This window comes from Fistularia commersonii, chromosome 33 (assembly GCF_037954325.1).
Source record: "Fistularia commersonii isolate RoL2024-O1a breed Wild chromosome 33, RoL_Fcom_v1.0, whole genome shotgun sequence".
NCBI lineage: Eukaryota > Metazoa > Chordata > Actinopteri > Syngnathiformes > Fistulariidae > Fistularia > Fistularia commersonii.
In genome coordinates, this window is record NC_141316.1 from 3691829 (window position 1) to 3759871 (window position 68043).

General features: G+C 42.0%; 1 protein-coding gene across 2 annotated transcripts; it reads right to left on the bottom strand.

Moving 5' to 3' along the window:
* Nucleotides 1–2685: 2685 nt before the first annotated feature.
* Nucleotides 2686–57907, bottom strand: abcc3 (ATP-binding cassette, sub-family C (CFTR/MRP), member 3). 2 transcript variants are annotated; one of them, XM_086141035.1, is made up of 31 exons: nt 57601–57907; nt 37023–37199; nt 34984–35109; nt 32836–32973; nt 29752–29877; nt 29462–29523; nt 28850–28981; nt 26073–26318; nt 23427–23604; nt 22893–23054; nt 22092–22184; nt 21547–21750; nt 19678–19824; nt 19509–19596; nt 19206–19272; nt 18995–19121; nt 17853–18029; nt 17575–17742; nt 17221–17404; nt 17018–17126; nt 16587–16752; nt 16253–16460; nt 12823–13136; nt 9697–9896; nt 8182–8308; nt 7245–7346; nt 6567–6713; nt 6331–6489; nt 4897–5063; nt 4599–4793; nt 2686–3562 (listed from the first exon to the last, which is right to left on the bottom strand). In XM_086141035.1, the coding sequence occupies exons 1-31, from the start codon at nt 57634–57636 to the stop codon at nt 3451–3453; spliced, it is 4644 nt and encodes a 1547-aa protein (XP_085997161.1). In that variant the 5' UTR covers nt 57637–57907; the 3' UTR covers nt 2686–3450. The 2 variants fall into 2 exon arrangements, with proteins under 2 accessions (XP_085997161.1, XP_085997162.1); XM_086141036.1 differs by lacking the exon at nt 12823–13136 and adding an exon at nt 14149–14459.
* Nucleotides 57908–68043: the final 10136 nt, after the last annotated feature.

Below are 68043 nucleotides of genomic sequence, written 5' to 3' on the forward strand. Positions count from 1 at the left end.
AAACCACCTCCGGGAAATAAATATGGAAGGAACAATGGGTTTCAATGGTTTAAGGCGGAAACAGCAAATCATGAACCATTCCAAAGGCAAGAAACCACCCAAGGTTCAATAATTATGTTATAATTACAATCATGTCTGGATATTAAGCATGGACTTTCTGACAAATCCCAGTTTTAATATAAATTCCCGTCTTTCTGTGTTTTAATCCTACAGTTCATTTTGTCCATTTCCTCTCTAATCTGCTTCGTCACCCAACCTTTTGTCATCTTAAGCAACTAAGCAACACTTTGGTCTTTTATTCATTTACATCTGTTTTGTCGCTGATTGTTTGTGTTCATGTGTAAAAGCATCTTAATTCTCAAGTTTCAATCTAAAAGATGCAAATTCATCGATGGTCCCGTCCATCTCAGGTGCTTCTGAACCTTTATGTTGTTTATACTGTGTTTAGAAAAGTATTACGGGTTTGACAATCACTTTGACGCTCTACGATGTTTTTTCTTCCTTCTGTGGTTAACAAAGCAAAACTGCTGCTGTTCTGTGTATGTGAGTGTGTGTGTATTCGTGTGCATGTATGTTTATGTGATTCTATACAGTTGTGCTTACCTATAAACACGGGAAACGGTGCCAACAGGAAGTAGACTTCCATATTTGATATTGACAACCAAGAAAAGAAAAACATCGAATTTGGTGCACATTACTGGTATGCTTGTCATCCTGACTAGTGACTATATCATATATGATCTTTGTTCATATTATAAATAAACTATATTTCCCTCTCAATGTGTAACAGAGGTGACTGAGAGGCCATACTTCCCCTGGGTTCTCCGGTTTTCCTCCCACAGTCCAAACACGGACTTGGTTCATCTGAGACGTGTGAATGTGACGATGAATGGTTGCACGCAACCCTGTGATCGAACCAGGGTGAACCCTACCAAAATTGGAAGTATTGGAAAGCAGTAATGTTTTTTTTTCATCATAATATCATCAGCTGCGATATCTGAAATTTTGCAATTATTATGTTGATATGATGAACACAGAGGTGAAATGGGCCACGGCATACTCCATCCATATGGTTTCAGCTAACTTGCTATCTGTAGCCTCTCTCTGAGAAGTCAAGAACCGTGCACGTGTGTTTTTTGTAAAAGTCCACCGTGCAAAAGGAAGAGCGTTATTCAGTATCAGTGTCGGCGACACACTAACATTCAAATCCTCTAGATTACCCGGGTTCTTATGGAAGAGATGCAAACAGAGGTTGAGACGTCCTACCGTGATCGCCCTCCAGTGGCCAAACCCTGTCGTTACAGCCTTATTACGTTCCGTCGGGTCCCAATTGTTTCACTAATTCTGCGGGGTTTGTTTTTCCAGGTCTAGACTCAGGTGCCAGTTTATAAGGCACACCCAGCAACCTACGGGAACTGAGCACGGCTTTAACACGACAGCCTCGCATTACGTTTTTGTAGGAGTTCATTCAAATCCGGCGATGCTTTTGAAGCGCTTGGTTCATTTGTGCATTCCTGGTTTATTGTTGCGGCCACTCTGTGAGCGCTGGAGCCCAAATGGGCGGCCGAGAGGTTCTCATTAAGGCAGGTTTTGGCTCGATGCTACACCTACATGTGAGGAGTTTGAAGACAATCTTACGGACAATGTTGCAAAAACACCTCAAATCTAACGCGATGATTTATAAACCAAACATAGGGATCACTGGAAGCTCTGCACACATTCGGAATAGTGGAAAAATGTATGCCTATTGCACTTCTTTGAAAAACAAATAAGCTCAATCTGCTTCACAAGAAAGCTGTAAAAGTCTTCATGAGCGAACAGTTTTAAAAGGCACTAAAGTTCATAAGCTCAGAGGGTTTTTTTTTTAAAAACCTTTTGTATTAGGACAAAATAACAAACCGAACATGAGAGGTGAGAACCAGGAGGAAAACAACTCTGATGCAAAACACGGTTTCATAAGCGGTATAAATCTCGGGAATGCGTTTGAAATTTGATGGATTTGAAATGGGGAAATATTTGAAAAAAAAAATGGCTTCGGGTTTCGCTTCTTCAACCTGATGATCGAACCTTGATGCAGCAGACACCCCCACCCCGAAGAAAAATCAGTAGATCTTTGAATTGACTGGATATAAATATTGTAAAACTCCACACTCCCATGCTCATGGCCTGCGTTCAGCCCTGCATCACTATCTTCTCACAGTGTGACCATCCACACACCCATGATGTCTGACACACTGGAGCACCGTAAGAATTGTAAACATCCATCCATCCATCCATCCATCCATCCAGGGCTGCTGGAGCCTATCCCAGGTGAGAGGCGGGGTTCATCCTTGCAGATCAATCACATGGCCACACAGAAACATACAACCATTCACTCTCTCATTCACACATCTGGGCAATTTTGGGGTCTGCAAATAACCAACTGTGTGTTTTTGGCCTGGGGCTGGTGGGGGTGAGAATCCCACGCAGACATAGGGAGAACATGGGAGACTCCAAAGGAACCTCACTGCGTCAATGAATCGATGATGTCCTCTCCTCTCGTCATGCCAAACAACATCATCAGGTTGTTTTGTTTAAGACAGTTGGTTGAGTGAATAAGTGTAAATGACATCTTATGTGAATCATATATATAAGTGGACACCATGATTAAAACCTGACAAAAACTACCCAAAATGAATCACAGTAAACAATAACATCTTGTTTTTAATGAAGGCATTTGCGTATTTCATATTTTGGTGGTATAGTTCAAGTTTTTATTATTTATTTTACTTTATTTTATTTAACAGATTTGGTTCACGAGAGAATCACATATCCAGCTGAGCCAACTTCCCTAGACAAGACAAATCTTTCAAAAGTAGCATAAATAATGGTTTTCGGTACAAAAATAAGTAGGTTTATCACAAAAAAGGTGTATGGTTGTGTTTTTCTTTCTTTCTGAGGACAGTACAGTGGCACAGCGTTTGTATCAGTAGAAAAATTAAAATTAAAAAATGCCTCCTTTCTGTTTTTTTTTTTTTTGCAGCAGATAGCCGGACAGGAAATGATACATTCACTGGCTTTCTTCATCCCGCAGAAGGCACTTAAAGGTCGGACCCAGATCAATCTTTTTCTTTCTCGTATTTATGGCTTGTTTGGTCAAATTCTCCCCCCCCACCTTCTATCAGCCGGCGCCAAATACACAGCGATTTCCACTTTCCAGGGCGAGAAAGTCAGTGCCAGGAACCTTGAGATGTTTGTCCTGTACATTCAGATAGATGTTCGCTATCGGCCCTGGGTTTTCCACTGATCCAAGTCTGCCACTGAGTTTCCGGGATCGGCCCCGGAGCTTCGGTCACATCACGTGGAGCACCTTTGAAAAATAACCACCCGGCAAGAGCCGGAGGACGGGCCGAGCCGAGCCGGGATGCTGCCCGGACCCCGGTCCGAGGCACCGGGATTGTAAAGTCCGCTCTACTGTGTCATTCCGGCATCTTTGGCCATCCCGTAGAAGATCCCCCGTTGCGCTATGAGGTTTGCAGGAGTGTCGAACTCTGCGATCTGTCCCTTGTCCAGCACCAGCACTCTGCAGGGAGAGAGAGAGAGAGAGAGTCCGTCACCAAGATGCAAAAGGAACAGTACCTGCATGTGTATACGCGTTCGCAAACACATAATGTAAAGTTAACTTACCGACTAATATCATGCTTACTTGACCATAACTGTTTGGTTAATAAGTTTTACGTCTGATATGTATAATGCAGTCGTCCCTCGTTTATCGCAGGGGCTACTTTCCAGAACCAGCTGCTACAAACGAAAATCTGCGAAGTAGCGACCGTAGTTTTTACTTTATTATTTAGATTTATTTTAAAGCTTTATGACCCTCCCCACACTCTTATTAACCTTTCTCCTATTCCTACAAACGCTTTCTATATAACTGACACAAACAGCGCAGAGAACCACTACGAGCAGCGATCGCACGTCGATGTGAAATGGACAAGGCCAAGTCGCTGAGCCAATCAGAACCCGCGATACAGAACACCATGCCATGGTTGGTCACCACCCTAGAAAATGCTTATTTTACCATAAAATAATTGAAATAATACATTTTTAAAAAGGCATTAATACCGCAAAAAACCCTAGGTGTGAACGATAATCTGGGATATGAAATTAGATTAAAAATCTGCGTTACCGTGAGATCTCAAAAGGTGAATTACGGCGAGGCAAAACTGTAAGTCTATTTAAATATTCATGATTTAATGGGATTTCTTGCCGATATTCAGTGATTTCTAGCTGAGGTTGAGATAATCTACAGCTCTTACATCATTACTTTCTTACTTCTGCCGATTTTTGGGTTGTTCTCAAACTCCTAGCATGTTTTTGTTGATATCTTGTGGAGTTATGGCCGTAGAGGACTGCTTATTTATACATAGAGGAAAAGTGTGAATCAAACTGAAAAATATTAAATGTTATGATATCGTGTCTTTTTCCGGCTCTGACAAGACTGCAGAACCCAAAAGTCTTAGCAGACCTTTTTTTTTAATTCAAAAAACAGTGTATTGTACTAATACGAGTTGTATAGGTGTAAAATAGATTTTTTTTTTTCTATAACACGCATTTCTGACCTTGTGTAGTCCATGATTGTGTTGAGTCTGTGTGCGATGGTGAAGACGGTGCAGTCCTCGAACTGCGTCCTGATGGTGGACTGGATGAGATCATCCGTCTCCAAGTCGATAGCAGCTGTGGCTTCGTCCAGGATTAGGATCCTGGTCTTCCTCAGGAGAGCTCGGGCCAAACACACCAGCTGCCTCTGACCCACGCTGAACACAAGGACACACACTGTCAGCACCAACACGCACGCACACACTGTCAGCACCAATACGCACGCGCACACACACACACAAACACACTGTCCCAACTCACCTGAGGTTCTCTCCCCCCTCCGAACACTCGAGCTCCAGCTTGGCCGGCTGGTTGCTGACAAACTTGTGCAGGTGGGAATGTTCCAGCGCTTTCCAGACCTCTTCATCGCTGTACTTGTCGAAGGGGTCCAGGTTCATCCTGAGGGTCCCGGAGAAAAGGACGGGCTCCTGGGAGGCAGAGAGAGCGGGTCGGATTCAAACGGGTGAATTCCTTTCCAGTTTTGTTTCATATTTTCACACCCATCGACAGAATATCAGATTTCCTGTGTAAATCTGGATAATAATCAAGATATGAATAAATTCTGTTTGAATATGAATATGAGTTGGAATACTGTGCTGGGCAGACTTTTTAGAACTTAAGTAAATACTGTATTCACCTCTGTGATGAGTCAACAGTACAATTAGGTGAAATGACAAAAACAAAGCATGTGGTTTAGAACAGGCACGCGCGCGCGCGCACACACACACACACACACACACACACACACACACACACACACACACACACACACACACACACACACACACACACACACACACACACACACACACACACACACACACACACACACACACACACACACACAGTTTAGTTAATGAAGAACGACAGCACACAATCTAAGCTCTTAGGGAGTGTTTTGTGTGCTCCCTCTTGTGAGTATTAGTTTGGAAACAAAAAGTGTTGTATTTGTTGTATCGTGTATTTGTTGTTACTGTTGTAACATGTGAACCTTTTATATATATATATATATATATATATATATATATGAACTGTATATGTATATATAAACTGTTTGTATAAACAGTCCCCTACTGTTTAGATAAACTGTTTATATATATATATATACATAGATGTATATATATATATACACACATATATATATAAACTGTTTATATATTATATATACTGTTTATATATATATATATAGAGAGAGAGAGAGAGCGATAAATAGGATAAGAGATAAGAGAATTAAAAAAATATAATAATACCACCAACAACTACAACTATTATTATTAATTATAAAATATTTGAATGTTTTTTTTAAGTTTTCCTAATTTAATTAATTTTAATTAAATAACTTCTTTATATTAATTATTTTTTGTTGTTTTTTTTTGTTTTTCAGGTATTTACAATTTTCTGTCCTTCAGTGTGTGACAGGGAATCTGGATCCATGTATTGAGTGTTTATGAGTGAGCAACTGGTGTGACGTTCGGTGATCACCACGCATCTCCTTATCTTCTAGTTCCTTTTGCCATTCATGTTCTTGACACACATGATGAACAGAGAACATGCTGGATGCAGGGACGTCTCGTGAGAAATCCTTGAGGTTTCCATAAATTTCACAACACCGTCAAGATATAGTTTTGCATTCATTCAAGGGACAGGAATAAATCAGCTCAGGACAACACTTCTCTCGGTGTGCGTTCACTTTACCTGTGGAATGATTGTGAGTTTGGACCTCAGGTCGTGAAGGCCAATCTCGGATATCTTCACCTCGTCGATGGATATCTCTCCCGCCGCCGCTTCCAGGATTCGGAAGAGGCAGAGTGTCATCGAGGACTTGCCGGCCCCGGTGCGACCCACGATCCCGATCTGACGGGAAAAACACACGGGGTGATTGACGAGGCCGCACTCCTCCTCCTCCTCCGTCCGCTCACGCCGTCCCCTACCTTTTCCCCTCCTTTGATACTCAGCGTAAGATTTTTCAGCACCAGATCCAGTCCCTCTCTGTATCGGACGCTGTAGTCGTGGAACTCCACGTTCCCCTGCACGGGCCAATCGGGAGGGGGCTTCTTGTCCTCCACCTCCCAGGGGGCCTGTCAAGCCAAACGCCAGCGTTTCTGACTAGGAAAACTTTCTGAACAACTCATTATCTCTCTTGGCTTTTAGCGCATCTGAATTGTTTATCACTCAAAAAAAAAAAAAAAAAAAAATCAATGTGTCACTCAGGCTGCCAGATGTTGACCCCCCCCACCCCCTTCCCTAACACACACACACACACACACACACACACACACAAACACACACCGACTCCGTAAGGGCACATTCTGCTCAAAGGTACACGGTGTACAGTACAGATACCCAACTTCGCTTGTGCAACAGAGCAGCCCTTGTTGGCAGAAGGTCGCAAAACATTTCTGGATCCAGTTAGAGTTTATAGGGGCGCTGTTGTTTGAGAACATGACTTGGAAGCGGCTCAGTATTTTGGAATGTGGGCACATTCCTGCTTTTTAATTGCATGTACTGCAGCGCCGAGCCAACGCCGGCACAGTCCAAGCTTCGCTTCACTGCAAGACATGACCACATCCTACGCACACACACCCACACGCACACACATGCACACAAACCTCCGTCTTGGTCTCAGAGTACTCCTTCACCCTCTCGACCGCCACGATGTTGCTCTCCAGGTCAGAGGTCATCCGCACCATCCAGTTGAGAGACATGGTCACCTGGTCAGATATGAGGAGGTTGGTCACACATGGCCGCTGCTTTTTGCTAATTAAATTATTCAACCGGCAAGTTGGAAAAATACCTCATGAATAAACATTTACGTAAATCTACATAAACACAGTTGTTTACATAGATTCTTATTGATTTCAGTTTTTATTTCACATTGGTATTTACTTTGTCTTTTTCTTGCTATAGGTTGAATAACTCATTTAGTACATTTTACATGCACAATCAAGATGCTATCTAATTAGCACTTTGAGTAAAATTATTTCCAAGCTCATGTCTTTGTCGTAAACGGCTCTGAGCTGCGTTTTGTTTGTTTTAGGTGCCACAGTAGTAAAGTTTGTTTTTTCATGATCCGCTGATATAATCTCTTGACACGCTTCCTGGTAGATCCTGCGAAACCTCATTAGCACATCCAATCGCCTCAGAGAAATGCGCGATATCATCTGACGGGTCTATTTACACATTTTGTGAACACAACATTCTGTATTTTGACATTTAAAAAAATAAAAGTACAACACAATCTGTTTCAACAATCAAAATAGCTTTATCCACCCTAAACTGTCACGCTGAACCTTTTAAGAGTTTTTTTTTTTGAGAGAGAACTGAACATTTGTGATCAGCCGACCGGCAGTTGGGTGACGGCTTTCTTTACAATGCATAACCGCAGCTATTATTCATACAAATATTGATTCTATAAGGATCAGGGTAACCACATCCTTATAAACACAGCTCATGTGTCATAAAAGTGAGAGGGGACGAAAGAGCAACAGCTGACTGAGTCATTGTTTCGATTCCAGATGGATGGATTTCTGGCGTGTGGCCGTTTACCTGCAGGGCGTAGGACACCGAAAGACCCACGAGGCCCGGGTTCAGGCTCTCCTTCCCGGTCACGGCGAACAGAGCGGCGAACAGCACGATGCAGTTCCCGATGAACTCGATGCGAACCCCCAGCCACCTGTTTGACACAACTGCCATGAGTACCGGCGACAGCGTGCGTCCTCAATTGAGGACGTGCAATTTTACCCTCAAACTTTGGGAGATTGTGGCTTTATGTGTGCAAATTTGGAAAAGGTTTTAAAGTTTGCAGTCAAATGATGTAAAAATAATTATGATATCATACAGCTATAGCAATAAGTTCTTAAATTGACTCCTGTCTTTCTTCCTCAGAGATTATTGTAAACTTGAGAACTGATATCCTGAGTTGCGCTGGACGTCTTAGTCTGTTGCAAATCGGCCACCCTCAGACTAAAAAGGAGATATTTTACTTTGTGGCTTAAGAGGCAGCTAAAGTTCAACATAGTTGCTACACCTCAGGTAATTGCGTCGTCTTAACCAGGTAGGTTTTGCACACAAATTAAACGAATGCTGGAAATTAAACGGCTCCTGACTTACAGTTTGTTTTCATGAATGTCATCTTGAGTGAAATTGGTGAGGTATTATTGGGAGTTCATGTCGACAAGAGCTGCAGTGATTTGTCTCATTAAGATTATCAACAGAGAGTTAATCCACAACTATTTTGTAAAAGCGGATTAATGGATTATAATTTTTTTTTAGGGGGGTGGACGCCAGACATCTAATATAATCAATCTCCGCGAGTTTGACTATAAGCTGATTTTCAATATTCATAGCAGAATGTGTTTCGGGTTCCCTGCTAAATCCAGACACTTAACAGAGCCAATGCTGTATATCTAACCTCTCCTTTAAAAACGGAAAAAAAAATAAAATTTTGTGAAAGAAATAAGGTCACTGAAATTAGGTCACTTAAAATGCAAAGCTAGATATATTAGAATTATGATAATTAATAACAGATTTTTGTTCTTATTTCTAATTTATATTTCTTTCATTCATTTATTTATTTGTAAATTAAATTGTTTTTTCTTTGTGAAAAAGTAACAAATGGTGATTTGGTCACATTTAAATGATAAAAAAATGAATAAATGATATCATTTTCTGCTTTGCAGGCTTGTGGGATGTTAAGGTAGCAGAAGGAGGACGGAAGATTTTTCAGCACATTTTGCACTCGTTCCATTTTTTCAAGTCCTACACATGCAGGAAAAAAAAAATTGAGAGATCCAGGTTTTTGAGGATTTCTAGGGCAAGTATAGATAAAAAAAAAATAAATTAATTAAAATGAGATGAAGATGAGTTTTAACATGAGACCTGACTTCTTTCTAGAATAAATATTGATGTCCCTGTAATGAACTTGTAGCCCAATCCAGTGTTCAACAGAGTGTCAGTGTCAGATGACTGATCCATCCCACAGATGGCCGTTGTAAACAAAGGCGACCCCGGAAGGAACAAAATCCCGGGGAAAAGCGCTGACGCGGGACACGGGAAACATACCTGTTTGACACGATACCGGGGTAGTAACTCTTTTGGTTCTCATCCACTTTCATATCACTCATCAAAACAAAAGCAGAGTGTCTGCCAAAGGCTCGGATTACAGTGGAGCCCGTGATGCTCTCAGAGAAATGGGAGTATATGGGCGAGCGGCTGACCGACTCCAGACGCTTTAGCTGCCGAGACGTGGCGACATAAAATCTCTGAGGGCGTCGAGGGGAGGAGGAGGGGGTAGGGAAGGGTAGAGGAAGGGAGAGAAACAAACACAACATTACAACTGGACAAGACGACACATAGGCCTCAAGATGATCAGACAGGAATGGTGCACACACATACGCGTTCATGTATGCAAACACACACACTCACACACACTTGGACACACACACGTAATGAAATGCATAACATAACACCTGCAGTGGTCTTTAGACGGAGGCGTCACTTTGTGTCACATAAGAAAACAGAGATGATTTAGGAGTTATGACAATTAAAATGGTCAGCCACCCAATCTTTTCTTTAGTTTTTTTTAATCTGGTTGAATAAAAGTTGTGTTGTTTTGTCAGGATTGGGTCTTTTTGAACCTCTTACTAACGGGTCTCTGGCATGAACGTGACATAAACATCTGTTTGACTCTTCAACAATTAACCTGGCAAAAGGAAACGTTTTATTGCAAAACAATAATATGATTAATTAAAGAAAAAGCAAAAGACTTGATCAAACATTTGCTGTTTACAAAAAACTAGGAATAAATTATACCTACTTTTTAAATATTACTTTGAAATAAATTAACTTCCGAATGTCAGAAATGGCTCCTTCAATCTAGTACATGTTCCGCTTTTCTCACACACGTTTGATTAACAACATAATCGCAGGAAAAGCAATAGTTGGATGTTGGATAACAACTGATTGAATTCAATGTGAAACTGCAGGGGTTTTGTTATGTACATTTCTGTATTCAAATTCAGTTTTATGACCTAATATAAAAATTAAAAAACTAATAAAAATGCTTTGATTTTGAAAATGTGAGTCTGCAGCACTGTCACCCTTCCATTCCTTTCCGGGTATTGTTTTAGCGAATAGACAGCTTTTCATTTGCATCATTTCAAGATGGTTCATTCAATCAGAGGGCCTCAGGGCAGAGGTATTCAAAAAAAGAACATGTGATGCAGCAAAGACGGAGGCCATGCAGGGGAGATGCCATGATGAGGCAGCGGTTGTTAGCAAGTGTTAGTATTTCATTAAATGCGAGCACACGCAATATGGATGCTTTGTGATTTTCTGGTAAGAGATCCCTCAGTGTCTCATTTGTTTGTACTTTTTCATTGTAAATGGTCGTCAACATATGTTTATTCTTTTTCCCGATTGACCAATCTTTCTCACGTCTCACATACTGCGAGGATCTTACAATGAGATATGAAATGTGTTATTGACAGAGAAACTAATAATGTTAAAATGTGCAGATCTACAGTGGAGCCAAAAACAGCAGTCCTGGTCAAGGATTACCAGTGGTCGCCTGTCACCGACTACACCGACTTAAACTTCACACCCGAAAGTGAATCACTACAAAAAAAAGAAAAAAAAGAAAAGGAAATGATGGGTGTTTTCAAAGTACGTGACATTGGATCACTCTCAACCAGCTCTTTAAGAGAAGCGGAGTGTGTTTGTACTTGCACTGTTTAATCAAGTAACTCGAAAATATGAGAGGATGAGATGAAGCGGACATTGTTAGTTCACTCCAAGGCGTGGCTCACTGACAACATTAAAAATCCACATGTATGTACATATCCCATCCCCTGCATTTATGACTGTTATCCTTTCAGGATATGCTCGTGAACGTTTCACCTTGCCGTTCTGCTACCTAATGCACGAGTTAAAGCCGAGGCTGTGTGTGTGTGTGTGTGTGCGCGCGCCTTTCACAATAGCTGTAATCATCAGTGAGCTGTCGATGCTATTAAGAAATACAATAACAAGTAGATACAAGTCCTACGGTGGATAATTAAGCTAAAAAGGCAACCCTGAAGGTTAAGTGCCCAGGGATACAAGTTTGACACACCTAGGAAATGCCTTTAAATTTACCTCAATTCACACACACACACACACACACACACACACACACACACACACACACACACACACACACACACACACACACACACACACACACATATATTATTTTTCATAAGGAACTATTTAGAAATAGTTCCACAATGTGTTGATATTTACCAAGTGGTTTCCTATGTGTGTGTCCCCATGTCTGGCTGGCATGATAGATACTGTTTATAATGCATTTATTTTGTAAACATGTGCTAAAAGAAGTGGACCGATTGTCAAAACATTGATGAAAATGCTGAAGGTCACTTGGTCTGCTGTAATATTTTCATATGGATGGGCTGAATTCTGCCATCTTAAGGAAGGACATTGGCATCTTTTGACCATATAAATGATATTAATGATATCAATAGGTCTGATGGATAATACATTTAGACAAATATATTTGTTTATTAGTGTCGTTTCAAATCGGGGGTATACAGGTATCTAGTTTACTAAACATGGCGTGTCTGCATCTCAGCATCTTTAAGGCTGTTTGAGTTTTATAAATTAATTCCATTGTTGCAGCGATTGAAAAAAACCCGTAAATTGATTGGCGTCGGGGCCCGTGTGCTGCTTTTTCCAATCGCCTCAGGGCATTAAATCCAGTTTTGATTTTAGTCATTGGCTGTTCCAAACGATTGTTTATGCATTTCTAAAAAAAACATTCTAAAAAAACAATTACAGCCAGCCTTTCGTGGCAGTAAACATACATTTTGGTGACAGCGTCTTGATAGACGATAACCGAGATGGTGTGAGTAGCCTTGATTTCATCGTTTTAGTACACTAGTGCGATGAGGTGAGGCAAGGGCAGCGGTGACGAGAGTGGCGTCGAATTGAATTTTGGATGACGAGGAACTAAAGAGCCGAAGGACTACGGAGACCGTGCAACTATTGCATAAAAACAAACAAAAGAAAAAAAAAAAACAACCTTGATCATTGCTCTAGCAGCATGCAGCAGTCCAGCAGCACACACTCTCCCACAACAACACGCTCAGGCATGCATGTTATATCATTGAGTTAGCAGACTTGTATCCTATTTACCTGAACCCACCAGTAGAACACCATTAATGGAGCTATGACTATGAGGAACATTGGGGTGAGGGCAGAGCATATGAGCAGCACATTTAGTGTGTACCAGAAAGTGCGCATCCATATGTCAATATTGTCTGGGATGTGCGAGTCTATGGCATCAATGTCTTTGCTGAAGCGGTTTAATAGCCGCCCAGTGGGGGTACTCTCGAAGAAGGCCTGCGGTGCTCGCAGGACCCCCTGGAGCATGCTGCGGTGTGTGTACTCGGCCGCCCGCAGCATACTGTAGGCCCGGCTCAACAGGCAGTTAGCCAACAACAGCCCACCTGTGAGAGAGGGGTAGGGGGAGGGGGGTCGAGTGTCACAAGACAACAAAACCTGCGTTTAGTGGCTTATCGCTAAACAAGAAGGGGCTTTTTTTTTTTAACTCCTCGGGATACTGGAAAAAAAAGTAATAGTTGTTATTTGGGGGAGTTCGGGGTGATGCCCAGTGTGTCATTTTACGTATCCTGATGTATCGGCATCGACTGCTAAAGGTAATTGTTAAAAAAACAAAAAAAAATCTCATCATGACTCTGTATCGATGGAAATGAAATAGCCTTTCGCAGATCACATGACTCAGCGGGTGCGGCTTCACGTGGCAAACCTCAGCCCAGAATTTTAAATCATTTCACCAAGAGACACTATTTGTCCGTCTTGTTTGCTTTGTATTTGAATAACTCAAGCAGTAAATACACAATGGTAGCGTCGACTGAGAGGTGACCACGGAGGCGGCGACGACACATAAGTTACGCGTGGCACACACTGCTGTGTGAAATCAAACCCAGGCGCCATGGATTTGGTCCGTTCAAAAAAAAAAGAAAACGAAAGAGAGTTGTACTAAAAGTGCTCCACCACTAGAGGGAGGTTATGGATCATTTATAATAAATACACGCCACTGTTCATTTCTTAAAATCAGTTATCAGTCGACAAACTCTGAATCCAGAGCGCTATGGGGCCGGGCTGTAAATGGAAAATGCTGCGATGTGTGTGTGTGTACGTGCGTGCACGTGTGCTTGTGTCTTTTGAGGCAGAATGCGTGCGCAGGAAATATTCTGGATACAAAAGGAAGCAGAGCGAATGGACTGAGAGAGAGAAATAATCACAGCGGCAAATGCTCATCTCAGACAGCTCGGCAGACTGGGAAGAAACAGAAGCTCAAAGACAGGAGGATTAAAAAAAACAAAACAAAACAACAACACTGCGGCGTAGCATTCATGCTGCATGCCATTCCATTTGTTTGCTGAGGAAAGAAAAGGAAAATTGAAAAAAAAAATTCCCTCGAGGAGTTTTCTATACCTGGACAAAGATGTATATGAAAGCCAGGGGCGCTATGACAACGGCAAAGATCGGCGTGCTTGAAATGATAACAATCATGGTGGAGAGAGACACGAAGAAGGTCCCCAGGAACATGAGCACGGTGGTCGGCAGGGCCTCGTCTATGACGTAGATGTCCTTTGAGAAGCGGTTGATGACCCTTCCTATCGGCGTGGTATCGAAAAAAGACTGGGGCGTGTGAAGTTTGTTGGTGAGCAGGTTATAGTGAAGTCTCCTGGCCGCGCTGATGTTCCCAATGGCTAATGTGAAGGAAGAGATCATGACCAGGATACCTGGGATAGGGTTTGAACCAGAGGAAGAAGTCGGGGGGAGGAGAATAAATAAGTAGTGAAATGAGAACAAAGAAACGATTAGTGGATGTGGGCGACATCTGTCCTGGTACATCTGGGAAAAAGACGTTTCCACGTGGGCCATCGTGCACATCATCAGACATGATCATCAGACCGGCATGCATATATAAAAATGCTGGAAAGCAAATACACGAGTCTATTGGAATGAACATACCGAGGAAGCGCAGTAAACCCCGAAAGCAGAGAATGCGCATAAAAAATGGACGTTGCTATCATTCACTGATAAGTGGACGGCTATCAGCGAAAATTTGATTTTAAACATTTTCAAATTTGGAAATTAGACCGTATCCCGTCTTGTTGTGAATGGAGCAGGTGGGAGACGTGTAATATAGGACAGTGTTTCCCAACCACTGTGCCGCCGCACATTAGTGTGCCGTGAGAGATCGTCAGGTGTGCCGTGGAAAAATGCCCACTTTCACCTGATTGGTCCGAAAATTATTTATCCCACGCAAATAATGTGTCTTCCTATGTCTATGTGGGCAGCGCGCCCATTCGATGGGAACGGGTAGTGAATTAACCTGAGCATCTGTGTATCAGAGTGATTAGTGACGCTTTGCGTGATGCATTTTTAAAATAAAAAGTACTTGTATCTGCGTAAACAAACAGGCAGCATTTTTGAAAACTACCAAGACGAGTGAGAAAGCAGTGAAAGCTTGCTATAAAGTTGCTGAACTCATCTCTAAATCCAAACAGCCACACACACCGTAGCAAAACATTAATACTAACTGCCGGCAAAATCATTGTAGGAGAAATGCTCGGCTCTGGCGTTGATAAAGAAATAGCCAGAGTTCTCTCAAATAATACCATTTTCAGACATATTGATGACATGTCTTCAGACATTAAAAAAAGTGTTCTGGAAAAGTTGCACATCAGTGGGAAATTTGCATTGCAACTTGATGAATTTACAGATGTTAGATACATTAGATTTCACACTAAGTAAATTGAGACTACGGTTTCATTCTAATTCTTTAAAAAATGTTTTTGACATATTTATTTGGTGGTGTGCCGTGTGATTTTTCTAATGTAAAATATGTGCCGTGGCTCAAAAAAGGTTGGGAAACACTGATATAGGAGGTAGCGAGCACTTGAAATAAATAATATATATATATATATATGTGTGTGTGTGTGTATAAATTATGCATTATTAAAAAAAGGTTCTTGTTGCATTACAGAACAAGAAAAATGAGATCAAGACAGGCTGAGATGATCACTTCCTAATCATTTTTAAAAACCTTCATTCATCAACTTCAACTCCCAAACAATCCCGTCCATCCCAGAAAAAAAAAACCCACAGGATTATGACCAGCGTGTTTTAGCTGACCTCCAAACACTAAAATATAAATAAAGCTTTTAATACTACAGTGGCTGCCATGGCTTTTAAGTCACCGGCCGGAGCAGCGACAGATGGGATGCGGAGGAGAACTAGCAAGGTCAAAAACACAGAGTCCTTCAAGTCGGTCGTTTAACCCCATCAAAACAAAATCTTAAGAGGCTGAAGCGAACGAAAAAGAAAACCCAGGGGCTTTACGTGTGTGTCGGCGCGAAAATAACATGGAGTTGAAACACTACCGTCAATCCTCCAGCTCCATTAGTGAGACTCAGGACACCCAATCTAACCCTCACATGCAAAGTCCATCTTTTATACGGTAAATATTTCCAAGTACGGCCTTTGACGGCGTTGTCCGTGACAACGACGAAGGGTTGGGGTTTCTTACCTTGTGCAATGCCCAGTGCCGCGTACACCCCCACCCTCATATTGACATTTTCCTGAGTGCGATTCTTGGCGGCGTCGTTGGTCCACTGACTGAGCCAAATGTTGGCTCCGATGGCCGCCGCGCTCTGGCAGCCGTACAGACAACAGATGAGCACCGACAGCAGCGGCCCCACCGCCTTGATGTACTCCAGGTACACTTTTGTTTTCACCTGCCGCAGAAGAAGAGCACGCAAGCAGTTAGATGCAATTCCCCGCCTCTGTCGTGATGCCGAACAGGTAACAAATAAATCTAAAATAAATCATCTAAAGCAGATGGTGGAGAAGGCCGGACCGACCCGGCCGGTTTCCGTCGTCTCCATCTGGATGAGTTTCTCCGTCTCGTGCGGCTTCTTCTTGTCCTGCTGCTCCGGGTGCTTCTTCAGGCTGCAGGTGTGCCTCCTCACCGCCCGGGTTTTAGAACCGTCTCCGTCTGCCGAGATGGCGGAAATGATGCTGATTTGCCTGCGAGGAAGGAACAAGACAAAATAATAAGAAAAATATCCCGTCGATCACGATGAGAAGGAGCTCAAGGGGACTGCATTTCCTAGATAAAAATGTGATTCAATTGAATATAAAACTGGCAAAAGGAAATGGAAACCTGTATTTTTTTTTTTTGCATATTTGTTTGATACTGTACGGACGACATCAATACATTCCAAATGCAAGATTACCTTGTGGAGTTTAACGAATAAACGTAGCGTTGAGGACGTGGAGATATTTCAAATACCTTATGAAACTTCTCTTTGCCTCATTGATCATCGGCTCGTTGTCCACCATGTCCGTGTGGTTGCTGAGGGCGTCTTCGGGGAACAACTCCTCGTTCTCTATCAGCTCCTCTGCGGAAACATCCGACGGGGCAAGATCGGAATTAGCGACGATCGAACAAAGCCTCACGCCATTTTCAGCCGAAAGCAGAGAAATTCATTTCACCGGTGGCCTCGTCCTCTTCCTGCATTTCCTCCAGCGCGTAGTTTCTGAGAAACTCAGCAAAGGCGCCATTCTGTTTGAGCAGATCCTGGTAGGAACCCATCTCCGACACCCTGCCCTCCACCATCACCATGATGTTGTCCACCTGAGGCAGGAAGCTGATGCCGTGCGTCACCAGGATGCGCGTCTGCAAACGCAAAACAAAATATACGATCCGGCGGAAAAAAATATGACAAACCTCGGTATGATTAACTAATATATGTAAGACTTGTGAGAACGAATCGAAACAAAATGCTGATGATCTTTAGCTCCTCATATTTGCTGGTGTGGGTCCACCAAAGCTTGACGTCCCCTCACCTTGCCCTTCAGCACCCCCTCCGGGCCCACCAGGTTGTCGAATATGTGTTTTGCGACGTGCGCATCCACAGCGGAGAGAGGGTCATCCAGGAGATAGACGTCTGTGTCGCTGTACAGAGCCCGGGCCAGGCTGACCCTCTGCCTCTGACCACCGGAAAGGTTGATGCCCTGCGGAGGCAACGAGAGACACGCGCTCTGCCGTTTAGCCTGCGCCTCAGTGGATTCCTGCAGGACGCATTCGATGTGCTCGAGTCACAAAGCGGACAAAATCGAAGTACCTTCTCGCCTATCTCCGTCAGATCTCCTCCGGGAAGAACCTTGAGATCAGGAGTTAAGGCGCAGGTCTCCAGCACGCCGCGGTACTTCTGCTCGTTGTAAGGTTTCCCAAACAGGATGTTATCTCGCAGGGTGGCGTTCTGTATCCAGGCCTGCTGGGGCACGTACGCCACCGAGCCCTGAGGGAGTGCAGGTAGACGAACCGACAAACAACCTTTAATTGCAATTTGGTGCGATTCTTCGCAACGGGACGGAAACCAAATGGTTTGTTTCTTGCTGCATTCATGCCGTTCACGGTTCTATGTAGATTTATTTGACACACGGCTAATTTCAATTTAATTTTGCACAGTCCCTTGCCTTCCAGCGGTTACTCATTGAAAGGTCGCCGCTCAATATTTGCACCTCTATTTAAGAATTTGAATTTTAGTTAGTTTCCGCAATCTGTCAGCCGCTTTGTTATAATCTGACCGTCTGAGTGCATTGAATCAGCGGCCAAAAAAAAAAAAAATACATGTGAGCGTGAGCTTTTCCTCGAGAGACAACATCTCACTTGGTAAAAATGTTCCCACCAGGGGACAAATACAGGATTAACTTACTTACCAATTATTATTGCTCTTGGTTAACCAATTAACCAATACAGGATCAATGTTTATTTTATATATATATACATATATATATAAAAATATAAAAACATATGAACATAACAAATATCAAATAAAATAAATTAGAACAATAAAACCAAAAAATATTATAAAGCAATATATATATATATATATATATATATATATACACAGTGCATTAACATTTGGACAAGATGACCATCAGTTCATGCATTTTTAGGTACAGTCTTCTCCCAGACATGGTCCCATAGTGCAGGCCTTTACTTGTAAAACCTCTAAGAGAACTCTACTTGGGTATCACACATCTGTTGTTGCGGCAACCTACTCCAAGCTGCAATTCTGACTTTCCTGAGGAAAACCAGCAATGTTTGACAAGATGCTTAATCTGTCTGTCATTTGATGCCTGCGGGTGGCGGACAATGAGCTCATTAGATTTTTTTTTTTTTGCTAAAAGCAGCTGCAGCCGGCAGAGACGTGATTTTTTTTTTTCTTCCCCTGATGTGACGCAGCGCTCCGAGCCTTACCCGGATAGAAACGTCGCCCTCTAGCTTCTCCATCTCGCCCAACAAGGCAGAAATCAGGGAGGACTTCCCGCAGCCGACGTGCCCGACCACCGCCAGCAGAGATCCCTGAGGCACCATCATGTTGATGCTATAAGACGGAGTCAACATTTACATTTTGAAGACACGCTGGCCAGGACATGTGTGTGTGCATGTGTGGCTGTTCCAGGCATACCCATGCAGAACCGGCGAATCGTCTTTACCCCACGTGAATTTGCCGTTGATGACTGTCACGGAATACTCTACAGGGCGAAAGTGGACACAGGGAAGCTTTAACTACCAGCGTAACAGCCGTGAAATCGTGACAGTGCGCTTTCTAGATACAATATGAGTCACCCGGAGATAATTCCGCTTTCACATATTACGTGTTGCAGAGGAAGAAGTAGAAAAAGAAGTGACGGCAGGAAATCAGCGTATTTCACAACGGAGATAAACAACAAAACACGACAAGAGCAGATATTTGCTCACGCCCTCCTACCCGTGGCTGTGTTTTTTCTATCCACTGAGTTCAGGTCCAGCTCATCGTGACTCAGGAAATGTTGGATTCGCTTGAGTGACACGCTGGTCTATAAAAACACACAAAAAGAAAAAAACTCCGTGAACCCGCTTAGAGACGGAGACAACGGAGAGAGACGAAGGGTTCCCACCTGCACGATGCTGCTGATGACTTGGGGAAGCATGTTGAGAGGAAACCGGAGGATGTTGAAGAGCGAGAGCGACACAAAGGCCTTCTCTGCATCCAGCACGTTGTTCTCATCCACCGTCACGTACACGGCGAATGTTGTCAAGGCAACCTGGGGGAACACATCGGCAAAACAGGCCACTCAGACGTGGAGGTCTATCGGGTTCAGAGGGGGCAGTCTGCTGTGAAACGCTGGCAGTCGAGCGATGACTCAGCAGCGAGAGACGGCGATTTGAATGCATCGTGGCGAGTTTGTTTAAGAAGCATCGCTCCGATGTCAAAGACAGAAAAAAAAAATATGAACCCAGACAGGATTTGGGATAAAATTATTAAGATCCAGTTCTGCTGAGACTCTTTGGCAAGCAGTCACATCTCGGTGACACTCATATGTATTATTTTGACACATTCTGGCCGCAGTCAAAAACTTCTCCATCAGACAAACTGCAAAACCAGTGGAGAAAAAAAAACAGATTTGGTCACAGATTTCTTGCGTGCCACGCTTTATGTCAGCCAACGGGCGGTAAGTTGATGAAACATAGTGTGTGTAATAACGTTACTATGACATCCCCAGTAGCCCCCATAGCCAGCTTTGTCTTGCTGTAAATAATTCCCGACACTGGAGTGTGTGTGTGTGTGTGTCTGTGTCTGGACCTGTATCTGGATCATTTAGCTGTTTTTTTTTCTCTGCTGCAAGGGCTTTTCCCGTAAAGGATTATAGTTTACGAACGCGTCTGTTTGATAACAAGCAGTCACAGGATTTTGCAGGGGCAAAAGAAAGCCATAAAATAATCACTTCTTATTCTTCTTATAATAACTCACTTTTCAAGAAGTCTCATGTTTAAAATTTAAGAAAATCTGACCGTCTTCATCACCTCGAAGCCATGAATGGGATTTTAAAATTCTTTTCGATTAGGACTCTGAAGGAAAAATTGGTGTGAAGCAAACATGATGATATAACACTTAATGGATAAGAAGAACAGACTGGCCGAGGCATTAGTCAGCATTTCTTGTGCCATATTAGTCATCACTTTTTTGTTCAGACATCAACACTTCATTTGACAAATTCATGTTCAAACAGCCTTCGTCTCCTCACCTACTTGTCTAAAAAGTTACGTAACAGCGCATTGCAAAATCTTTTGCATAAACTTCCTCTCAAGGTCCTGCACGCAAATCACACGCAATCCTTATGCGTGGGCGATTATTTCAAGAAAATCCCGGACTCAAGCTCTCGAAGTGATAATGCAATATTCATTGGCAGATTTGATTTTCTGCGTTGATGAGATTTGCCGTCCTTTGCCGCGCATTTTGATAGGAGACATATGAATCCGCGTTGTTAAAATATTCATAAATAGTAATATTCCGATCGACCGAAATATTTTCTTCATCCCGCGGCAATGGAGCTGTTTAATGCCAGGTCTTAAAATAAATCTGAAATAAAGGCTCTTTGTCATTTGTGATGGCAAACTGGGGTAGCTGGACTCTCGCCAGCTGCTAACCATGAATTATGACCTTATAAAGAGCGTTTGAGGGCAAACAGACTTCTTCTCAGAGTCTGCATCGCCGGGTGGCCGTGCCGACTATAATTCTGTCATCAATTGGAAACCGGGCAGAGCTGGATCCATTTTATATTTCATCCATATCTGTAGTATTTGAATTCAATTTCAGTTTCAAATCTGTGAAAATTAAGAGCAAAGTAGGTTAAAAAAAAAAGAAGAAAAAAACACCATGTTTGATGTTGTCATTTCATCAATGCTTCCTCTTTGCTTTGCAAAACAGATGCTCCTTTGAGGAGAGAGTCTTCCAGGTGTTCGGACTTAAAAAAAAAAAGGCATACCAGGAAGGGGGCACTGGTCCAAGCCATGGTGGACAGCGCTCCCAGGTACGCCGTCTTCCTCAGCACATTGAGCTCCTTCTGCCGAATAGCCAGGACCTTTTCCTTGAAGGAATTCTCCCAGGCGTACAGTTTCAGCACCTTGATGCCGTTCAAGATCTCATTCATCAGTTTGATCCTGGAGTCCTTGTGTTGCATCTGCTCCACCTGGCAGACGGTGGGAGAGCAGAGACGAGGACAAAAAAAAAACCCTGGTTCTTTATTCACAAATGGCTAGGACTATAACAACAATGGGGGGTGTGTGTCAGGTAGCATAAATTATGCAAAATGATGCAAAATATCTCGCGCGTGGCTACCTCCAAGTCAAAAGTGATGCATAACTTACCATTGAAACAGCTTTGTGGCAAGCATACTTAAGCTAAGCTAATATTGACAATAAACAAATATCTCTTCTATCTAGCCAACAACAGTTCGAGGATCAATTTGACCTTTATTGCGCGATTGTATCCGTCAGATATCTCGAAATATGATTCTCCGATGGTCCGTACCTGGTAGGCACGCGTCTTCATGGCAATGACTGCATTTAAAGGGATCAGTAGAATCATGACCGCCACTCCGGCCAGCACGGACGGGCCCAGGTTCTGCAAGACACACCCCGGTCCTCGATGGTTAATACATCCAAAAGAGTATTTATACAATAATTTTTGGACTATTGAGCACCCCTGAATATAAGCGACACCTACTAAATTTCAAAAGAAAAAAAATGCACTAACAGAGGTCACACTTGTGTCTATGCCACAAGTGTCCATTTGTGACATGAGATATTTACACGTAAAGCTATAATAAAGATTTTTTTCACTTTTGATTAAATACGAATTTTCCAAACAGTACCTGTAACACATCTGGTTAAAAAAATAAAAACTACAGTGTCCTCCCAGGAAAAGATTTTGGCAGCATGAAGCTCATGAGCACGTAAAAATCCATAAATTAGCCGCATCATTGTTTAAACTGCAGCGTTCAAAGCGTGTGAAAAAAGTTGCAGCTAATAGTCCGGAAATGACGGTACTTTGCTGGAGGTCGGAGAAGCTCTTTGACACAATATCGAGTTTGTAACTGTCACATGCAAATTATGGATCGGAGCTTAAAGAGCAAAGGGAACACAAAAACTGTCTCTGTGTGCAACTCATGGATCATTTATGTATAATCCCTGTTTCTATTTGAGGACTTCCTAATTTGATATATTTGTTATGGCTAAATGTGGATGATGACGTCCTTATTATGACCGAGCGTTTGTGGCGTTTCCTGCTCTTGTCCCCTCCGCTCCTGGGTTGGATTATGAACAGACATACCTGCCAGAGGAAATAGAGCGCCAGCATGATCTGAAGAGGAGCAGACCACAGCATGTTGAGGAAGGTGGTGAGGTCCATGAATCGCTGAGCGTCCACAGACATCAGGTTAACCACCTCCCCTACAGTGGATGAACGTTTGGCAGCGTTCGTTATCACCAAAGCCTGGGAGGGACGAGATAAAGTGCTGGGGTGTGAGACGGCTGAGAGTTTACAAAATACCGCCGTGAGCTGCCGCAGGATCAAAAAAACATAAGCCAAGTAAACAAAGAGATCATCATTTTGCTAAGCTTGATTTTCTGTCTGTATTGTTGACGATGGAACTGACACAGATGTGAGCATTATGTGCTGTTCCGGAAACAAATTCCACCAACACTGTTGTGTGGCCTTAACCCTCATATTATGTTAAGGGTCAATTTGACCCATTGGGTCAATGGGTGAAATGGGTCAAATTGACCCTTAACATAATATGAGGGTTAATAAACGATTCTGATCTTTCGGTTTGGTAGCCGGAGCCGCCGACGGAAAAGCGCGTACCTTCCTGTAGATGGCGCCGATGAGAGCGGTGCGTACATTCATGCCGGTGACGAAACAGTACTGGAAGTGCTGGTGCAGGATGAGGGTCTGCAGGAAGGCCGTGAAGAACATGAGGAAGGCCAGCGAGTAGCCCCACCAATCGGGAACGCCTTTCTGATTGGTAAAGGAGATCAGCATTCTGAAGGGGGAAAGAGAAGCGGACATTTATTTTACGTTTACTCTCTCGGTGAGACTCCCGCCCCTCGAAGGGAGTCTGGCAGTTTTCGCTCACAGCTCAGCCCCCCCTCTGACAGCAAACCCGTAAAAAGACAACAAAAAAAAAATAACACCACGTTGTCAGTGATCTTTGCCACAACTAGTTCCAGATGGTTTTCCAGACTTGCAAACGGGCCCGCTGTGGGGAAGCAAACAGAGCCTGCAGCTCCTGTTTCGCTCCGGAGAAACCGAAGGGGACGAATCTACTCGGCCACAGGTGCGTTTCGGTCGAGTGGTTTAGCATTCCACAGAGAGTTGTCCCATGCGTTGGTGTGTGCGCACTAAATCCAACAATGGAGAGAAAAGCTCCAGCCAGGAAGCTGTCAATGCGTAGGAAGGTGATGATGGTGATGATGATGAAGAGCACTGGCGCGTATGTTATTGAAACTAACACTGTTCTTGTGTGATTTAGAGATAAATCATTCTGGGGAAATTAAGACAATGATCATCTTGAAAGGACTCGAGCCCGTGAAGCTGCCAAATGATGTCCTGCTTGATGCTATAACATATTTAAAGCAATGTCTCAACTACTTTTCCCCGATAAAGTCGGGATACAGGTTGGAGAACCTATTTGTTTAGGTAATCCGGGAAACATCAGACTCTGTTACATGCAAATCTTTAAAAAAACAGGGGTTGAAGGCCAGTTTTCTTGCTACAATGCTTTTCTTTCAGCCCCTTTTTCACAAAAGATCACTAATACCCGCATTTGGCCTCGTTTGACTCCGAACACTTGACCTGAAGTGACTTGGGTGGGAATCATCATTGGCCTTAGCATCAGCGTTTTAATGTTTCTGTATTTATTATTCTACATGTATTTTATACATTTTGTTTATTTGTTTGCTCCAATTTAAATCTGATTTTGAGCTTTGTTAGAGAGATAAAAAAGCAGATTGATTTTTTGCAATATTTTCATCAAAGTCCAATAAGTGATTTTATGAAGGAGATGTGCTGAAACAGTCACTGGAACTCTAATACATTAATTCAGAGTAATAATTTAGCTCAAAATATAGATATTAGCTATCTAAAAAAAAAAGAAGAAAAAATCACATTTGTTTTAAGCAATAAAGTACGCAAATCATGAAGTCCATGAGTAGTGTGGCAGTTTGTCACAGCTCTACCAGGATTAAAGATAATTAGGTCACATGGAAACTAAATCAGATAAAAAGTTCTATGACCGCAAGATGATTTGACTCTCCCCCCCGACAAAAAATCGCAACGAAAGCGGCGGCCGTCTGGCGGTGTCGCGCAGGGTTAGCGTGTACAGTGAATCGCTAAAAGTAAGCGGCATGGGTGTGACGAACGACGTCAGGGAAATCTCTGTCAACGAGCGCGACACCGGATCAGGCACAGAAGAAGGCTTTGAAAGAGCAGCTGATGACAGATCAGGGTTGTTGAAGGTCTGAGAGGAAATATATTTACATAATGGCTTCATGCTCAGCAACGGCAGCTGAATTACTGCAGGGCGGAACTTGTGTCATTCATACTGGGTAGGATTTTTTTTTGGACGGTGGTGAGTTTACATAAGGACACCAGTTATGATTTCCACTTGAATCAATCTTCCTCCTCCTTAATGTACTCATCATGTTTATCAACCATTGATCTTTTTCTCCTAGAAACACCGTATTTAACTGTATTTAATGCTGTGCAAAATCAGAGTCCCTGAAAATGTGTGGGTGGATAAAAAAAAAAAAAAATCAAAATCAGCAAGAACTGGAGGAATATTAGCTATTTAGAACAACTGGTTTGATGCAAATCATAAAATAATAAATAAAATGTCAGGATAAGATCAGTTGTGGTTAACATTTCGATTCGACTAGGTCTGTGTGTGTGTGTGTGTTTTTGCAACATAAGCACACCCACATCAACTTCCCCAAGGGGTTGTGGGATCACGAGTCTCTGGCTTATTTATTTTGGGAGATGGGATGTGAACATTTTGAGAATCCGCGCTCTTAATGTGTCTGGCTCTTGCAGCGATATTAATATTCTAATCTAAATTTATGGCCTCTGAGGATTTTTTTTTTTTTTCTTGAATAAGTTAAAAACTTCCCCTCAAACAGAAAAGCAATAAACTGACATGGCAGCACTTGCAAATTTAGTCACTTGTGACTTCTCTCCGACTCGGTGCTCATACTAACAAATAAGGCTAACAAATAAATAAAATTGCAAATATAATCCACCTTTTGACCCCCCACCCACTCCCCATTTGAGGATGCTCTAACCAATCCAGGGCTGCTCTGTGAGGCCACTCTGTGGGACGGGGAAAGCGCGAAAACACAGAGCGCAAACCCCTGACCTCCTCCTCCATCCCCCCTTTTCGATAACACAGGAACAATGAGCGGTTGTTAGTGTTTTGGAGGGGTAGCGGGGGGGCGGTGGGGCCGCCGGGTTCACCTGAGCAGCTGAGGGTTTACAAAGGTGATGATGTCCTGTAGCAGCTTGTAGGCCGAGCCGATCAGGAAGTAAGGCCCGAAGGCTTTGATGAGGGCGCGTAGGAAGGACGGCTGCCGGGGCGCGGCTTTGGGATTGGACAGAAGCACTTCGACTTCGTCCGGGCTGCTTTCGCCTCCGCCTCCCATGTGATTGGTCGCGGACGACGGCGGCTTGGAGTAGACGGCCTGAGTGGACACACTCTGCTCGCTGAAAACGAAGTGGATGTGGGAAGAGAAACACAGGGGAATGAGCCAGAAGGTTCCACGAGGGCAGGTAAACCTCCTAATACATGTCGACTTTATCCACAAAAGCACCTCTGTGTGTGCGTGGGCGTGTGTGTGTGTGTGTGTGTTTGTGTGTCTGGGGGGGAATAAATCAGTGTTAACCAGACAAGTACGATCCTAACAAATCACTGCATTATAATTCCCTCCAACTATGAGAAGCTTGTTCATATAAAAAAAAGGCTCCGCCGTGGAAACCAATCCCACACTTGGACAGACACTTCAAGATGTGATTTCATTATCGAGTGTAAGTCCTCCTTTCCTCGCGCATATTTGTCACTCAGCCCGTCCCTGTAGCCCTAAGCTGAATCAAACTGAAAGTGACCTTCAAATTAAGAAACCAGTCTTGGATGTTGCACTGAAAATAAGATGCCTGCCTGTTTAGTGCAGCTCAATATATAGTGAAATGCAAAGATCCGTAAAACATTCGTTGTCTCCTGGGAGAAAGTAAATCATAGCATTAGCAAGTTTTTTTTTTTTTTTTTTTTCGGTCCTTGGGGTGCTAATTTTGCTTAAAAATGTCCACAGATTTAAAAGAGGACAGCCTCCGAGCTTTCGGGGGGGAGAAACACTTCAGGGACCGTCTCTAAAAGCAGCCAAACGCGGGGAAAACGGACGACGACTGAGGCCGGCGGACGACAACTGCCGGCGAATTTGATCCAGCAACAAACAGGTTTCGCCAAACACAACTGAAAAGGTCTAACTGAGTCACTGCGTATCGTTTTACACTCGGCTCTTGCCGAGAGCCAAACTGGCAGGAAAACTGCAGCAGAACGGAGGTCAGATGGTTCTCTCATATTCCTTTCTCCCGCTGCACACTGATCAAATCCAAGCATTAAGGCCACTCTCTCTGATCACACACCAGAAAGTCTTGATAAAATTTCAGAAAAAACAAGAAGGTGATAATATGCTATGAAGGTTTAACAAAAGTATTTTTTTTAAAAAAGCCAGCGGCTGGACTTCCGCTACACACACAATCTCACACACACACAAGGGGAGCAGCCCTCTGAGAAAACATCCCCTCCGCTGACGGAAACGCGAAGGCCGGCTGACCACGGCAAGATTGTCACAGTGAAGCAAAAATAAGGAAGCGGCGCAGATGGCGGCGATGGGAAAGCGAACGGTTCATTCCTGACGCTGCAGTTTGTTACTGGTTACGCGACGAAAAACCAAAATGATAAGTCTCATCTGGTTGCCTTTCACTCACTTGTGCAAACATTTCCGCGCTGACCTGGCACTAATGTTATGTAATTGGGAAACCAGGTTAACGCGGCGTAAAGCTGGAGGGTTAAAGTCAGGTCAAACACTCCTGGGGGTCTGTGTAGCCTTTACAGATGGTCTGCAGTCAAATGAGAAATGGCTTTATTTGTAGCTCCTTGTGAAACTACAACCGATTAAATGGAAAACTGCAAAATTAATTTTAACTATACAATTTTATTAGTCTCATAATTAAAGTAGTATTTCAGTTATAAAGACTAATTTATTTTTTACCTTTTGTTAAACAACATAACACAGTTGAAAGCGAATTCATCTAATTGGGGGTTGTCTAATTTAAAAAAAAAAAAAAAAATCTAGAAAATTGTTTTTCCGGAAATTTTTACTACATCTGACATACATACCTAACTGGTAGAAATGTCACAAATGAAGAATTTAAACACGATTTGACATACTTTGGGAGTTTATATCAGCAGGAAATATTCAAATCTTAACTAATCTCCGAAAAGATACACAATGAAATGTCTAAACTGACATTTGATATGTTGGTCTTCAGTGACAGGAAATAGATAAATCTTAATTAATCCCCAAAAAGATTCAGAATTAAAGGTCTAAAACTGACATCTGAAACATATAACTAACTGGTAGAAAAGTAACAATTAAATAATTTAAACATGGTTCAACATATTTCCAGAGTTTATATCAGTAGGAAATATCCAAATCTTAACTAATCTCCGAAAAGATACACAATGAAATGTCTAAACTGACGTTTGATATGTTGGTCTTCATTGACAGGAAATAGATAAATCTTAATAAACCCCCAAAAGATTCAGAATTAAATGTCTAAAACTGACATCTAACATCTGAAACATGTAACTTACTGGTAGAATAGTATCAATTAAATAATTTAAACACGATTTGACATATTTTGTGAGTTTATATCAGCACAAAATATCTAAATCTTAATTAATCTTCGAAAAGATACACAATGAAATGTCTAAACTGACATCTGATGTGTTGGTCTTTGGTGACCAATGTAAGTAGACTACTATGATCATTGACCAGCTGAGCGATGTGCAATAACTAGGTTATAGCCTCTCTCTAGCCTGATTGCTCTCTGAGTTGTGTTTCCCCGCGCATGATGTCAACACAATGGTCATTTGTCCTCCGGGGACATTTCTAGTAGCAACCGAGCCCATCCAACCGAAACGTTTTCGACGTTGTCGCGTCTCGGCAACGGACCTCCTGGACTTGACCTGCTCCTTCTCCCACTCCTTCAGCAGTTTGGGCACCATCGCCTTGGAGCAGTCGCGCCGGTTCAGCGACCACAGGTCCTTGGACTCCAGGGGCATTTTGTACCCTTTGATGGCCATGCTGGAACAGAGGAAAACGCGGTTCGGTAAACGCATCATCAATGAGTGCGCCCATAGGCAAACATGCTATACCGTCCAAAATATGGCTGTAACTTAAATTATCTCTAAGGGACAATTTTGTGAAGAATTGCTTCCCACAAAGTGGCCTAATTGAGTTTCCCAGATTTCACTAATCACCATTTATATACTCCAGGGTCGGGTTTCACCGGGAATTGGCTTGACATATTTTCCGGTACAAGGGGGAGATTAGCTTACAGGATGTAACAGAAAGACGCCGCGGTGCTTAAGAAAGGAAACAATGAAGAAGTTCATAAAAGGTTACATCGCGATCAACTGTTATAACCAAATCGAAATAATATTTATTGAAAATATTTTTTTAAAGGTTTAAAGCCACAGGCATGCACTCAAGCTGTATCACTGCAGTGGTGAAAACAACATAGATGAACAACAGACGGTGTGATGGAGAGCAATGGGAACCCACCTTGTGAACCACCAGAATGTCATCGTGGACAAAAAGCCAGCGGTGGTTTCAGGACAGGGATTCTAAAGATAATGATGGAGAGTTAATCACGGCCGAACACTGCTTTGGGCAGCTAGTAAGACCCGGCTTCGGAACATGAACAGAGAAAAAATTAGGAAATGAAATCCAATGGATATCGATAACAATTTGCGAAGCACTAAACCAGTCGGACAACTTTCACTCTAGCATTAAATGATATAAGCATTGATATAAACAGACACATGCCCGTCGCAGTTGGGTGTTTGACTCACGGGGTCTGTGACAACGTTAGAGAAGAGAGGCGGCTTCTCATTGAAGCAGCAGAGGATCAGCTCTAAGACCACCAGCCCAAAGTAGAAGTAGAACGTAGTGAAACGCAGTCGGTCCGTCACTTCGTCCTGTAAGAAAAAAAAAAACAGAATTGACAGCTGTCGGACAGAGTTAGACCGTTTTAAATCCATTGATTAGCAACACTACAGTGGTAAAACTCAGTAGACTTCTGCTGAAGCACATACATTCACAGTACAGACACATGATATCCAACAATAAGTTAATGATGTGATTTGGATTGAACATAATGTAGCTTAAAGCTGTGTTAAGGTCATATGACCTATCTTTGACACCAAATGGAAACTATAGGAGAACTATTTTTCATTTAATGATGCAGCCTATAGACAGGAAGCCCTCGGTTTACGATGTCCTAAACCTGCAGCTTTTCAGGTCTGTGTTGCCATCTAACATTATTCAATTTAGAAAGTCTTGTTTCATAATTCTGACATACAGTTTTTGCAAGGTCAAACAAATTACACGCTAGAACTAGTTGACGAGCGGGGCGGACAAATACGTCGTCATGTAGCACTATATGAGGAAGATGGCTTTGTTTATATTTGTCAGTGTGTTGTTTTTTGGAAGTGTAAGTTTTTCTTTTATTCATTCATTTTACTGTACAGTGTTTTTATGTCCTAGATTATGATTTTTCCTTTGCTAGTATAGGTGAGAGCCATATATACATCATGTGAGTTCCGTCAAAGAGCGAAAATCGTGTTACGTCTGTATGTTGGAGCAGAATTCTTACGTAAGTCAAGCAACTCCTATATACATAAAATTAAGAGGTACAGTACAATTTCTGCCGGGTTATTAAATATTCATACTGATATTCATACTGCACTGAAGAGTACAAGCACAGAATTCATATCTAGTATTCACCATCGAATTCCCTCATTCCTAATCTAGAGAAACACAGGGAAGTGTTTTTTGAAAAAGAAAACAAGGGTAAATTTCACTGTCCGAGCTCCATCATGAAGAGCAGACGCTGAAAAGTGCGAGCGACGTCCTATAGAGGGATCTTCTGACCGTCTTCCTTGCGGAACACAAGGCCCGAGTAGATTGACTTCTTGCCAAGCGGCTGCACTTCTGACCTCATTTACACCCTCTCTAATCCAATTAACCGTCACATACCCCAGTTTCTTGTATGCATGTTATACTGACCAAGGAAAAAAAAAAAACCTTTTGAATGTTTCCTTTGTTTATGAAAGTTTTTCCCACTGGCCAATGTCATGCCCGATCCAAACCTCCCCTCTAGAGGAAAAAAAGGCAAAACAAAACAGAAAAAAGTAGGATGCTGTCCCAGTTTCCAAGCATACAACACAGTAGGTATACACTACCTCCAGTCTTGTTTTCAGGAAATTCCCCCCATTTTCCATCTTCCATAAATAAAATTAAATGATGTCACAGTTCTGTTCAGTCCAATTGTTAGTATAAAAAAACTTCAGTCTTTCCAAATCCCCAGCCCCCCATTTTCACTTAAAATTATTAGGCATAGATTAACATGTAAAAAAGCAGATCGTCCATCACATATGGACAGATATTTTGCAATGAAATGGCAATTTCAGCCTCAGTAGTAGAAATGTTTTTGGGTCACTAATCGCCTTCCTTCCTGAAAAAAAAAGAGACTTATTAAGGAAGCTTGTAACTTTCACAGATTAGAGCACTGCGGTGTTGAAAGCCAGAATTCTGCCAAGCACCTGCCAAGTAGGGACCGAGTAGTATTTATCACCATAAATACCCAGGAATTTATGACAGCCTACTTCTGGTATGGCGCAGCTCCACAATTTGAACTCGCAGACATATTTTACATCCTCTTTCAAGCTTGTCCCTGACGCAGCAGCGTACGCTCATTTTGTCCGCCGCTATCCAACACCAGAGGTGAGATGAGTATCCTGTAAACAACGGGTCTACTATTCCCTCTCCCTGCTGTTTGCTCAGTGGTGCCCTGAGCTGACCCCTGCAAAACATCCCCTTACTGTAAATTCCCATGCAAGTACCGAGGCAGCAATGGCAGGAGGAAGAGTGTGTGTGTGTGTTTATGCATGCATGTGAACAATGAGCGACAGAGTCGACCGTTCAAAACTCAAATATTCCCAAAGAGATCATTTGAATGGAAACTGCAGATTTGTATCATTACCATTCAGGTGATTCCTGCAGATTACCCAGGCTTAGCGTAGCTTCATTTTGTCTGCAAACTGATTCATTTGCCGGCAATAGTTACCGTGATGCGTCACTAGAAAATCCCCCTTGTCCCTTGTGCATCCAGCGTAAAACATGCAAGTGTGAAACTTGGACAGATATCGTTCCGTCTGCTCTTGTCGCGATTTAAAGAGCAAGGACAAGAGAACAACGGCGTCATTTTATCTACGTTTTCAGCATTGGAATTTGTGGAAATTGTATTTTGTCAAGGTGTGTAAACTGGTGGAGTTTATATGATAGTTATATTCTCATAGTGATTGTAGCCCTCGTAATTAATCTAATCCAAATGGTCATTGCAAATTTAGGACAACATAATTATTAACTTGATGCCGGCATGATAAATGAAATGCAGTGCCCTGATGTGACCTGCGAGTTACTTCTACTTGAGGAATTTTCTATACATTTCTCCAGATAGAGGCTGGGCTTCCGCTAAGAAAGAGCACACAGTTGGCGTTTAACCCTCAGCATCTTCAGCAGATGTCAAATAAACCAATCCCAGAGGATTTCTAAACAATCAAAATATTATGGGACTGAAAGAGGTACTTATGATCATTCAATTCTTTATTTTATGATATTGTTGATTCTCTACTGTTTTACTCTGATGTCCTTATCAAGATCGATTTACAGATAAAAGTAACGGTGATTGTCGCCACAGTGGAAAGTGGAAGGCTTGTCAATATAAAACTGGGCTTGAAGGCTTGGCCCTGTTCCCGTAAATTTTAGATACGGAGACGCTGGTTAGTACAGATAAGAATCTGCGCAAGGCCATGAGCTGAGAGATAAAAACAGACTGACATCCAAAAAGTCATCTGAGGGCGGCGTATTCTCACCTGACTGGATGCCTGTAGGATCTTGGAGCGGAAAGGCACAATGGCACACAGCACAGACAGGAACCAGAAGATGAAGAGGACCCCTGAGGACTGGACCCCGCGTAACCTTTCGAACTGGATCAGAAAGGTTGCCAACAGCTATGAGAGAGGGATGGAGGGTAATACACAGGAAAAGGAAAAGGAAAAGAAGACTTAGGGTGAGAGTGAGTCAAAGCTTCAGTTTAAAAAAAAAAAAAAAAGTAGATGAGTAGATGGGCTATGGTGAATCTGAGAGAAACTTTCCGGACGAGCACATTTTTCCACGTTGATCGGTGACTTCCATCAAATCTGAGTCAATAAAACGGTATAATGAAGCACAGTGGGCATTTTCCAAATTTATAGACACCAATATCACTGTGCTGTCATCCAGACATTTCTAGATCCAACTATAGCTGCAGCTGTTGGCTCCTTTTGAAAAAAAAATAACAAGAGAAAAAAAAAACCTCGGTCGTATTACTATGGTGTGCAAATCAGTGTGAGCATCATTCTCTCAGCTGGCACCCTGGAGCTAATGGAGACTTAGGAACAAGTGAACTGTAAATGTAGAAAAACTATTTCAACTTGTAAATATGCTATTTTAAATGTTAGAAGTTCACGGAGGACACGTTTGCAATGCGTTAAAAATGTACTTAACGAATGCATATAACAATCTAACCGTATAAGTCGCCATGGCGATATAGCCTGCTGGAAAGTGTACCACCGTCATGATGCGGAAAATCCCAGGTTGAACCTTAAGTTACCTCACTAACCCACTAATCCTGCTTGGTGACACAGACCCCAGGCCCAAGAAAGTATCACTGAGGGCATGTGAGGTAAACCTCAGTCTGACTGGGTCAGTACTTCCTGCTGACTGTTCCTTTGTGTTACAATCTGGGTTAGACGTGCTGCTCCAGGGGTTTTCTGGCTTTTCAGTGACCTGACACGGCCTTCATGAGACCTGTGACTCTCAGTTCTTTCCGGCGGGCTTCGGTTCCACCCGTTGAGGAAGTGTCCAATTCAGGATCGCCCCAAAAGCATTGATTGGTCGGTTTAATCCAAGTGTCCGCGTTAGTACCTTTGGAATATAAGCAGGATCTTTGCGTTTCACTTTCATAACCCAAGGTTCACATAGACATCCATGAGATGCTGCGCTGAAGGTTTAATCTATTAATCCAGCAGTTGGTTAGCAGATTTAGAGAAAAGCAAATGAATAAACCTGTGAGGACAATTGAAATTAAAATCTTTGTATTATAAAGCGGAGCCCTAGATATGCACCCGGCAGTTTCGAGCGGCGCAATTTCCATTGGCTGATGACAGGTAAGGCTGAGATAACCTGGGAATATAGTAAAGTTTGCAACCATTTCTAAAGCTAATGCCTAAAATATTTGGTCATTTAGTACACAAACACAGTTTTTACAGATCCCCAGTAGGAGCAATGGCGGATTCCACCAATGTGTTCCATCTTGTCATGTGCTGCTCCAAAAACAATCGGTATGTAGCAGACAATTTATGGGGAAACGAAATACTTTGCAAAGAGTGATCTTTGTTCGCTCTGTGCTATTCTGATAAGGATTCATCAGTAGTTGGTAAAAAAATAAAAAATTAACCTCTGAGTTGCTCTCTAGGAATTTAAGAATCATACAGTTTCCAGATTCATTCAAACATCATCAAAAAATCTCCAGAAACAATAAGTAGCCGTTAAAGATGATTAATCTTATTTGATGTGATTTATCAAATATCTGAAAAACAGCATTATCTTGAATTTTTTCCACCGCTGGTAATAATTACACCTTGTCATGGATTATTTGTAATAGCTCACAAAGTAGCCTTTCTGGTCCCTTTTTCTTATCAGACTATATAATCAGATAGTGTCTCTTGGCTGTGCGCTCTTTATCAGCTGTCATTTGCATATAGCTATAAAGTTATTTGCATTTCCTCATCTCACGGTTACGGATGCTCAAACTAACAACATTCTCTCTAAGATTAAAAAAAAAAAAAAAAATTATACTCATGATTTTAACACCAAGGAAGATTTTAGGACACAAATACTTAGTTATACTATAAATAAGAGAACTTCCTGTTGTTGGGACTGGATGTGAAGCATTTATGGTTGGGTTTCTGCGGACATACCATGGTCATGCCGAGCACCAGGGGAGTGATAAAGTATATGGGCGGCTGAGTGAGGCCCTGCCGGAGCTCGTGAAACGTGTAGAAGAGGTCCGTCCAACACACGATCCACAGCAGCAAGCCGAATGCCTGGTGGGGGGGTGGGGGGGGGCGTTAGTGAAAGAAGAGACAGTAAGAAAACCTGAAATGTTTGCTTTTAAACAAGGAAGTAGGAGATAATTAACAGGCCGCTGCGTCAATGGATTAGACATTGCAGGATTTGTTTTTTGTTCTGTTTTTGGACAGTACGCCGCTGATTATTTTGTTTAGTAATTATGTGGATATGAATGCTAATACAGTCAGAATAATAACGTGTGGGACAGTAGTAGGGACGTTAGTTCAACTGTGTGTCAAAGCAAAATGGACTGAGTGCATTGATTGTTGCACTCTCTTCTCATGAATATTGTAACTAGATACATCAAGCAGAAAGACGTGGGAAAACAAACAGCGCTCATATGAAATATACAGCGGGTCCGAGCAAGGTGACTTAAGAAAATATACATCTCTGTCATCTCAGCGTGTCACAAAATGTACATCAAATATTTAACCATATATTTAGCCTTAAAAAAGCATCTGGATTAGTATGCAAGTGGAGTGGTAGCTGAGCTGCTGCGACACACACTCCAAAAACACTTGTCAGTGCCACAGTTTATGACCCATAATGCAAAGCTCATCCCTCGGTGAAAAAAGGTATATGAAACGACATTACATCGTGTGTGATACGAGCATGCGGTGGCTCTGTGGTTCCAACTTTTTATGCCACTGGGTTGTCAAATTGTTAACATTAGTTCCTCAAAATGTCTGTGTTTTCCAAAGCTGCCATTTCAGAGCACTTTTTAGAGCACCAATTACAGAGGGGTGTAAATCAACTTCATTTTTATGGTGTTTGAAGTAGTTTTACAGCAATGTTGAATTCACCCTTTCACAAATGCTCACACAATGCTAATGGCAACAGCACTTGGGTCGCCAGTCAATCGCAGGGCCACATACAAAGATGGCAACCATTTACTCACTCATTTGGGGAAATTCTCCATTTTTTTTTGTCCGATTAACCTGCTGTATGTGGACTGCGGGAGGAAACCGGAGGACCCGGAGAAACTCCACACAGAAAATTATCGTAATCGAACCAGGGCTCTACATGCTGTGAGGCCGAAGTACTAACTACTGCGCTAGCTACTCTTTCTTAGAATGTACATCATCACAAGCTCCTCCGTCATTGCCATGTTTGTTTTTGTCTAAAACATAAGGCAGAATTTGAAACCCGGACGTGAACTCTGCTCTGCCCTCAAGTGGATGTATGGCTTTTAACAACCATGGAAACAAAAACCATGCATGGGATGCAAGTGGGCAGTGATGTTTGACATATGAAATGAATGTGCCAATTTACCTACATAACATCATTTTAAACGAGCCTTTAAAATGAAAAAGAGTTGACAGCTGAGTTCAGCAAAGAGCAAACATGCCGGTTTGAATCAAAGGAACGGCAGTCATAGCAATCAGGATTGGGAACAAGATTACAAATTTAATAACACCAAATCGACCTTGTATGGCACTAAACGTGCCTCAGGGGTAAATGTTCCCAAGTCCCCGTCTTCTGATTGCTAATTATAAACTGGATAAAGGATTACAGCACAGGGGTCAAACCAAGAGAGGGTACAGGACTTTTGATGTGGTGAAAAAAAGGACTTGACCGATTTTAATAGTTCCTGAATCTGAACCATGAAGAATTAACACGCCAAGCAAAATGGATCCAACAAGGAGAAAATTATGATGAATCTAATTAAATTGGAGGCTAGTGTAAACCCTCAGTATCGGTTCAGGGTTGTCTTCATTTTATATAAAAAAAAAAAAAACAAGGGTAAGGTGTGCAGTTGCATAAAATTCACACGAAATACACATAAAGGACAGCGAACAGATTTTCGAGCTGTTCGGATGTTTTAGAAAATAAAATGCAAATGACGGCCCGGGTGCTGGATGCGTGTTGCGTTGACGTGCAGTCCCACCGTCTTGAATCTGTTCATTATGGACATCATGATGTAGCCTTTGTTGTTCTTCTTTAGGTAGAAGAGGTAGAAGGGGCTGACAGCCCACAGGTAGATGCACGGCAGCCATGACAGCACAGTGAGTTGAAAACACTCCGGGAGGTCAGGCTGGTCGGTGTGGAATGTCTGGTTGGCTACCTGCGCACACACAAGAGGGCAAACAAATCTTGAGCCACGTCTTTTACAATACAGTACTTTCAGTCTGACCCTTGCTCTGCCGTTTCCTGGGTAGATGTTGTCCTTCACCTGACACTTGGGAGAACGTGATGGATCCACCTCCAGATGTTTACAATCTTACTTGACACCCTGAGTATAAAGATGCAACAACTAGGAATTCCACGCTCACGCAAATATTAAAAACCAAGTTAAAGGTCAGGGCAAAAGCGGCCCGGCAACATTCCTTTTACGATAGGATATGTATTCCTCTGGTGTGAAAGTGTTGCTCTGTAGCAAGAGTAAAACGCAACCCTTTGTTTGGATGAGTCAGCGCGCGTTCATATACGCACAGAAACACATGATATGTATGCATGGTTTGTTTGTACACTGGGGCCGGGCAATTACCGCATCTGCTACAACTCTTCGTAATCTGCTAGTCGTCTGTTTTTTCAGCAAGTAAACATTTACATGCGAAACCCTCTTAACAGTCAGGAGCGGTTACGGAAGATAAATCAGGTCAAAACTTAAAAAAAAAAAAAAAAAATCACCTACCACTCAAAAACAATGTGGAAAAAATTATCATTGCAACGGTTAAAAGCTTGTGTTTGTGTTACAACATTGACACAAACAAAAAAGTTCACTGGAGTGTTACATTGGCTGTCACTTATTCATCTTCTATCAATGTTCTTGCCTCATAACCGGTTATGACATCGGCAACGTTGTGGGGAAATCATACTGTCGGAGAAGCATCGTGATTAATTGAGTTTCTCCAACACAATGAAGAGTGTTGTTGATTTCTTTTCAAGTCTTTTCAAGTCATATCATAGAATTTTAAGGGAATCAAACATTCCTCTTTTTTTAGTAATCTGGCTGAGATTCACAGTCAAGTCTGTGTCAACATTTGTAGGCAACTTCAAACATGTGTCATAGTCAAATGCTTTATGATTTGAAGTGAAGTTTTGATGATTTTGAAGGCAAATACCACTGGATTATGGATAAATTGTCAAGCCTTACCTGTGAACCGTAAGTCCATTGAAAAAAAAACAAAAAAAATGGAATGGCTCCAACCACCTCGATTAACCCATCAGCTCCAAATTCATTTGAGGAAAGAGAAGGTGTCGTAACATGGTTGAATATAATGAGGCAGCATCTCCCGTCTGAGTACAAAATCAATGATATCAATACAAATCCCATTCCGATTATCGTTCGGTGTGCAAATCAAACGAGACAGCGCTCACCTCTATCGGCATAAACTGAATGTGACCGCTGCTTGTTGAAAATGAAAGAAAGTGTGTGTGTATCCAAAAAATAGGGCTAAAAAACACATTTCATTTTCCTTGCACAAAGAAAGCCCCCTGTCGGCATCGAAAGATGAAAGATACCGTCAGATGCCCGGCTGTTGAGCGGATCATCTGCCAAAACAGTTGCTCTACTGTGGAATTAAGTCAAAGCTTGTCAAGTTTTCAAGCTGACAAGCTGTAGCTCTTTACGCCTGTGGAGTTTGTTGGGGCGGCGACTGAGCCCTGCTTTTGTTACAGGCACGAGGTTGAGCTGTGACACGTCTTCTTCATTTCACTGGCTGTGTGTGTACACACACACACCAGTCTCTTAATTGCACAGCAGGTGAAGCTAACGTCGGGCTCTGTTCATACCCCTGTGGCAAATTAGAAATATCATCTTCACTTACCTCAAAGTTGGATTATGATTAATTTACTCACAGTCTGTGATGATTTTCAATGTACTGAATCTCATACAGATAAACATCCAGAATTATTTTTTGTCATATACAGTATATGTGTGAGTGCATATGCAAGTATGTATGCATGTATGTATTTATGGAATCCATGTATGTACGCCTGCATGCATGCATGCATCCATGTATGTATGTATATGTATATGTATGCATGTACCGTATATGTGTGTGTGTATGTATTTATGCATGTACTTTAGTGCATATGAATATAAATATCAATATATACACACACATGTTTTTAAAATCTTTTTTCTGTCTTAACTTCTTGTGGGGTGGCACTGAAAGGCACTGTCAAATACAGTGTATTATTATCATTATTAGTATACTGTATTTCCCCTGTCTATTCACAGGCCTCTCGAAAAGGACTCGGCAGGGAGAACTTTCAAATGAATGGCCAGAACATAATGCGGCATCGGTATAAATCAGATAATTAAACGGCACCACATTTATTCAAAATAGGCCGCTTTGGTCTGCAGAAAAACAACATCAGTGAGAGCAAACATCATGTGTTATGATATGTTTTATGTAAAACCTTTCCACTGCATTGTAATCAAACAGTAGGAATCATTTACTGTGCTGCTGAGGAACAATACGTAAGCGAGCCAGAGGACATCCGGAGGAGCGAGGTAAAGTAAACATGAATCATAGAGAGATGCATCGTGGATAGCGTGGTCCCCTGGACAAACGGAGTCAAAGGCCCACCCACAGATACGACTTAGGTAAACACAGCTGTCAGCCATCAGCTGCGCTCTAAACATCACCGTCCCCGGGGGCGGAATCCCAAGGGGTTAATGCTCATACTGGCACTGTGTACTACAATGTTTGGGACAGCTGCGGCGTATTTAAAACTCACCAGCTCAACACACACCTGCAGATCTTGGCTGAAATTATTAAGTCGGGGAGATTGTAACTAGAATTCTGCGCATTTGTTTAGCATCTGAAACGTGCCTATGCACAATGAATATTTACCAGCTTTTATTTTTCAACCAGACTCTATTTGTAATAAAATTGTGATTAACTATTTCACTGTCTGGATAAGAAACTGGAAGTCAAACACATCCGATATTTGAAAGTGTATATCCATAAGGTCAGATTTGTCAGATTACTTCTCTTCAAACTCAAGGGTCAAACCAAATATTGGGCTTGAGGAACTGCTATCCCTTTTGCATTTATTCATTCATTCAATATCTATTCCTGCACTCAAGGTCACGGGGGGGGCTGGAGTCAATCCCGGCAGTCATTTGGTGAGAGGCAGGGTTCAACCTAGAGCATTCGCCAGTCAGTCACGGGGCCACATAAAGAGACATAAAACCATTCATACTCTCATTCGCACGTCATATAGAGAAATATACCATTCACCCTCTCGTGTAAAAAGAGACATGCAACCATTCGCTCTCTTATTCACACATCTGCGCAATTTAATCCATGTTGTTGGACTTTCACAGCAGATAACCCACAAGAAATGAAATAAAAAGCAGACACGGGGGAAAACATGCAAGCTCACACACAGAAAAAGGCTCCTGGTTGGAATCAAACCAGGAACCTTGTTGAGGTGAGGCGGCAATGGTTAATACTGTGACATTTGGTTATCGTTTTATTTCTTTCAACACTTTTCATGTTTTCCTCTAAAAACACCATCTGGTAGATTCATTTCTTTGTGTGACAATAAGAAATTCCACTGAACATACCCTCAAAAGTTTCCCTGATTGTGCAACTTATTTTTCAAATGTGATTGTTACACAGCCATATTTCTATGCCTACCACGACTCCAGAGTGTGTTTTCAGTGATCAGCTCATATCAAAGTGCCGCATCTTCAATTAAACAGTGACTCAAGAGAACATTGAATAAACACTTCAACACTGAACTAAACACAACATCAATCACCTGCTTTTTGCTTGTGCGTGTGTGTGCAAATAGCCCCACAAGTGACCCTTAAAATACAAAAACGCTCCAACAGCTCTCCAAGCGAGGATTCGACAGCTATATCCATCAATATCATAAATATTGTGTGTCTGGGGGTTAATCCGAGTACAAGCAGGCAGGAAAAACCGGTGATCTGTTGATCAGCTATAAGCTTTTTTGCAGCCAAAAGTATCAGCTGACAGCATTACCTTCATGACGCTCCTTCTACACACTTTCGAATACTGAGATATTGTAACGCTAGTCAAAAATCTAGTAAAAAACACAAGAATGAGCGAGAAACCAAGAGTTCGTTTTTTCAGGTTGTTGTTTCATGTAATTTTCAATTGTTTAATTTGATCCCCGATTGGGTTTGGGAAAAAGTCCAGCTTGCAGAGAGCAGAGAGCAGCAGCAAAGGCTGGTTTCTACAGCAGGCTGGTTGGAGCTGCTGGTCCAGAAGTCAGTCAAAACAGACTGAAGTAAATAATGTGTGTCTGTGACTGAAAACCGGAGAAAAAAAAAGGCACACAAACTGACATGGTAGAAAAAAAATCATGATAAAGATATGCTAACCAAGGTGAGACTGGGGGCCTCATGTGTTCAGGAGCCAAGAGGTGAGAGATAACAACTGTGACAAGAAGACAGATGGTCTGCTGTTAAATAGGCAAGAAAAATATTCACCACCCTTCATCTGTCATTCAATTTCCACATGCGAGTTCCATTTGTATCTCGGCGCGAGCAGCCATTATCATAGGTTTTTTTTTTTTTCAGATGCCTAGAGCGTTTTCGAGTCTGGTGAACGCGGGCCACTGGCTGAGAATGTTTCACTTATATTGACAACCAATAAACACAAGGTTGCCGGGAAAAGACGTTATTTATTCCGTGTTACAAGGAGACATGCTTTACTTGAATTCAGCATTACAACGTTTTGTATTCATGTATATAAACCTGCTTTGGACCTTCATCCATTCATTCATTCTATGTTTCCAGCAGACAGGGTTGCAAAGGGAAGCTGAAGGCAGAATATACCTGGACCAGCCATCTACCAATCACTGGATCCGAGTTGTGACATCCAACTGTTCATTTTCTCATTTGTATCGACAAGTAATTTTGTGTCTTCACCTCTGGCATCTTGTTTGACCGTGATAAGAAACCAGGGAATGGCAGAGACCCATGCAAGAACAGGGAGAACATACAAACTCCACATAAGAAGTAAATCATACATTTCCCCCTGAAAACATGGCATTTGTGTTTTTTTTTATTAGACAGTGGGTTTCGATTTATGGGGGATAAACTAGAGTTTTCTACTCCTCGCTGTAAAAAATGTTAACTGCTATTAGCCAAAAAAATGAGGCATAGAATATGATGTTCATGTTCGTCTTATTATTTTTCCTGTATTAATTCCCTTGGGGAAATTGGTTTTCTGCAATTTATCGTTCCACTTTTAGCATATGTGTGAGAGAACGAAGACATTATGTGAATAAAAGGGACCGCTCTCTTTTAAAATGTTAAGTTCAAGATCAACTGACGCATACTTTCTTTAGCAGAAACCTTCACGCTCCTGCCCCAAGGCTCAAAAGCCGAAGCGGCCGGCATCAATCGGGATGAAGTAGTCCAACCACATTTGATTGGAAGTCGCTCAGCAACATGCCTGCAATCCCCGTGAGTTTATCTAACCGAGCTCAACACCACATTTAAGTAAGAGAAAGAAAAAGAAAAGGAAAAGGAAACCTATCAGAGTCCAAGCATGGATCACACAGTCACACTTTGATTCGTTCGCTGTCAAAATACTTTGTCCATTCAATCATGTTTGTTTAATTTCTCTGTAAAATACAACACTACCCCACGCATCTAATGCAGGGCTTATATCTTACGGTTTTCACAGTCGCAGACTTAAAAGTAAAGAAGGAAATCTAACTGGAGTCAGCATCCTCCTGTCACCTTGGTCATTAGGTGGTAATCTTATAGTCTTACGGCAGTCATCGATCAGTATTTTCCCAGTCTTTGACTTACAAAAATATCAAATGTGTTTGATATTTCATAAGCCTTTCAGCCTTGGTGACATAACACAATCAAAAACAATAGATGAGCAACAAAACTTGAAAAAGGAACTTTGTAAACAAAAATTAGCCAGAATATTGGGGGGAGAGACAGTATTATTTCCTACTTCCTTATTATTGTTATGTTTTATTTGAAACATTTTCCTTCTTAATCTTATTCTTATTCTTATTCTTATTCTTATTCTTATTCTTATTCTTATTCTTATTCTTATTCTTATCTTAGTATCTTAGTATCTTAGTATCTTAGTATCTTAGTATCTTATTCTTATTAGCAGTATGGATGACTGGGAACAGCAAAGGACGTCCTGGTCTGTATGGAGCATCTAGAAAGAGGTAGCAGAGGTTCTGCAAATGCCTGGTGAATCATTGCATGGGGGGAAAAAAATGCTGAGAGAATCTAGCTGTAGTTTTCTATGAGTCATTGCCGTCTTTATATGTAAGATCCACATTCTTTGTAAAATCTTAGTTTCAGCCTGAAACTCTAAAAACTAGCCTTGAGCTGGTGTGAGATGATTGCTTTACATGAGTCTTTTCCATATCTTTTCAAAGTCTTTAGATGTATGGGTGGCGTAAGGCAGAACCTGCATCTTGCTCCTTGTCCGAAACTGACTGTGCTTATGTAATGCGTCATCCGAGGTGAGCTATGCTCCTGGAGATCACTGTCAGGATACCAGATCTCATTTGCTAACAGTTATGCTTCTGACTGTCTGTCTCCCTCCCTGAGCACCATCAACCCCCGACAGGCAGACATTTACTGCATCCACATCAGCACGACTTATGGCACGCAGCCCTGGGGGTACACTTGATGCTGATGTGTTAGCAGCTGTCATTTGATAAAGATAAATCCACTCTTATTGACTTTGTAAAATGGGTGAGATTGCACTGCATCTTTGCATTCCAATAGATTTGCTGCAACGATCGGGCCAAACGATCAAATTTATCATGATTTCCTGTACAGGTTAGAGATTAAATAGCAGCATATTCTGGACATATCGCCCCAAGGGCTTCCTGATAATAAATACTACATTCATATTTACATTTGTTGTAAATTTATCATCTGGTTTTCTTCCTAAAGCCGACAAACACACTGCATAGTTTGTCTCATTCGACCATGATTTCAGAGTCTGCTGTCAGACAGGGTGAAGCTGCCACCTCCTTCTGTGTCTTCTGCTCCTGATCGATTAGCGAGCGATCAGCAAGCGAGTCCAAGCTAAAGGGAGGTTTTTTGCCCGCACCCACACAGATCTCCCCATGAAAAATTCAGAGGGAAGGTGAGACTTGTGAATTTTTATCAGATGCAGCGCTTGGGTCTGGCTGCAGGAAGAAGCCACTGTCTCCTCGGTGTAGCTCGCTCAACTGCTAAACTATCCATTTAGGGAAATAGTGAATTTAGGGAAAGCTAAGAATGTATAAGCAAAAAAATATACATACATATATATATATATATATATATTAATGCGTGTGTGTGTGTATATACATAGGTATTGTATGAGGAAGTCTGAAGTGGCAGAGAAGTATGTTGACTGGTGCAGGACATGTATGCTGGCTGTGAGACAGTGGTGAGGTGTGCTGTAGGGGTGACAGAGAAGTTCAAGTTGGAGGTGGGACTCCATCAGGGATCAGCGCTGAGCCCCTTCTTGTTTGCAGTGGTGATGACAGGACAAGACAGGAATCTCCATGGACCCTGATGTTTGCAAATGACATTGTAATCTGTACTGGGAGCAGGGAACAGGTAGAGGAAAATCTAGAGAGGTGGAGGTATGCTCTGGAAAGGAGAGGAATGAAGGTTTGTCACAGCAAGACAGAGTATATGTGCGTGAATGAGAGGAGCCTGGGTGGAACGGTGAGGCTGCAGGGAGTGGAAATCAAGAAGTTGGAGGATTTCAAGTACTTAGGGTCAAAAGTCCAGAGCAATGGAGAGTGTGGAAATGAGGTAAAGAAACAAGTTCAAGCAGGTTGGAATGGGTGGAGAAAAGTGTTAGGGGTACTATGAAATAGAAGAGGACCAGCCGGATTGAAAGGAAAGGTGTACAGCGATGCTGTATGGACTAGAAACAGTTATATGACGAAAAGACAGGAGGCAGAGCTGGAGGTCGCAGAGATGAAGACGTTGAGGTTCTCTTTGGGACAGACAAGGATTGATAGGATCAGGAGTCCATCAGAGGGACAGCACATGTCAGATGTTTTAGATAGAAGGTCAGAGAAGCCAGACTGACAGGGTTGGATCATGTACACAAGAGGGATAGTGAATATATTGGTAGAAGGATGCTGAAATTGGAGCTGCCAGGCAGGAGGTCTGGAGGAAGAACAAAGAGAAGATTTATGGACGTAGTGAGAGAGGATAATAAGGTAGTTGGTGTGGGAGAGGAAGATACGGAGAATAGAATCCATGTATGTATATTCTATTCTACTTCAATAAAACGATATTTTACTAATTATGATTTTGTTTTACAAAATATCCATCACACCCTCGGAACAAAAAAAAAAAACTCATCTCAGTTTTGGTTTATTTCTTGTTGGGAGAGAGCTCCTAAATCCTCCCTAAGCTCTGGCCCCACATTGGAAATATTTTGGCTCTCTTAGGGGATTGTCACTGCTTATGCTTGCTGCTTCTCTTCAAGACTCTTCAAACGAATGACTCCCTTACAAAAGCACTCGACAAATTGAGATATTTCAACCAGGGAACTGAGTGCCAAAAGGACAAATGTCGGAATCAGTCGACCGGACATGAAATTAACTGTTTCCCGTCAGAGCCTTGGAACAAAGTTTAAGCCGTGCTACTTGATTGGTGAACAGACCTGCTTCTCGTCTGGAGGAAACCCAGCCTCTACGAGGAAACGTGAGATTTCCTAGTGCAAGTTTTATTTTCGTGAAAATAGCCAGTGTCTCATCTGAAAAAAAAAAGAAAAATATATATATATGCTATGTTGAGCGGATAACGGTGCATCTTTCGCTCTCTGCTGAAATGTGATCTCCAAGTTTATGCCTCGGCTCAAGAAAAATAAACAATGTTGGACTGGCGACCCTGTTAGTCCCTGAATACATAAAATCATACGGTCCATCTACAGTGTACTGTCATATTCATTGCAGCTAACAGCTGGAGTTTAAATGTGGACACCGGGGTGAGGGGTGCATTTTGATTGGGCAAATCAAAATATCATTTAGATATCCGACATATAGTCAAACTGTAATTTCTCACTGAGGCTTCATGACAGTAAAAATGTCGTGATACGAAAAAAAAACATGTTTACATGTTTTTTACATACATGTTTACAATTGATGATTTAAAAAAATCATCAATTGTAAACATGTATTTTTACATTTTTTTTATTTTTTTATTTAATATCAAAGCACGGATCAGCTGTTGGTAATGAACAAACTACATTGGAACAATCTAACATTTCAAAAATACATCTGGGTGAAATCTGTACATCCTCCCTGTATTTCTGTTCATTATCAACCTAAAGTTTGAACCCTATTGTACTTGTTGAAATTTTCTTAGGTATTTCCTGTTGTTTTTTTTTAATCTCTGCCTCAAATCTACAAACAGAATACAGGAGAAGCTGTGCTGGATCCCCTGGTCAAAGCTGATGTGTAGAGCTGACATCTTTATCAACGTCATCTGAAATGAACAAATGAATGAATGGAAGGAAATATAAGAAACGGACCAAGCCAGAGGAATGATGAAATAGAGCGACTCGTAATCTGGAAACCATCTGGGAACTACGACTAACAGCATGTGACTCGGTTGTTTGTGTACAGTTTATAAGCCCACCCCTCGCAGAAAAACAAAATGCTCAGTGGGAAAGGTGTCTGCTGCTGATGTAGGGGGAAAAGAGAAATATCGAGAACAAATATTAGTCCAGCAGTCTGGTGGCCTGGAGAGGGACATCTGTAACATGATCACTGAACAAGCAGCGATCACAAACATTTTGGATTCAAACTGGAATCACATACCCACACACACACACACACACACACACACACACACACACACACACACACACACTGTTACTGTTCTGATTTCGCACCCCTCTGAGATTGCACATCACATTAGGAAAGCACGTTGTGACTGACAGAATCTGACAATTGTATTTTCTGACTAATGTATTTTTGAAGATTTAACTTCATCTCAGCACCTCAGAAAATCCGAGACGCAGCTAAATTCAAAATAATTCAAAAGTGGAACTTGCTACGTGTGAAAGTGAAACCGTTCACATATGTGTTTGGGGATTTCTCTGGAAGAAGTTGTGTGGGGAAAAAAAATAAATGAATTAGAATTACAAAGTGGTGCAAAGGTTTATGCTTCGGCCAGGAAGGTTGCTGGTTTGATTCCGACAGGTGGCCTTTGTGTGTGTGTTTTTTTGCATTTTCTCTCCTGTGTCTACAAGGGTTTCTACTGGGTTCTTCCAGCAGTCCAAAAAAAAAAAAAAAAGCAATATTGGAGACCCGAAATTGCCCAGATGTGTGAACGAGAGCGAACCCCCCCATCCCCCAACCCTAAGCGCAGGTTAAATGGTATGGATAATGGATAAATAGATGAATTGCCCTAAAAATTCCCCGATTCTTTTGTCAATATTTGCCCCTGAATGGTAAGTAATCAGTTGCTTCAATCGAAGTCATTTTCTTTATTTTGGGGGACTTACTGCAGTAATTTTCATTTTTAAAAAGTATTTACTACCGTTGAGCAACTGATGACATTTCCCCGAATCAATGGCAATGAAATCAAACTCAAAATCAGAAATGGGCAGGAGCGCTGTTTTCTAATGCTCCAGCCTTGAAAGAGCAGCCAAGCTCCGCATCTGGTCTGTGTTATGTGGAGACTCATAGAGGGAGTGGGATGAATGAGAGGCCCCGACACGGTAAAGACTGCAGGAGAACAGGAATCGCTGGCGGCCATCAGGTCTCACACACTACCCCCGCAAAAACAGCGGCGGAGTTATTCCCGTCATATTTAGCGGTCGGCACGGCATTCCTTGAGAGTGGATTAAAGAGGAGACTTTTTTATTTTTTCTTTGTTGAGTCCAAACGGTTTTCATCTCGCAGACGCTCGCCGGGAAACGGCGCAGATAAGTTTCAGTACCAAGGATATGCAGAACAGAGGGGTTTGGAAACATTTGACGCTTCACCAAATATTTTTGACTCAGCGAGGTGGTCTACCACCTACGTGACCTCATGTGACTCCCTCGTGGCGCAAAGGACAACATTCCAACCGTCTGACGCATACTTTCAGTTTGAAGTTCAAACTCCTAGTTTTCCTTTTCTTTAGCGCTCAGCAGCTGATTATCCACGGATCGGGTGTCCAATCAAACACCACAAGAGATTGGGAATGAACCCTTGGGTATCATTGGAAGAAGATGGACGGTGTGATCTATAAACCAAGGCATTTAATTTGTGTACGTGCCTCAAAGTCATTGTTTTCAATACCTTTGTCATTAAAGGGGGTTTCTTGCGAGAGACGAATTTGAGTTAATAAAATCGGTTGGCGGATACTTTAACCAAAGTTTGACAAAGACTCTATAATTCAGAGTGTCTGGATGAAAACAAATATTCAAGAGCAAACTTGCCTTTATTTGAGTGATAAATTTATTAAAGATGAAAAAAATATCAATTTTGGAGCTGGAAGATATTAGCGAGGCGATAGTATATCATATTCAGCTTCCAGTTATTTATTTAGCTTTTAGTGAAACGTGAGTTGATACATAACAAACCGGTTGGGTTTTGGCGTTTTATCAAATCTTTCAGGTAGCGGTAATGAATTTAGGTAATGGATTTAACGTGATCGAGGTTATCTTCGGGGACCCTCATGGATGATAATCTAATCATACTCTGATAATGTTAATTTGTTGCTAATCTTCTTTACCTACGTATGAGGTCCGCGTTTAACTATCTCGATATTTTCATTTCACTTTCATAATTTTCCGTGAGCTAATTCACAGTGGACTCACGGCACCGCAGCCTCTGGAGATTGGTACAGCAATTTATAATAAATAGGAAGAACTGGCATGTTGGTGAGTGAAAAGGAATATAAGAATGATGAGAATAGTTCTGCAGTTCGAGAGTTTTCTCAAGTTTGTGACTCCGGGGGGTTTTATTTTTCCAAAAAAAACACTATTTGGTGAAAATAATTGACTATGGCTGCTTCCCTTGGGGAGACATGTAAGATTAAGAGAGACTTACTGACATTCAATTTCAGCTGGTTCAGTTGCGACTGGGTGCTTTATATTTGCCGATTTGTTCCATTGGAGGAGAGAAGCTGGACTGATATTTGTTTTCGATATTTCTCTTTTCCCAGACATCAGCAGCAGACACCTTTCCCCTTCAGCATTTTGTTTTTCTGCAAGGGTTGGGCTTATAAACTGTACACAAACAGCCGAGTCACATGCCGTTAGTCGTAGTTCCCAGATGGTTTCACCATTCCTCTTGCTTGGTCCGTTTCTTATATTTCCTTCCATTCATTCACTCATTAATTCATATGTTCATTTCAGAAGACATTGATAAACATGTCAGCTCTACACATCAGCTTTGACCAGGGGGGATCCAGCACAGCCTCTGCATTCTGTTTGTAGTTTTGAGGCAGAGATTTAAGGAAAAACAGGAAATACCTAAGACAGTTTCAAAATGTACAGTAGGGTTCAAACCTTGGGTTGATAATTAACCGATATACAGGGAGGACGTGCAGATTGCACCTAGATGTATTTTTGAGAGGTTAGATTGTTCCACGGTTGTTTGTTCATTACTAACAGCTGATCCATGCTTTAATGTTAAATAAAAATTAAATAAATAAAATAATAATATGTAAATATATACCAAAAAAAAAACAAAAAAAAAACGAATGCTGTTACAAACGCCTTCATTCATTATTTTGTACAAACAAAATAACACTGGAAGCCAAAGAAAACTATGAAAATGGCACATCTCGGGCCATCCCTGTGGCAAAAATCTATCTATATAACAGTCTTTCATGTCATTAAAAAAATACTTACAAATTCCAAGAAAAAAGGAACTGATAGAGAAACTGAATACTGATCTGTGCAAAACCTCAGCGATTAAATTGTGAGAATGTGCTGGTTTGAAATCAGGTTCTGCCCCCACAAACACACACCAGCCAACAGCTGCCAACACCAGATTGGTGAGATACAACGCTGCTGATAAGTGACTTGTTAATGCGTTGGCGCCTTGCATTTTGTTTGCATCTCCCGCTCCTTCTCGCATTAAGCTCTCACAAAGTTTGTTCAACTGAGAGAAAAAAGGAGGTGAATATCGCGGCCGCCTCGGCATGCGATTGCGCATAACAAACATCAAAATCATTTGTCACAGTGATCTAAATCATTGATGGTAATCTAAATAGACTTCGCCAGATTAGGGACGGGTCCCTTCACAGTTCATAGGCAGATCTATTCTGTTCTGTATTCTGTACAGGTGTTGCTAAACAACCCCATAACAGAAACAAATAAAAGAGACGGGAGGCGCTGGCGCTCAAACGCTACTTTCATTGGCTACCGTTCAACCTTTTCACCTGAACTGCCACATTCATTTCTAAATATAACTGGGACGGGCCTGGGCATCTGACTTCAATAAACAAAACATAAGGAATCTTTAAAAATGATCACAAAAAAAAAACATTCCCAACCCAAATTTCTTGTTCTGTCAATTCAGTTCAATGCAACCTTCGTATCGTTCCAACAACCGTCTTGGGCCGAACAGGTGACGTGTGTGTGGCTTTGCACCATCGCGCTTCATGGATCTTCAGCTTGTAGTAAGACTAAATTAACCATTGTGTTGTCTTGTGGGTCAAAAATGACCCACTACCATGTTAAGCTGTAGAAAAAACACCTTTATCTATTTTTTTCCAACTTGAAATGTTATGACTTTTCCTAAAGAGACACCATAATTAGTAAAAGTGATACTTCTTTTTCGTTTATGTTTCCATGTCGGCTGTAAACCACTAGGGTAAGAAAGTTTGTCTTATGGGTCATTTTTTACCCGTAGGACAAGGGGAGTAAACGCAATGTTAAGATCGCACGTGGGTTAAGCTCACATTTAAGACTAAACTGGCCGAGGTCCTCCAAAGCACGGAAGATGACCTCATTATATATCCTTTGATTCTTAAAATCAAAATACTGTGATGCTGATGTGTCGTGTCTTGCCTGAGATGTTGTGCCAAAATTCTGCTTGCCAAACTAACTCTACATGTGAATGATGAAAGACGGGTAAACCCGGGGAAGGCGAAGAGCTCGGCACAGATCTGAAAAGGCTTGCTCGTTTCATAGGCAAGCGTTTCTTTCAATTCCCCCAAACTGACTGACAGACTCTGTCAGCGCCCCCTTCTGATTGGGGTCTGGCCGTGTTGTCTTGCTCACTGAGTCCCCAGTTCTGTTACCGCCGTCTGTGAATGACAGTTCTGTGCACGCTTTTCCTGCCAGCCGTGAGGAGCTGCAATATGATCAGCCTCGCTGGAACATGACTTAGGTACGGGGCCGTGCTGCGCATGACCTGCTTTTGCCCATTAAATCACGAGAAAAGATATACCCATCTTTAAGTAACTGACTCGGCGGCGTTATCTTGTCTTCTAAGTTTCTGGCGTTGAAAGAACATGTTGTGAAATGACCTCGGGCTTAATGTTAGGCGCACGATTATTTAATTTTGTTTGGATATTCCATCCTGTTCTTTTTCTCCACATCATTTGTATTTGGTCATAGAGCCCAAATCATGTAACGTGTTCTAAAGACTCCATAAATACCTGAAAACCATTCCAAGTATTGTTCATACATGTAGCTTCGCTCTGGATTCTTCCTTTTAAACACACATGGCACAACAGATGGATCAACACACACACAGCCGATGTACACGGACGTCGACGTCGGATAAACCGTGGAGCAAATAAAGTCCTGGAGGCTGAGAAACCATTACAAATACCGTCCTGATTATCTAGATGGGAAAATATTTTCAGAATCAGTAAGAGGAACATTCGAAGTGTCGGAGGACAGATTTGCAGGCTGAGTGCCAGGAGGCTGAGGCTACAGAAGGCGTCAGGCTGCGGCGTCTGGGGAATCGGTTTAAGGACGGGATGTTGCAGAGAAGAATGTGGAAGAAAAAAGGCCTGCCTTTGCTTTAGTGTTCTATCACCGACAGCTCAGCCTCCTATCATACCTGACATGTAACCTAACAGGCTCTTGAGGTGGGACACTGTCAAACTAGAAGATGTAATCTCTCTCTGGTTGACACGTGAGGAGCATTCCTGAGACCGACTGCGTGTGGGAGCGAGGTTTTACTTTCCCACCATGAAAGATCCAGCGCTGGCACCTCACTGTGGTTTCTATGAAGTATTAACACTCAATATGAAATCCATTACGAGCTTCCGGAGAGCCGTACTCGAACCGTGAGGTTTTTCGACCGGTGGTCCGCAGATGTTCAGGGGTTCATTAAGAATCACAGACGGACCCCGATCACATTTCACACTGTACTTCACCGTCAGCGCGGGATAAACATAGCAATTCAGTCCACGCATCCTGGTTTTCATACTTGGCATCCAGTTCCTGAGAATGTACTCCACTTTTGAGACGGCTAAATTGGCTCGATCCCGTTCCCACATCTAGAGTTCTCCGTCATAGATGACAGAAACTGTTCGATAATCCGATCTGTCACTTTCGAGTTACATCTTGGAGCTTCATCTTGCAGTTTATTGATAATCCTTTCCTCCCTCTCGCTCTGTAACCGCTACATCAAGGAGCCTTTGCAGGTCCCCTGCTAACTCTGCGGGTAAAACAGCGTCATCTTCATATCGCAAGTTTGTGACGTTTCGCCCTCCAACTGGATCGCAATTGATTGGAAAACCCTGATTTAGACTGTATTTTCATTATGTGAATAATTTAGTCAAAGTGAATGGACACAAATATTTCAGACTGGTGATCGGCTTATTGCACTTTTGGCTTTGCTGTAGGACCTTGCAAATTCTTAAAGGATATTAAGTGCTTACTCATTTTTTAAATTCCTCTGCTGTGCAAATAGATAGGTCTTTAGATGGGTTTCATTACAAACACAGATAATACCGACGAGAACGTTTACAAATAAAGTCCTGGGGATTTTCACCGCACCACTAGATTTCAAGGGATTACAGCTCCCCTGAAGTTGTTTGTAGCTGATGCAAGCAGTGGAAACCAGTTAGCCTCGGGTAGCCTCGCAACAAGCCAACCCTTCTGATAATATCCTCCCGGGGGAAAATCAGGTGCGCATTCTTAACCAGGCTTAAAAACAACAGATCGCCTCAGAGGTGTAGAAGTGAGGGCAGTAAACGACAACGTCGGTGCAAGGACGCGATCGGGTTCTCAAAGTCAAACTAACATGCTCACACACAGAGAGATTGCGACAGATATGTTCACGTCATTCAGTCATCGTGAGGTGATTGAAAAAACACACCTACTTATTTTCCACTGCTTATCATAACAAGTCTTTTCGCAAGTCCTGCATCACGTTGATTGTTATCATTGTTGTTGAGGTATTAGGGTAATTGAAAAAAAACAACTAAAACTGGTGACAGGTCAGCTAGTATAACAGCTTTTAAAAGTGGACTAAATGAAAAAAAAATAACATTTTAAGAATCCAATATCAATATATCAACTGCTTGCCTTTACTCATTATTGAGTAGCGTATGTCCATCTTCACTGAGCAGCAATGAAATAACGTCATGGTCTGTATGAACTCCAGGCACGGGATTATCTAACACAGTTTAAAAAACAGCCAAATAAGATGCTTTAAACAACACTTCAATTCATGATGACAGGATGTGAATCCGAGGTCCCCGTCTGAGATGGAAATGAAAAATCACGTTGACTCGAAACTAGTAGGCCAGACTCGATAACAGGCCTAAAGGCCTTTCAATGTTTTCTAAATTCTACTAAATCAAAAGGTTGGCATAATCCTGGCTCTTTATAATTGGATCAGGACCATCTCCAGCCTGATTGAATTGAGAGGTTTCCACTCCCGGCTTGAAATGAGACATTTTAAGGTGGAAATTAGTCAGTGGAAGTATGGAAAAAAAAAATGTATAATGTTATTTTAAGGTAGCATGTTGTTTATATCTACTGTGCATCCTTTTCTTTATAAATTTACAAGTATACAAGCATTTATCCTCACCCGTTTAATATTAAAATATGGGAATTTTAAAACAAATCTGATCTCGACACGTCATGTCACTGAGGCTTTGGGAGCACACGGTATGAAGAACTTTGCAAAGTAAAATTGTTTCTCTATTGTTGGAAATAAAGAACAAAAGATTTGCCAGAATCCTTATAATAACTTTCTTTTCGTAACAAGTTCTGATGGATCAGAACTTGATCTCGGTCTTTTCGTACAGGCGGATCGCGAGCCGCTTCCAATTGTGGCTCGGCTTTTCTCGTCATATCGGCGCCTTCTTAAAATAATCGCCTAAGTTGGATTTTTTCCAAGTATTTCTTAAAAACCAAAATCAAATGTTGAAGAAGGTGAAGAGGGTGATATGCAGGTTCGCTGCTGTACTGGCCCAACCGGTTAACAACATTCAACGTGTCAACCACATACACATTAGCAGTTCAAACAAACAACGTTCAGCAGAGTAATGGGAGTCAGTCAGATGCGAGTCAGTCGCCGATGTTTCTACGTCCAGTAAAAACACCAATGACTTGACAGGCCCGTCTGCCTTTGTGGATTTTCAAAAAAAAAAAAAACCATTCAAACAGGCAGTGTTGTTTTTGCCACCTCCCCCCTTTTTCATGGCGATAACTAGATGGGGATGAGATAAAAACGGGTGTTTGATGACTAAAACATGACCAGACGAAAAGGTAAGCAAATGTTAGCGAGTGGTCCGTCAGACATTCACGATGTGTGATATTTTAGCTTATTTTGCATGTAATCTGTCAATTTAATCATAAGTATCCGCAACATTGCGGCATCCCCATCCTTGCTCAGTCACATCCGAATTCTTCTCAACCAAAACTCGGCACACACATTGAACCACGTGGCGGCGTCAACTACGGGGCTTGGTGGAAAACAACGAGAACATAAATGGACGTGTTAAATATAATCCAGCAGAAAAAAAAAAAAAAGTATGCACTGTAAGGGGAGATAGTGGCCACAAAGTAGGTGGAAAAAATAACACCAACCTCAAGCAACACCTGAAGGCTCAAAGCACCGAAGTTCTTTCCAAGGTAAGTTACAAATCCTGTTAACATTTCATATGCACACAATGCTACTTGACAATCGACTTGGGAAAAATTTCTCAGTAAGCTCATATACTCTTGGCATGAATGGGCTGCTAATTATACGTCAAAGTTAGTTTAGTTACGCTAACGACAGTTCATTAACTTTTGCGAGTTACTGCATGTGCAGAACATGCAGGGGGTTTTGGCAAGTCAAATGGGTTGTCATAGTGACCCATGATCGAGTGAGGGACTGAAGAATGCAGGTAAATGTAGCATTTCAGACCGGTTGATGTTCCCCATGTGTCTAAATGAAGAGTGTGCATGTACACACACCCACACACACACACACGCACACAATTTTTGGCTGCTGCTCAGAAAGAAAGATCAGAGGGTTTAAGCACAGGGTGGATTATTAAAATATGTATTTTTCCTTTGTTTGATTGATAGTTAAGACCATTTTGTTTTCTTAAGAAGGTAATATTTTGACTTTTTTACAGTACTTTCAGTATTTTTAATATAACTACAATTGATTGTTTTGTATTCACTTGGAAACCTTTACAGGAACAGGTAGTATATGTTGTATGCAGAGTAAGAATAGTTGTATCCCTTTTCCTCAACAAAATCCCAAAAACCAGAACCCCTAAAGGAAAAGCTGGTGGTCCAAAGAATAACAGGACACAGGCATCCATCCCAGCAGCCTTCACCCCCGGATCCAAATATAAGTAAGACTCGCTGGGGTTGTATAAAGTCTCATTTTAAAGGATTTGCATCATAATTGCTTCGGCAGATAAGGTCAAGTTTAGCATCGCTCATACTTGTGCATGTGTATGTCAAATGCAGTTTAGCAAAGTCTCCAAAATAAAGGTACAATTGCCAAAGTAAGAATGTTTTTGTTTTGGGATTTATCAGAGGAATGAACGTTGATTCCACCATTGCCATGTTATCTGTGTGTGATGCATAATTCTAAAATCAGAAAGCATTTGCCATCAGGTGGGAACCTTGAATGTCTAAGGCAATTATTTTATTATTGTAATCATTGATGAAAATAGTTGATCTACAAGTTCACAATGTGTTGAAATCTCTTGAACTTATAGACCTGCTATTTTCAACACTCATGTGTGACACTTTGGTACAACAAAGTCGGGCATCAATTCATAAAAAAAAAATTAAAAAATTAAATATGAAGAAAATTTGAAAGATGCAAATTAAAGGTTTCTGCGCAACAGTAATCTGACCTAAATTAATTAATAAAAAAAAAAAACATGCTTCTTTTTGCGACTAATACTAGACTAAAACGTTTCTTTTTGAGTTTTCGTCAACTGGAACTGGCCTAAAAGTATCACATATAGAAATGGATAAAATATGACTAAAAGTAGTCAGGATTTTAGGCCAAAAGACTGGGATGAAAACTAAGATGGCTGACAAAAACAACCCTGCAACCAGGAAGTCAAAGCTGTCCTCTTGGGCACCATCGCCTCGGGTGCATCTCCGTCCTCTCACACTTGACACCCGACTAACAGGCATCGATGACTGTAACTCAGCATCCTGCCTCAAGCTGTTTGTTAAAGTGGTTGCATAAACATGTAATGACAAGAGTTATTACACAGTTTTGACAGCTAATTCTAAGTTATTTATAGTTATGCTACAAAGAACCACGAGTTAGACACAGATGATGGAGCTTCTTGCTGCTCCGACATGAAGCCTCTCACGGAAAGATCTAAACAAATTGCTCCTATCCAAGTAAGCGGCAAGAGAGGTTACGCAGTGATGACAATCTGAGTTATTTACTCATCACCAGAATTACATCAGTCAGATTACAGGTCCTTCTATTCCAGATTAGGAAGACCCATGACTAAAATATGAAGTGATGTTTGATTTCTAAACTAACCGATGGAAAAACTACCGTTGAAGCAGAAGGTGACATAACAGCAAAATACGTATCGTGCATGAGGGGATATATTTAGAAATAATAATGCAAGTGTGCCAAATGGAAAGATTGCTAAATACATGTCTGGGCCGTGGTGTTCCAGCTCGAGGTATTCTCCTGTTACTGTCAAACATCACGGCACGCCTTGCTTAAACTGACATTTGCCCCTGCATAGTAAAATAGCATTTCATCAGCGTGCACGTTTATTCCCGGTGTGTCATTAAAGTGCTATAACAGCGTAATAACGCCAAGTGAGGATGCTCGTTGACTCACACGCAACTTTACAAGGCCCTACATTTATCACACACAGATCTTAACGTTGTTATTAATGTAACGTTCCCACAGGCGACGTGGAAGAAGAGATCCACGGACTTGTTTATAACGCATGACCTTGTTAAATCATATTAAGTGGTGAATTTACAGAGACACACAAAACAACTGACAACCGGTGTGAAAACCACACCGGTAACCGCGAGTATTAAGGCCAGTCGGCTTAACGTGTTTGTGGGTGGGTTGGTGGTGGAGGGGGAGACGTTACCGGGGCAGGAGGCGCCGTTACTCACCCAGAACGGGAGCTCCGCTCCGCACAGCCACTCCATCGCCGTCCGCCGTCCGCCGGGGAGGCGCTCTATCCCCGCTAAGGATCGAGCCTCGTCCGCTCCTCGAACCGCCGCGGCTCGCTGTCACATGCCCCGCCGTCAAGTACAACAAGCCGCGAAGGCGCCACGGTCCTTCGATGTGTGTGTGTGTGTGTGTGTGTGTGTGTGTGTGTGTGTGTGTGTGTGTGTGTGTGCACGCGTCCCGACAGCGTGGACCGACGTGCGCCAGCGAACCCCCCCCCCGCGCTCCTTCCGCTGAGCAGAGACGAAATCCAACAGCTCAGTGAAGATTTTCTTTTTTTTTTCCACGAGAAGTCAAGACTGGACGTCCCCTCGCGGGACCACGCCCACGGCCTCCCACGCCCCGCCCAACCCACTCTCTCTCTCTCTCTCTCTCACGCTCCACACGCACGTACACGCATGCACCGTAGTCAAATCACCAGCCCGCAACTGGCTTTGCCGAGTCACGGTGAGTGGAGGGGGTGCGAGGACAAACCCTGACTCAGGACTTTTTTTTTTCCTCCACATTAAAAGGTTGTGACCTCACCAGGAAGCGGTGAAAGACAATCAAAATAAAGAATAGAGAATACAGTAAAAGACAATGCAATTGCAGAATGTAGCCTTTATTTGTTCTACAGTTTGAAAAATTTCCGATATTAACCCATATCCAATGATAATATAACGCAATAACCCACTTGAATACATACTTGTACATGCTTTCATGTTTTTATTATTTAATATTGATTTTTATTTTTATTTTTATATTGATGCTTATATTTTCTTGATCTTATACCCTCTGAGTAGGAGCTGCTGCTGTAACAAAAAAAGGAACTTCCCCTTAGGAATCTTCAATATTTATGCATATCCAATCTAATATAACGCGATAACCCACTTGTATATATTCTTGTACATGCTTTCATATTTTTATTATTTTATATTGATTTTTATGTATTTTTTTTTATATGGAGGTTTTTTTTTCATCTTATATTCTCTGAGCTGGAGCTGCTGCTGTAACAAAAAAAGGAACTTCCCCTTAGGAATCTTCAATATTAATGCATATCCAATGCTAATATAACGCGATAACCCACTTGTATATATACTTCTACATGCTGTCGTATTTTTATTATTTTATATTGATTTTTATGTATTTTTTATTTCATAGTGTTTATTTCTAAGATGTCAATGCTGATTTTTATGTATTTTTTTAATCTAATAAAGGGATTCTGTGTCTTATCAATCCTACGATCAGCGACTATTTTCAAGGGCAACGCCTACCTGTCAGTCAACCAGAAGAATGTTTTTATTCACAGACACCCATCTGTCCCTCCCTTTGTATGCGATTATATATCTCTTCCAAAAATATCTGACTGGACGGATGAAAATTAGTTGCATTATTTACCGTTCTGGCTGAAACTGGAGAGCAGCAGCCCGCCGGCACTGCTGTTTCCCGTCGTAGGGCAAACAGGGGCTCGTTTCCTTCCTGTCAGAGCGACCCACAGGACGCCCATCCCATCTGCAACAAGCCCTCCTCAGAGAGATATCCATGGCCTGCTTTCTGCTTGCTGGTTTTGCCCCATCGTTTCATAGGTCATGGGTACTTGATAATTGTCATGCATTTTGTGGGTTTCACATCATTACCACAAATCACCGTGTTAAATACTTGTTTTTTTTAATGAATTAGTATGCTTGACTGTAGTGTGCTTGAACTGACATGTCTCAAATATAACAATAAAACTACTCAAATCCATATCAGATGTTTTAATCCGATGTGGGCCTTGTCAATAGTGGAACCTAGATGATGTGATATTCAGCTAAACAAGAGATTTGTCATTTAAAGCCTAATTACGTAATGTTATCCATACATTTCAGATAAAAATGTGGCAAGGAGAAGTTCACACGCAGCCATCAGCCCGTCGGACATGCGTCCATTTTGTGGATCACCGTAACCTTTATGCTGGTGTTTCCTTGTAAAGTGCTAAAGTGCTAATATAATGATTGGTGTATGTTTTTTCGCTGAGTAATGAAAGTCATATTGCATGCCCATTAATGTTAAAACCATGGGAAGTACTGAATGTGTGTGTGTGTGTGTGTGTGTGTGTATGTCTGTGTGTGTGAGGGGGTGGCCGGATTAGAGCTTTTTAATAAGTGCCTAATCCAGAATTTATTAAACTTAATACCTTTTGTTCTTTCTATCCGGTATCTAGTAAATTAATTTGACATTATCTAATGGAACATAGTCTACGGCTCATTCATTGAGTAGTAAAGTAAAGCCTGTGTTTAATGTCAATAAGGCAATTCGGGTATTCATGAATCAACTCATTAGTTACACAGAGGAAGTAATTATAGAAGTAAATGAGTTTGACTATATTTAAACAGCTGTTTTGAACAATAAGATTTGAAAAATTACGCTGAGCATATGATGATTTTATCAAAATATAATAATGTGAATTATTAGGGTGTGTATGGAAACTGCAGAGGAGTGGGTGTCTGTGTATGTGTGTATGTATGTGTGTGTGGATTTCAGGCCTAGAAAGGATATATTGCTAATTTATTCAAAAAAAATTCAAACATAATTAACATTAGATAAAATCCAGTTAATGTAGGAGGGCAGCTCATGGCTCTGTGCATAGAATACATGTGTGTGTGTGTGTGTGTGTGTGTGTATGTGTATGTGTATGTGTATGTGTATGTGCGTGTGTGTGTGTGTGTGTGTGTGTGTGTGTGTGTGTGTGTGTGTGTGTGTGTGTGTGTTTGCGTGTGTGTGAGTGTGTGTGTGTGTGTGTGACCAAAATGCTGTCTCCTCAGATGCACTGTTTTTAGCTGCATCACACCAGAAAATGTCTCAATGCTACTAAATATATGTATGTCATTTCTGCTTGTAGTATCTAATCACTGTCAGAATAATGCACTTTCAAAGTAGTCACAAAGTGTGTTGAGGAACATTTTATCTTAAATTAAGAAATGATCCGTTCTGCTCTCACATACACACACACACTCACACACACTCACGCATACACACACACACACTCACGCACACACACATATACACACACACACATATACACACACACACACACACACACGTGATTTCTTTACGTAAGTTTATATTGCAAGCGTATGGAGCAACATTTTCACTTCTGTCTCGTCACATGTGCTTTGACTCATCTAGCATCGAAAATTTCAGGACAGTATGTGAGTAAAAAGAAATTAAAATGTCTCCGATATGAATGATAACATACAGTATGGTTTATTTTGGGAGGATTTCTTTTAGTGTACATGATGTTTCATTTTCGTACTCCTTTACAAAGAATATCCTGTCTTGTCTTTAGGTGCAACTAATGCAGCGTAACATTCACTTATAAGCTTTTCAAGTAAACCAAATGAGTTATTAAGAGAGCTTTTGGCATACAATTTTTAAGAGAAGGTCATTGGTCTCCTTAATTAGTGGTGAAAAAAAAGCAGCCCATAATGACAATAGCCATCCTTAGAAACCAAAGTCCTTGAACAGCAAAAAAACATGGGCTCGTCTTTGTGACTGAATAATGAGGCCAACCTGGTCCAAGTGCGTGTTTTTGATGGCATGGAAACATTTCAAAGGTTGCAAATTCTAACTTCATATCTATTTACAATCATAACTACATATTATATAACCCACAAACAGACGTATCATTATAAACTTGAACTTTTCACAACATAAAAATAGTCATTATGCATTGTGCCTGCTAGTAGTTTAGTCTATTATGACGCATTTCAATTTCTAAGAAACATTCACATGGACAAAGTGGATATATCATATTATATACTATTGTAGTATCTTATTCTATTAATTCGTGGTCTATACTGCTTTTCCTGCACCTGGGCCTGGATCTATCCCAGCTATCATTGAGCAAGACGCGGTATTCACCCAAGCCTGGTCGGCTGTCAATCACAGAGACATAAAACCGTTCACTCTCTCTCTTTCACATATCTCAAGATTCACATATTTTAATTTAGGGGCCCGGTATTGCATGTTTTGAAACTGTGGAAGGAAACCGGAGAACCCGGAGGGGAACATACACACCCCACAAAGAAAGGCCCTCCTGCCAGGATCGAGGCAGGGACACGTTGAGGCCGAGGCGCTCGCTGTGCTGCCCGTGAGAGAACGCGAAAGGTTGTTTGTCTTTATTCAGTTCTGTTCTAGAAAACGTGTAAAAAAAAAAAAGAAGAAGAAAAAAAGCGTTGGGGTTGATGGGACAGAATTTCGCTCTGAAATGTTGTGAGGTAAAAGGTATGAGGAAGTGTCACACGATCAAGAGAAAGTTTCTTAAACGAAAATGAAATCACACAAAAAGACTTCATGGACAGTTGGAGGTTCCGAGAAGCGGTTGGCTCTGAGCCGCTGCCTCCACGCCGTCACGGCTCCCTCCCTGTTTATCGCCCCACTTCTTCTTTTATCGAACCTTGATCCAAAGCCGGGCTCTTAACTCGTCCTTTCCAGGGATAACGTTTGGGGATAACCTGGCCGCGAGGGATTAAGCAAGCCCTGAATATCTCACATCTGAGAGTTCAGGAGTCGCACAGCTGGTAGCATAGTATTAATGGAGCAGGAAACTCTGAACAGAAAACCTTCCTTCCTCCTTCCTTCGGAAAACCTCTCCTTCACTATTTCTTATAAGCGTCCAAACACAATTTGCTTTCAGTTTCACAGTTTTTAACACAAGCAGCTTCTTCTTTGTTTACTTTTGTTATCTTGCGCACGAATCGGTGCTCACATCATGGCCGCCCAATGTCAACAAGGAGAATTTTCTTTCAACCCTCATATTATGTTAAGGGTCAATTTGACCCATTTCACCCATTGACCCAATGGGTTAAATTGACCCTTATCATAATAAGAGGGTTAATTTTCTTCTATTTCTATTTCTAAGTGGTCGTCTTCAACAAATGTATTCTTTCCAGTGTCGATCTTATGTGACATTTTTATCAGAAGCAGATCTGTTATGATACCGGGGTCGGACCCGAGCACCAACACAAGACGTCGCACCAAAGCAGAGATGGGTTGTTTACTTGAAGGGGCAGCGGGGAATGAAAAGTAACTGGATAAAGGGAAGAAAAGAACGACACAGGCACCGGCTGACGGGGCAGGGAACTCGAAGAGGCGAAGCGAGACAAGTAGCAGACCGAGGGCAGAAAAGGGGACCAGGTAGGTGGATGCCGGGCTGCGGTGTCGGTATGAGTAGCTGTGCAGTAGCGCGGCACAGCTGGGTTTTGGGCTGTAGAGTAGCGGCACCAGGATGAGCCTGGCAGCAGGAGAACAACTGGGTGGCAGAGGTGCGGCGAGCCTCCTGGCATCCGTCCGAGGGGGAGGTTGGAGGACGGGCGGCCAGGTGGAAAGTCCACATGCACCTATACTGACGAGAGGGAAGCTGGGAGGACTCGGTATGCTTGAGCAACAGACAACACGAGGGTGGTAGCGGAGAGAGGGTGTGCGTAAGGAGCAAATGTTGAAATCGACAGCACGGGAATCAAGAAGAGCGAGTGTGTGAGGAGCGAGTTGTCAGAACCGATGACGAATGCAAATGACCCAACATCCAGGGAGGCCAAAGCTCCAGCTTTTAAGTTCTCCTCGATTGCCTGCCATGCACTGCCATGGAAAGCGCACGACCATCGCAAGCCCAACCTAAACAAAAATCGATTCATGATGAGTGGTATTGGAACCAGCCTGAATCATGATTTTTTTTTTTTTTTTCCCCCAAAAGTAGTGGCTACATTTGTGAGAGAAAAATAAAGATAGATGAGAATTGGCTAATATTCTGGCTTTTTTGATATCTTTTCGCTTGAAGGCAACTTTCACCAAGTGGCTCAGGTGAGGAGTCCGCTGAGAAGTAGATGCAAACGGACACGATGGATGGATGCGTGGACACCGTACTTGTACTTCCAAGATTAATCGCTATAAAATTTTGCTTAAATAAGAAATATGCCCCCTGTTCTTCGTCGGATATTACTAGCTTCGAGTGCAGCGCCAGCGACCTTGCGAGATTTTCCAAGTCACGTTTGGTGACGCCAAATGCAGGTGGAGTTAAAAGAAAAAAGATGAATCATTGATTTGCATACACGTTCTCATTCCTAATGCTTTGATCTAAAACTCGATATTTAAATGTGTTCTTTTATCAGGGCTCTGGAGATTAATGTGATAATTCAGCTCTGCTCTAAAAGTCCTTCCACTGATTCCTTGTGTTTGTCGTCAGCCTCCCCCACCCCCATCACATTTGACAAAATCATCAGAGCTTAATGTTCCGAGAAAGTCGGTTCCGATGAAAAGCGGAGGGGAGAGACCATGGAAAAAGTGCATTCATTTTTGTGTGTTTTATTTTGATAAAAGAAGGACGGGGGGAGGGAGAGAAACAACCCCTTATTTCTGTGTTTCTTCATTCCCTCTGCTGGAATTCCTCTCAGGAAACTCAGCAGGCTTTGCTTTGTTGCTTCTGCAGGTGTCAGTTCTCCACGTCCAGCGGGGAGGGGAGGGGATCTGATTACCGCAAGTTAAGCCCTTCTGTTCTCTACTTAGGTTCCAAGAAGAGCTGACCTTGGCCGGCAGGCAGATGCTCCTGCGCCCACGATTACCGCCATGGATATCCCTTCACATGCGGTGCACTTTTGTGGCCAGGAGTCGACCTGCAGGGGTTTGTCAGCCCGTTAAGGTCCTGTGCTGTATTTATGTTGCCGAAGCTGTCACATGTCCTCAGGTATCAGCGGCGTCACGTTATGCAAGAGCAGCAGCTCTCGCAAAGCTCCGTAAGCCCAATTACCTCCCCGTGAAGGCCAGGAGGGATTTCCCACCCCAGCTTCACGTGCCATTGTCTGATGTATACGCCTGACTGAAGCTGAACCTGCAAAACCAGAAACCGTCTTCCACGACGACGAAACGTAATACACGTCTATCCCGTCACATAAGTAGTACAAATTGAACCCCGTGGAATCTCGTTGGAGTTTTGCGCATTGTGCTCGCCGTCGGTTCAGCTTTCGCTAAGGCCTATATTCTACAGGAGCAATGTAACCGGAGGTGGTGTAAAGAAAGCAAACCACAGGGACAGTACAGGACCGGAAATTAGAATATTGTGATAAAGTTCTTTATCTTTTCAGTCATGCAATTACAAAAACAAAAATGTCATACATTCCGGATTAATTACAAATCAACTGAAATATTGCAAGCCCTTTATTATTTTAATATTGCTCATTATGGCTTGCATCTCAAGAAAACTCAAAAATCCTATCTCAAAATATTAGAATATCGTGAAAAAGTGATTTTCGTTTTTTTAATTGCATTACAGAAGATAAAGAACTTTATCGCAATATTCTAATTTTCTGAGACAGTCCTATATAGTAGCTATAATGTCATTAATTCAGAAAAATAAAAAAAAGAAAAGAAAGTTGAGTTGATTGAAGATGAATTGAAGCCAATCACCATGTGGTGACTTCTTTAAGCCGGTTACAACCATTCAACAGGACGGCCGGCGTTCAGCACGCCAAGGGAAACGCTGTGTTCTAAACGTGATGTCGAGGCTGAAAAACTGCGAAACTGTCGGGGCGCAAACTCTAGTGTGTTTGTTTTCAGGTAGCAAGGATTTTATTCCACTTTTCTTTTGTTCTCCCTACAGATACCTGGGGTAGTAGTCAATTCTCCTTATGGACTCTCTGTTTATTACTTTCTTTGGTTTGGGCAGCACCAAATTCCCCTTTTTCCATTCATTTGGTCTCTGTAACTTTGCACTTTTTGACAAACTTTAATAATAATTAGATTTGTTCATACGAAGTACATCTGGTTTGATGTTGCTTCCTTTTTCTCCTCTACAAACCAGGACGTAACAGTAAAGTTTATGTGCAAAACAAATATTTGTGATTTTCTGATAAATTACAGAGTGTCTTGTAATTTCACACTTATTTTGAAATGTGTTTTAATGCTGTATTAACATCATAGTGTTTATTTCTAAGACATCAACGCTGACTTTTAGATGCTTGATGTGTTTTCAACATAATTCCTTTCTGCATTTTCCTCATTAGTCCAGAATCTATTCTTAACATCTGTAGATATCTGTTGTCATTGAATTTTATTTGTCATGCACTTGTTTCAGCCTTCAGGAAGTGACCTGTAACCTAGTACCGCATTTTTGTTCAGGGTGTTTCATTCTTAAAAAGGAAGCATCTGAAAGAAACCTGCTCCGTAACACCAGTGCAGGGCGCAGGAGCTCCACCTAGAGGTCAGTCAGAGCTGGTTGGAGGTAATCCAGTGTTTGTTTTCTTCTCTGGCCGCTGTGTATTCACGCAACTCTTACGAGTCCTTATACTTTATTAATTGACATACCTTGATATTTGTGAAGTCTGACATGTTTAGTCGAGTTTTCAAGACACTAACTGAACTTGATATTGAAGTGACGTCTAAGTTATTGCTACTTAGAGTACAAGCCTAGTCATCTCTTGTTTGGTCTACTGCAACTCCCTCCTTGCCGGTGCCCCGGCGGTGACCATCGGGCCTCTGGAGTTTATTCAGAAAGCGGCAGCCAGCCTGGTGTTCAACCGTCCCAAATTCTCCCACACAACTCCCCTCCTTATGCCCCTACACTGGCTCCCAGTAGCCACCCGCATGAAATTTAAGACCCTGGTGCTCGCCTACCGGGCGGTGAATGGGACAGCCCCGTCTTATCTCCAGGATATGGTCGAGCCACGTGTCTCTACCCGTCCCCTCCGATCCGCCACCTCTGGGCGACCGTCCGCCCCATCGCTCGGAGCCCCCGGCTGCCGATCGAACCGGCCTCGGCTCTTCTCGGTCTTGGCTCCCCGGTGGTTGAACGAACTCCCGAAAAAAGTCAGAACAGCGGGGTCGCTGCCCATCTTTCGCCGTGAGCAGAAAACATAACTCTTCGCCGAGAACTACCCAACTAATCGCACTTAGCCCCTGAAAAACCCCGCAAAACAAAAAAAAAAAAAAAAAAGGATGAAATGAATGTATGTATGTATACGGTTCTGAAATGGCTATTTGGTTGAGTGGTCACTTCTGACTTCCGATTACTGGTACTTCGGATCTTCGGTGAGTGAATTGCACTTTTTGTAAGTCGCTTTGGATAAAAGCGTCAGCCAAATGACTGTAATGTAATGTAATTTTACAGGCCGTGTTTTAATAAACTTCCTAATATTCCATCCCCGCCGATCCCGCTGGTCTGTGTATACAAAACTTTTTGTCATGACTGCCTCATGCTCCATAGGCCGGGAGGGGATTATTGGCTTGGAGAAATCACATTTGAATTCTCTCTCGCTGCATTCAAATAAAAAAATTAAAAAAGGTGAGAATTGCAATGGAATTCCGTTGTTTTAAATTAGCACTTTTCATAGGGCATTTGAAGCATTGCAAAAGCGTGTGCTATTTTATTCAACATGCAATGCATTGTTATTTATCATATTCATCCATCGATCTTCTGTTGCTTATCCTGCACTCAGGGTTCAGGGATGCTGGAGTCCATCCCAGCTGTCATTGAGCAAGAGGCAGTCAATCGCAGGGCCACATATATAGACAAACAACCGTTCACCCATTTGGGGCGATTTTCCCAATTTCTTCCAATTAACCTGAATGTTTTTGGACTGAGGAAACCCGCACAAACACGTAGAGAACATGCAAACTCCACACGGAAAGGTCGGAATCAAAACCCGGTCCTCCATGCTGTGAGGCCAAAGCGCAAACCACTGCGTCACCCATTATTACTAATAGTAAGGTCAAATCCTGGCAATGATAATGGTGATGATTATTATTGATATTCAGTTTTCCTTTAAGGAAGCAAATATTGAAGTTTGTTATATTGTTTGTATATAAATATTAATCTTTATAATTTTTTTTAATGCTACTGTTGTAATTTTTAATGCAACTTGTAATTTAGCCGCTTAACTACCCCTGCTGCAATGTCCACTTCCTGCTGTGTAAATTGAAACTGAATAAACTGTCAGGGTATCACACCTGATCCCAATTTGTAATCGGCGCCAGCTGCAGCAGATGCCGCTAATCAAGATCCCTATAAAGGGCAGCGGCACGCTCGGCCTGGCTTCTCTGACCTTCTCTCCAAAACATCTAGCATGCACACTCCTCTGAAACTCATTCCTGATCTTATCCATCCTCGTCGGTCCCAAAGTGAACTCCAACATCTCCGTCTTTTCGTCATTGTCGCTGTTTCTACACCAAGAAAGATATCAGGATGTGATTTAACAATTAAAAAAAAAAACGTACACACAAATCAATATTAGATACGTCGAATATCTCAAAAGAGCGTTTTTTTTTTTCTATCAATATGTTTTACGCATTAATGGTAATTGGACTCTCAATGTTGTGCCACCGCCAGTAGATGGAGCCAAATACACACGCAGTGTTCGGTACCGGCTGCAGTTGCA

What these genes read in the sequence shown, in the direction of transcription:
- abcc3 (XM_086141035.1), bottom strand. Translation starts at nt 57,636, where the DNA reads ATGGAGTGGCTGTGCGGAGCGGAGCTCCCGTTCTGG. An exon ending in CTAACGTTGTCACAGACCCC is followed by an intron (nt 29,524 to 29,751) that starts GTGAGTCAAACA and finishes CATTATCTTTAG; the next exon opens with AATCCCTGTCCTGAAACCAC. An exon ending in TGTTCTACTGGTGGGTTCAG is followed by an intron (nt 9,897 to 12,822) that starts GTAAATAGGATA and finishes CGACGCCCTCAG; the next exon opens with AGATTTTATGTCGCCACGTC.